Below are 72,089 nucleotides of genomic sequence, written 5' to 3'. Positions count from 1 at the left end.
TTGGAGATTGTAGTTAAATTCCTGTGAATTGCTACAGCAATTTGGAATGAGTTCAGAGAGATTTGAAATTTTTTTTTTAATGTTTATTTATTTTTGAGACAGAGAGAGACAGAGCATGAACGGGGGAGGGTCAGAGAGAGGGAGACACAGAATCTGAAACAGGCTCCAGGCTCTGAGCTGTCAGCACAAAGCCCGACGCGGGGCTTGAACTCACGGACCGCGAGATCATGACCTGAGCTGAAGTCGGCCGCTTAACCGACTGAGCCACCCAGGCACCCCAAGTTCAGAGAGATTTGGATGGGTTGTGTCTACCCATAAACTATTAGATTAAACAAATTCCGAAAAGAATAAAAGGAAAATGTACTAGTTTCCTATTGCCTCCCTAAGAAATTCAGTGGCATGGAATAAACTTAAATATGTTATCTGACAGTTCTGAAAGCCAGAATTAGTGAAAACATATGTCTAAGAAATTTGCAAATGCATGACCTAAGATGGTTTTCCCAAAATAGCCCCAAACTAAAAACACCCAAAATATCTGTCAGTAGGTAAATGGCTGAACGAATTGTGATGTAGCCATTTACCCTACTGATACACATGACCACATGGATGCGTCTCCCAAACGTTCCACTGATCCAAAGAAGCAGGACAGAAAAGCAGGAATTCCTAGGAATTCTGCATGCTTCCATTTATAAGAAGTTTTCCAGAACAGGCAAAATTAACCCGGGGCCGTAGAAATCAGAACAGGGTTTTCCGCAGTTGGAGGTATTGATTGCAAAGGATCCTAAGGAAAGTTTCTGGGGTAAAGGGACTGTTCCATACCTCGATGAGGCTGTTGGGTATATGGGTACCCACATTTGCCAAAACTTATTGAACCGCATTTTATTTCTAAAAGGTGTGAATTGTAGTGTATACTAATTTTAGCTTTATAATAAGCAAATAAAAATAATAGCGAACTAAATACATAGCATTATTCTAATTTCATTTTCATGAAAAGTATGTTTTATGTTTTCCACAAATTACTAGAGGCAAATAGATCCATGAATAAGGGTTATCTCCAGTTGGTAAAATCATTGGTACTTTTGCTTCTTTACATTGTCGATGTTGCCTGCAATCTATATTTTGTAAGGAAGTCACTTAATAAATGCATGCCATCACATACATGTCAGGTCTATGACAAAAGTATTTGTAACTTTTCATATCCTATTTTATATTTATTTATTTAACTTAGATGTTAGTTATTAATATTTATTATATTTATTTACTTATATGTATATATTTATAATATATCACATATAATGCTTATTTCATTATATTTGGTTGTTTTATATTTATCTTTATTTTAAATTATATATTACTTATTTTATTATTTTTATTTTATTTATTATATTATTTTATACAAGTAATATTTATTGGAAGCCAAACATAATTTTTCAGTATAACCACACTGTTTAAAAATTAAAACCAAATTGCGATGCCTGGGTGGCTCAGTCCATTAAGCATACGACTCTTGGTTTTGGCTCAGCTCATGATCTCATAGTTGTGATATGGAGCCCCATGTTGGGCTCTACACTGACAGTGCGGAGCCTGCTTGGGATATTCTCTCTCCTCTCTCTCCTCCCCTCCCCTGCTCACACTCTCAATCCTTCTCAAAATAAATAAATAAAACTTAAAAAAAAATTAAAACCAAACAACAAAGAATGTCTTGAAGAAATCAAGACTTGATCCTGAGAAGCATGGCGGAGCTCTTTAAATGTTGGGTAGTTCCAGGGTTCCTGTCATTGGTTCCCTATCTTTTTATCCACTCTATATGCATTTTTGAGTGAACTTAATTATGTTTAATAACTGCCTCACCGCCAAGCTAACAACTTCCAATGTCTTTTTCTATAGGGCTAATCTCTCTCCTGAGTTTCACTCCTACATATTTATCTACCTTCTGGGTATCTCCAGCAGAATGGCAATTACCTCAAATTCAACACTTTCCTACTGGAAATAATTAACAAACCACTTGCCTAACTCTTTATGCATCTTTAGGACACACACTTGCTCCTCACTTAGCCAGGAACCAAAGGATTCCCCTGGTTTTCCCCTTTACCTTCACTGTGCATCTCATGGGCGCTAAGTTCTGGCCATTGAATCTTCTAGATAGCTCTTGTGTCTGCCTCTTGCTTTTTCTCCTGTTGTCACACAGAACCACAGTTGGGTCTGTTCTTTATTAGCTTGAGCCTGACCCATGTCAGTAACTTACTGCCTTATTTTTCTGCTCCCACCTCAACTTTTATAGCTATTGTGTTTGGGCCACGTGCCAGCGTGCCCTTATCAAATGCAACTTGGCTTCCAAAGAGGACAGAGAGCAGTAAGCAGTGTGGGTGCTAGAATTTGCCACTTACTATGTGCGACGTGGGCTAGGTAATTAACTTTGACTTCCTCATCTACAGTGAGCAAATAATAATGCTTATATCAAAGTGCAGTAAGGAGCCTTAAATGAAATGATCAATAAAAAGCGCTTTACATGGTGACTGGCTCATTCCAAGAGATCAATAAATTCTATGTTTTTACCTGTTATTCATTAAAAAAATGTTTTGTCCATTTTTTATTGGTGGTTTCATTCTGTTTTTATTTTTATTTATTTATTTTGAGAGAGAGAGAGGGAGAGAGAAAGCAATCGGGGGTAGGGGGGCAGATAGACGGGGAGAGAGAATCCCAAGCAGGCTCCATACTGTCAGCATGGAGCCCAATGCGGGGCCTGAACCCACGAACCTGTGAAATCATGACCTAAGCTGAAACCAAGAGTCGCACATTGAACCGACTGAGCCACCCAGGAGCCCCTCACCTGTTCTTCATAAACTTAGCTTGATTCTGTAGTTTAGCATATCTGAAATCTTGGAATAACTTATTGCAATTTGCTATTTTCTGTCTACTCAGTCATTTCTGTCCACTGTCTACAGTACAAAAAGCAAGGCAGAGGTTAAAAAGAATCCGTTGATTAATGGAATGCACTGAAGTGTACATACTACAAAAACACACCCCAATTCTCTTTTCTTTCTGCAACAGAAGGCATAACCTGACTTCTAACTGAGTGGTCTGTACCTATGTGTACTTCACAAGTTCTGACTAGGAATGTCTCCTTCTCTTTCTTTCCTTTTTCTTTCCTTCTTTCCTTCCTTTTCTTTTTCTGTAGTCATATAAGAAGTTTGCCAAACAGTGAAGGTGACATTGTTTTCCATTTATTTTCTACTACCTATAGAATTAGGCTGTTTCTTTCTCTGTAAAATAGGAATAAAACTGCAATGACCTAGTAGTGCAGTTGTGAGAATTAATTCATGTAAAGCGCATATTCCTGGCACATAGTAAGGACTCTATAAATGTTTATATATATTATTTATTGCTGCTACTATTACTATTATTATTATATCCTCAACTCATTCAAACTCTGTGGCAATCTAGAGATGGCATCAAAATGGACACATGCACACACATTTAGACAGCAACATTTGTATATATACATACATAACACATAAAATACATTAAGGACTTCAGTTCATTTTCTTTGATGTAGTTTGAATTTTCTTGGCAGTAGGAATTTCTCATATTTTCAACAATGATTGAAATGACTTCCATACTGCTTCACCTGTTCAGTTTTGTTCCATTTAACTGATATTTATTGGGCTGAATATTATGTGTCAGGCACTTTTGTGTGGTAATGGGTACCGAGTGGCAGGTGGTATTAATATATCCCTGTTCTTGTGGGGTTTAGAGTCCAATCATGAATATAAATATTAAACAAGAGATTACAAGTTTGATTAATGTTATGTTTGGGGAGATAAATGGTACTATGGGAAGGTGTGGCTGTCATCCATTGATTTATTGGTTTCCAGGCAGTGCATTAACCGAGTTATTTAATTCATTTTGATAATAGTTTCTCAGACTATATATCCTAAACAAGGAAACTTCTGCACTTCTTGCCTATATTATTTTAAAAACAAAACCTTTGAGCAGTGGACTTACCTTGGTAATCAGACATTTAAAAGCTTAGAATGAAATAACAAAAGTTTTGAACCAGGTTACTCATAAAATTAGAATATACAAAGTAAATGAAAGAAATTTAGGCACTAAATCATACTCTGGAGAGATCAGTGCATTTAATGAATGAATAAGTGAATTCAATAAGTAGAATAGAAGTTTAATTATTACATAATTAAATAATTAATTTAATTAATTATCTAATTAAATTAATTAAATAATAATTAAAAATACATTATTTTTTTTTCAGTGCATACTATTTTGCTGCTAGCTTTTTTCTCACAGCAGTACATCATGACTTTCTATATCCATGAATAGATTCATAGTGGGTTTTTTGTTTTGCTTTTTTATTTATTTTTGAGAGACAGAGAGAGACAGAGCATGAGCAGGTGGAGGGGCAGAGAGAGAGGGAGACACAGAATCTGAAGCAGGCTCCGGGCTCTGAGCTGTCAACACAGAGCCTGACGTGGGGCTTAAACCCAAGAACCGTGAGATCATGACCTAAGCTGAAGTCGGAAGCTCAACCAACTGAGCCACCCAGGCACCCCAAATAACATTCTTTAATTTTATATTTCCACATACTAACTTTGTAACCCTTGGCAATTCATATTTGATCTCTTTTTCTAAGGTAGCGCTTTCAAAACAAAATAGAGATAAAATTGTGTACCTTAAAGTCTACAAACTACATCAACTATTTTGAATAAAAGTAGGTAATAAATGTGAGAAATCACATTGCAAAATTTTATAAACTTCAGTTTTACTTGACATTTAAAAAAGCTATGCTGCTGAATATTGTAGAAACAAACAAGCCTTAGATGTCGTCGTGTATGTTGTATCATTCAAAGGAACCACAGTCCTCTTTAAGGCAGGAAGTTTCATTGATCCATTTAACTTAAAGACAATACATAAATATCTTTGCAAGGAATGAAGTGGTTTTATTTATAATTAATCAAATAACTAATGAAAGATTTTTTCCCAATACATTTATCTATATATGCATGCATGTGTTCATCGACATAGCCAGCCAGCCAGCCAGCCAGCCATGTGTTTTGAGTTTATGCGGAGTTGACAGTCATTCTTTCAAAAACCCTTTCTAAGCACCTGCTGTATGCAGTGCTAGGCTAGGTGTGGATGGGAAGTGAGATGAACAAGATTGGTCCCTGGCTTCAAGCGGTTTACATTTATTTTCTAAAGATTATTCTCTAAATATAAATTATGTTAGTCATTTGTTTGCTCAAAGGCACTGAATTTTTATGGCTGAAACCATGTAATTCGTGTAGTTTAATGTAATGTAGACTGCCACTGAAAATAGTATGGACCAAACATTTCTTCAAATAATTTTCCATTTTTACGTTGCAATTCTTTTATAGTTGCAATTTCAGAATTTGAATTGTAATCCTGCCATCAGTCTAATATTTCTCTATCAAAGTCTTTGTCTTGGTTTCTTTCTTAATCTCACTCACTTTACTATATCTTCAAGTATATAAATATAATTGTCTATTATGAAATCATAATACCATAATCCTTCCCTTCCTTGTAACATATGCTTCATGCCTTACACTGTGTGTGTGCATATATGCAGTACGCACACAGGATGCACACACGTGAATTTATTTCCACATCATGCATGAGACTGCCTTTATATGAGGGGCACAGTGAGATGCACAGAAATGAGAATGAGCAAACAAATGAGCAAGAGAGAGAGACAGAGAGAGAGTTAGGTTTACTGCGAACCTAAAATGGCTGGCAAATAGCACAACTTAGAAGGCTAAGGAGCTTTACAACAGGGTGCCTTTAAGCTGTCAGTCATTAACTCCAGCTTACATACACTTCCTCTTCCTTAGAAAATAAGGGCACCAGGCACCTGGGTGGCTCAGTCGGTTAAGCATCCAACTCTTGGTTCCAGCTCAGGTCATGATCTCATGTTTCCTGAGATGGAGCCCCGTGTCAGGGTCTTGGCTGGCAGCGTGGAGCCTGCTGGGGATTCTCTCTTCTCTCTCCCTGTCTCTCTCTCCTCTCTCTCTCTCTCTGTCTCTGCCCCTCCCCTCTGCTTGCTCACTCTCTCTCTCTATTTCAAAATAAATAAATAAACATTAAAAAAAAAAAAAAAGAAAGTAAGGGCACCCAAACGTACTGACCAGCCAGTGAGAACCTAAAGTCATTAAACCCATAATAGGAAAGGATAACTGGTAATTTAACATAAAGAAGGCTAATGTTTATGATGATGATGATGATGATGATGATAGCCATAATAATAATAATAATAATGATATCCAGACACAAAAATTCTGCATGCACAGACATCAGGATTAGTGAAAAACTCCAAATACTTTAGAAGTCCTCAAGGTATTTTTATTTTATAATACAATACCATAATTTATATTCATCATAATCACTTCAGCTATCAAAAATGTTTCTACATTTCATGTGGCCCTTTGAAGAAGAAATGAAGTTATAATGATTCGGTGTGTAAAGTTGTCTTCTAAAATAGTTAACATTGTTTAAGAGTTTGATCACCCCACAGGGAAAGTTCCAACAATGTAGACACCCTTCTGTGAAATACTTTAATCCCAAATATCTGTGTAAACAAAACACTCACTTACTTTTCCTGGGCTCTCATGCTATGCACTTCTTTCTTTCTTTATGGATCTTCTCCAATTAATTTTCCTCCCCTCAGTAATGAGATTTCCTTTAAAGTAATGCAGTATTCTAAGCATCAATAAACACCAGGTTTGCCTCTGCTGTGCAATGGGGTATCACTTTAAGTTTGCCATGCCTTGTCAGTGACAAAGTTCTTAGAAGTTTTTACCAGAAATATTGTATTTTCAAAGTTACTCCAAAGTCAAGAATATGACTCAATCATATGATCTTCCATTTGTGGTGTGCAATTCCATTTACTTGGCTTTTTTGTTAATGTATCCAATTTCTCTGAATGACTCTAACATTTCTTGGCTGTTGACACCACCAGCCCTTCCAGAATCCTGAAATTTAAAAGCACAAGACCTTATAAATCTTTCAAAAAATATTATCTAATGTCTGTCTTCGATTATTTTAATTCCTTATACAACCACCAAATCTGATTACAATTTGGTTTTCAATCCAGATTCGGTGACTTATTGCTTATGTTGTTTCCATTTTCTTTTTTCCCTTTCTTCTACTTTTTCCCCCTGGTCGTCTACATCCATTTCTTCTTCTTCTGTTAACCCCAATTTCCTTCCCCTACTAAGGGCAATGGTTGGTGGTATGCCCATCAGAGTTCCTTGCCCTTTCTTAGCTAAGAGGCATCTGAAGTCTCAAAGACTGAAGTGTGAATTTGCGTAAATAAGTCATATAGGAATGCAGAAGATTATAGATTTTACGCTATCCACCAGGGAAAAAATGGGTAATATTTTTTCTTCATGTGCCAACTAGGTGATTATCTTTATGAGTTATTCCCATTATTTCCTAGTGCAGATGGCTCTCTTCATGCAAAGGAAGATTTTTGTGATAGCTCTTGTTTCCATAACCTTTATTGTTTATACTCCCAGAGGAAGACAGACGCACAAACTCTACCATCATACAAATATATTAAACCTTGAAAAAAAGTGACTGGACTTGTGCTGGAGTCACATGCCTACTTCTTTTTTTTTTTTTTTTTTCTTTTCATGTTTATCTATTTTTGAGAGAAAGAGAGACAGAGCTTGAGCAGGGAAGGGCAGACAGAGGGAGACACAGAATCAGAAGCAAGCTCCAGGCTCAGAGCTATAAGCACAGAGCCAGACACAGGGCTCAAACCCTCGAACAATGAGATCATGACCTGAGCCAAAGTTGGACACTTAACCAACTGGGCTACGCAAGGGCCCCATCACATGCCTATTTCTGAACCAACCATAATAGTTGGAGAAAGAAATGTATCTAATTGGTCATTTTAGCCCTTGTCCTCATCCATGGCAAGAAAGAGGCCAATTAACATTTGGTAGCTGGATCACAACCACGTAGAAGTATTAAGCAAATTTCACCACTGTCTAATACAGAGAACATTCCAGCACTCTACTTTAGTAGACACCTGGTTTTATTTGTAATATTAAACACACAAATTCTACATTTAAAAAATGCTGTCTTGGGGTCAAATGTCCATTGATTAGACCTGCAGCTTTGTAGTAAATGTTTTTCTTTTCTAAATGGAACATAATAAATTGTCACCTGGAATGCAGGTTGACTTTTTAAAAAATGTAAGTCTGTGGATAGTGCCTAACAATGACAAGTAACAACATGTAAACCAGGAACATGAGAAGATCATATAAGAGCAGAATCATGTTAACAGTGGTGAAATCTATTTTAAATCCATTAGAAAGGCTTCAGTAGGTACAAGTAATGAGTTTTAAAGCACCTCGGCCAGACACACCAAACAAGCTGCTAGTTCACCACACAGGATTCATTCATCATTTATGTTGCCTGCCAAACTGGTCGCTTAAAACGGACCAGGCATGCAGTGGAGATGCTGATCCAGGAGATTTTCAGACATGAGGCCCGCACAGATGTTAACTACCAACAACAGCTTCAATAAGAAACGCAAGAGTTTTGATACTGCAAGGAAGAAAAGATGAGGAAAAATGACTTCTAGAATATTCTAGGCAGACACATATTTCTCCATTTAAGGTTCCAAGCAAAACAGTCAGATGCTCAGCATAGAACTTCACTAGAGGCTCTCTTTTCTTTAAATCTGATGTGCTGGTTTTACTGATGTACTTCCTCACTTGGTAAACCATAATGACCCGTTCCTCTGGCCATTGAATTCCTACAGAGACCAGGCACCTGTGTTACGTCTGCTGCTTCAGCTATTGCCCGCTGATATGCATGCCTGTTGAGAGTGAAATGGGTGATGTGTTTGTTCCCAAACCTGGTTTGGCCAGGTCGTTTATTACTATAATAAAATAATTAAGTATTAATAAGCTGAGGTAATATTTACAGTAAACGAGAGTTGTTTATATGAAAATTAGGTTAAATCCATTGTAAAATCTTGGCTAATATAATTTTTTAAATGCTGTGCAATTAGGTGTGTGAACCAATTTTAGAGTGGCTGTGGTGGCCACCTTGTTTTCTACCTCAGATTCATTTTCCTCCATTTTTCACCTGTGATATCATCTGATGCCCCCCACAAATTCACTCTTCTTTCTTTTCCCTCTCTTCTTCGGTTCTTTGGAAGGCTGACTCGCATGGACTCGTTCAGCAACGGGCTCCCCTGATCTCTGACTTCTGCTTGTTTTGGTCAGTGAGGGTCCCTGGCAGGAAATCAAAGAGAAGGAAGTATTGAGTATTTCTTGCCTCGGTTCCTTCCCTGTGGGATCACATTAGGTTGCTTACACTCTTGGACCGAAATTCTCATTTTCTGACAGGGAGCCTTCTCTCTCTGGCTTCTGGCAACCATCCCTTCTCTCTTCCTTTCAAACCTACAGGTAGGAACTTTAGTTAGATTTTACCAGCCCTACTGTATGACATTACCCCTGGTGTCTCCCCATACTTTGCCCACATTTTTATTTGTAGTCCCTTTTGAGAACTCACCTTGACTTACCCGTTTTGAGTGCACCAGCCATTTCCTGCCAGCATTCTGGCTGACATGCTGGAGGGGTGAAACGAAGGGAGCTACTGACATGAGACAACCTGGATGCAAATTTTAACTCTTCTCCTATAGTAAGTGGAGAAAGCAGGCATCAGTGGTATCTTTTCAAACTCTGCATTCTTCTTTTTAAATTTAGAGAGAGAGTGTGTGTGAGGAGGGGACGGGAGAGAGAGAGAGAGAGAGAGAGAGAGAGACTTAAGCAGGCTCCACACTCAGCATGAAGCCCAAAGGGGGGCTCAGTCCCACGACCCTGGGATCACAACCTGAGCCAAAATCAAGAGTCTGACACTCAACCAACTGAGCCACCCAGGTACCTCTCCACATCCTCCTCCTCCCCCTTCTTCTTCTTTTCTTCTTCTTCTTCTTCTTCTTCTTCTTCTTCCTTCTTCTTCTTCTTCTTCTTCTTCTCCTCCTCCTCCTCCTCCTCCTCCTCCCCCCCTCCCCCCCTTCTCCTCCTCCTCCTTCTTTTTTAAGTTTATTTGTTTACTTTTGAGAGTGACAGAAAGCACAAGCGGGGGGAGGGGTGGTGGTGGTGAGGATCTGAAGAAGGCTCTGTGCTGACAGCAGAGAGCCTGACGCGAAGCTCCAACTCACGGACTGTGACCTCATGACCTGAGCCGGAAGTTAGATGCTAACTGACTGAGCCACCCAGGCGCCTCCTTCTTTGTAAAAATGTAGATAATAAGAAATGCTACTCCACAGACATACCATCTCCTTCTACTGTCACAGGGAGAATCCATTATGTGTAGCTTTTTTTGGTTAGCTCAGTGTCTGGCACATGCTAAGTGCTTATTAAGTTTTGATACATGAATCAGTTATTTTATGAATGAACGACAATTATCTTCTCGTGCAGACTCACTTCTTGGTAAATTTGGCAGTCGTCAATCAGACGACTCCTTATGTGTCTTGAGGAAGAACTCCTCGACTGAGAACACATCTGAAGAACTTTCACTAATGTCTCATCCCACTGGTTTAACACATAATCTGAAATAAATCCTGCAAAACTGAAATGAGCTAAAGTAAAAGGACAAAACGAGTTATGAAGGTTTGCACTATTTTGGCCTTAAAGCCATATGGGTTAGGACGTTTAAATGTCTGACTTCCTAACCAACTAAACTTTCTAGAAAATGGCACACTTGCTAATTATCCTGGTGTGCTCTGTACTGACATATTAACGGTTTGTTATTCAACACTTATATAACCTTACATAACACTTCCTGTGGACCAGACTTATTCGGATTACCCTATATATACAAAAACACCTTGGTTTGTGAGCATAATTCATTCCAGAAACATGCTTATAATCCAAAGCACTTGTATATCAAAGCAAATTTACCCATAAGAAAGAATGGGAACTCAGATATTTGTTCCACAACCCCAAAATATTGATATAAAAATGATTACAATACTGTAATCTAATACAAAATAATAAATAAAATACAAAATAAAAATAAACACATCAACCTGCACTTACCTTTGAAAACCTCCATGGCTGGTGTGAGGGAAACAAGAGAGAGGAGGGTTATTGTATAGGACAACTTTCACTATCCCTATGAGAATCACTGCTATCTGTTGGCTCAATGGAATCTATTTCTGAGCGAGGGCCATTGTATACACTTGGCCGGAAGTTGACTACAGTACAGTATTAATAAACTTGTGTCAAATGCTATATTTAATGTAACTGGGGATAAGGCAGCAGAGGAAAGGATCTACAATCTGCAGGCAGCCTGAACTAGAATGAAGCAAAGTATTCCTAAGCTTCCTCTTGTATGGAAAAGCAAGCAAAGAAAGGACTGTCCACGGGTGCTTTGAAGTGACAAAAAATACACTAGTGCCAGATGTGGGCATCTTCCAATGTTCTGAAAAACCACTGATTCCTGCCAAACACCGTGGCCTGACACTTAGCATCCAAGCATGGGAGAAGATTACCCACAATCCTGCAGTGAGAGGGAGAGAGAGAGAGAGAGAGAGAACCATTGGCTCAGTTGTGATCATGTGATGTTCGGTGTCACATACTACTCATATTGCAAGACATTGCTCGTTTATCAGGTTAAAATTTATTTCAAATGTTTGCTCATCTTGCAGAACACTCACAGAACAAGTTACTTGCAATCCAAGGCTTTACTGTATAAACTTATGACCCCCCCCCCCACTGCCCACCATGTACTAATCCTTTTATTAGCCCATTTTACAGAGAAAGAAACTGAAGCACACAGAGGTTAAGTAACTTGGTTAATGGCCCATGGCCTATGCATGGTGAAATCAGAACCTGGACACTTAACTACTAGCTTGTAGTTGCCTATAGCAGAGAAACGGTTATGTGTTTACTACAACGTTTCCTTTTTCAGATAACACAGAGAGGCTACATTTCCTAGATTGTCCTGCAACTAGATGGGGCCTGTTAACTGGGTTCTGGACAGAGGAATGTAGGTAATGGTGTAACCTCCCCTTTCAGGCTTGGCCTTTGAAATCACCGTATGTAGTCCTCCCACTCTTCTGTGGCAGCTTAGGAAGTCAGGGGACCACCAGGGCCCACAGAGGACCACAGGGGGCCACTATCAGATGGAAAAGGGCTGCCTGACCTATTTTCAACTATGTATGAATAAGAAATAAACTTTCATTACCTCAAACTATTATTATTTAAGAGTGCACTTATTCAGACATAGCTTAGTGTGTGCTAACAAAGAAATTGGTATTTTGAATCATATTGCTTTAATGTAAAACAGTAATCTATGGCATTGGCTTCATTGCTAGGCAACAGTAAGGCCAATATGAGAGATGAGGATATATAAGAAACGAACTCTCCATTTCATACTGTGGAAGCAGCTGGAAAAAACTGTTGCCTGTAGTAACTTGGGAGACAGAGTAAGTGTCTTTAACTTGTATGTTAAAAGAAATCGAATAATGGGATTAGAGAATTAGTGTCTATTGGCTATTATTGGCTGCCTTTGGAAAGGTTAGTGCCAAAAAAAAAAAAAAAAAAAAAAAATCAGAAGATACCTGGCCAGCATGAAAGCAGAATTGAAAGAGAATAGATTCTGGAAAATGGGGTCCTGCTAAGTGAGAAGGTGCAATTAGATAGTAAGATGAGACTTTGAGAGACACTCAAGAAAAGAATCAGACTTCAAAGGTTGTAAGGCCCCCAAAGAAGACATTGTCTCTTACACCCACATCAGACTGTATCCAAGAAGAATAAGGTACAAGGAGGAACTTCCCTGCAGATAGAACCAGGGGCAGCCGAGAACAGTGGTCAAATACATCCCCTGGGAGTAGAGCAGGAGCAGTGGGTCAGCAGAACAAGAGAGTACTCGTGCCCTTATTCCCGCACCCTGAACAACTTCACGTTCTCAAACTGGCTGATGGCCCTGTCATATTGCCAGGTACAGTGTGCGAATTTAACAGCGATATCTTGCCTTAAATCATAAAACAGCAGCTTTCTCACCTCAAAAATGCCACCTTGATAAAAAAATATATATATAACAGATAATAAGATCACCATGGACATGGCAATAATTTTAAATATCTCATGGCAGCTGCTTTCTGAAAAACTTTAATTGCTCTTTCCTCTTTTGGGAAATATCTAGTAATTGTCAAAACACTTAGGGGAACTGAAATTTTATTTTTTTAATTTTTTTTAACGTTTATTTATTTTTTTTGAGACAGAGAGAGACAGAGCATGAATAGGGGAGGAACAGAGAGAGAGGGAGACACAGAATCTGAAACAGGCTCCAGGCTCTGAGCTGTCAGCACAGAGCCCGACACGGGGCTCGAACTCATGGATCATGAGATCATGACCTGAGCCGAAGTTGGACGCTTAACCGACCAGCCACCCAGGCGCCCAGGAACTGAAATTTTAGTATGAATGTGATACTGGAACACAGGATTGATCTCTGACTGGCAGGCATATCCCCATGGGCTTACCCACGTTTGGTTTCTGTGTGAGGTAGGAAGCTGAGCCTTGTCTGTTGGATGAAGGTATTCAGAGAAGGGTGCAGAAGAGGCGCAGGGCGAAGGAGAAATATGGTGGGCGGAATTCTTCTACTACTAGTTTACTTAAATGACTGGTAGATACATTCTTTTACCTTAAAACCAAAACATTATATTGTAGATGAGATTGTAGCATCTAGATGAGTTTTTGAGATAAGATATAGAACTACAAATAAATTTATTTCTGCATTATCCATAGACTTCAGCTTCCCTGGGCTGAATCATTTGGCAGGAACGAGTTTGTGTGTCTAAGTTAACCAAGAAGCTGGGAGGTGAGAGAGAACAGAAGGAAAGAAGGGGTGTAGGAGGCATCTTACAATTTAGCAGAGTGGGGGTTGGTGCTTCTTGATATTTATATCTAAATCCCAGTGGTCTTAGGTCACTGGAAAGAAGAACAAAATTCAGGCCTGGGATTTCTAAGGGTGAATGTTCCAAGTAATTATGATGCATGATGCCCTCCTGGCAGAATGAAGATGGAGTAACGGCACACCTGTGCCCTTTGTCCCTTTTCATTTCTTTCCCTTTCTCTCCTTAAGTCCTTCAGTTCAGTTCAAATGAACATGATTCCAAATGCTATCACTCCAGACAAAGGTATATTGATTTCTAGATAAGTAAGTGAATGGATGTATGGATAGAAAGATAGAAAGAAAAAGAGAGACACAGAGAAAGAGAGAGATCCCATGAGTTAATTAAAACATGACTCCTCTCCCCCAATCACCATTTCACCCATTCACCTGCTACCGTGGTGGCACAAGACCCAGCTACTTGGGGACAACAACAGGACATTGTGCCGCAGAAAGCAGGGCACACCGTATTTTTTTTCTGCAGTTGGTAAAGTGGAAGAATGGGGACCCGGGCTTGCAAGGGATCATCTTTCTTATCATGGGATGAGTCTGTAGAAAGGAGTCGAGCAAAGACCAGAGAACCCAGAGAAGACAGAGCCTTTCCAGGGCCTGGATCCAGATGAGTCATAGTCTAGCCCTTGTGTTTCCCACTTTCTTTCCCTGCTTCAATTAGTCTGAGTTGAGTTTCTGTTTCTTCCCATTAAAAGATTCTGGGCTGAAGCAGAACGAGAAGGCATCTACAAGAGTTGGTGGTGCAGAGGGAACGGGTATAGTCTGGAGAAACCATTACTTTTCCAAACGACCTTTTTCTTGATTGAACTGATGTGTTGAGATTTTATTAGAATTTAGATAACATTCAAAAAGGCAACTCACTGGTAATTTTTTTGAAGAACATAAGAATATCATTATAATCTAATTATATAATATAATTATAACATAATTATATTAATAATGTATTTAATTATGTATTTAATATTATATTTATAATGATAAAATCTATAATAATATATTATTATAATTAGCATATAATTAATATATAATGGTGTAATTGATATATAATGTTAATCATTTGTTATATTGTTGTTATATATATGCATATATATATATATATATATGTCCACTTTATAAGCATGATGGCCGTGATGTCAAAGAATTTCAGAGTCTTTTGGAAATGTTCAAAAATAATTCTCAAGTATTGGGGTCACAAGAGAGATGTAATAGAACTGAGAAGCTAAGATATGCCAAGGGGTAGACAGCACTCTTGGAATGCGTCCAGCCCCTTTGATTTTAGCAATTTAGGATGTTCCTAAAGTTAGGAGTCCTATCTTTTTTTTTTTTTTTTTAAATTCAAGTTAGTTAACATACAGTGTAGTCTTGGCTTCAGGAGTAGAACCCAGTGATATATCTCTTACATATGACACCCGGTGGTCATCCCAAAAAGTGCCCCCCTTAATTGCCATCACCCATTTAACTCACCTCCCCACCCACCTCCCCTCCAGTCTCCTATGGTTTGCCTCCCTCTCTACTTTTATCTTATTTTTCCTTCCCTTCCCCTATGTTCATCTATTGTGTTTCTCAAATTCCACATATGAGTGAAATCATATGATATCTGTCTTTGACTTATTTCACCTAGCATAATACACGTAGTTGAAAATGACAAGATTTCATTCTTTTTCATCACCGAGTAGTATTCCATTGCATATATATACCACATCTTCCAGCAATTACACTAGTAGGTATTTATCCAAAGGATACAAAAATGTTGATTTGTAGGTGCACATGCACCCGAATGTTTGTAGCAGCGCTATCCACAATAGCCAAATTATGGAAAAAGCCCAAATGTCCATGGATTGATGAACATATAAAGAAGGAGTCACATCTTAATCCTCTTTGTTATCTGCCAAAACCAGTTCTGTAGACTTACCAGCTCCTTCTTCACCTATGAGTAAATCTGTATATATTTTGAAAACAAGGCACTACAACCAACTGTATTGTTTTAGATAATTTATCCTGGCCACACCTTCTGTATTTCATTAAAACTACTCAGTTCTGGATTCCTGTCCCATTGGCTCACATCTGATTTCTACCAGAAATCTGCCTAGCTCTTTACTAGCTCTGATGCTTTATGAGGATTGACTATACTAATCCTGGCTGTACACTATTAGTTGCCTTTCTAATTTTGAAGCTCTTTCAACTTCTCCATCTCATCTTGGTCCCCAGAATTCACAGTAAACCATCATCAGACTGCTTGCTGAAGAAGAGTTTGGACTCCAGTCTCTGTGCTGGATACCTTTGTTCAACCTTCGGTTCCAATTCTATCTGGTTCCACCATGTTCAAAGCCTCAGAAGGCTGAATTTTATAGCTTACAACTGGGGAATAAGATTAGGAACTCCCTAGGCTTGCACCAATGGGTTAACAAGGCATAAAGAAGTACAAAGTCATAGGATGAGATGGAGAAGTTGGAAGAGCTTCTTTTCTCAAGTTTGGATAAACAAGATTAAGACCCAGGATAGAAAGGGGGGTGCAAGGCACCCAGAATGGAGAGGGGGTGAAAAGGCACCCAGAATAGAGAGAGGGGCAAAGGCCCCCAAAATCAAAGGTATATGAGGTAAGCAAGATTGGGCATTCAGGGCGAAAATGCCCCCCAATTTAGTTTTATAGCAGAAAGCTGCTTTCACAGGAGGGAAGGACGAAATTAGGTAAGCAGATAAATACAGCCATAGACCACTGCACTGTGCTGTGGGTGATGCTGCCCAGAGCACAGATGGTTAACAAAAGAAAAGGTGCCTTGTTAACCCTGAGGTTATTTGCCCTATCTGTCTTATCCCCTAGGCTAGCTAAGATAAACAGACACGGCGCCTCCTGTCTGCTGTTAACCATCTGCCCATCTGCCCAGTGCCAGGATTTTGTTTTATATTGACCCAAACTCCAAACACCATATATCTTCAAAACCCCTTTTCCCTCATGCCCATGAGTTAATGCTCACCGATTCATTGTCTCTTTGTGCACACCCATCATGTTTTTAAGCCTCCTGATCTTAATAAATACAGGGCAAGGACCCTTATTCGGGGTTCTTGTCTTTTCCCAGACATCAGCCATGTCTCGCTTTTCATCCTGCATCCCGCTCTCTTGCGGGACATGAGAGAACTTCAGACCCAGAGTCTATGACAACAACAACTGGATCCTTTACCCTCTGGCTCCCAGGTGGGATTGGCCAACGGGAAGCATTTTTATGAAAACAGAGAACAGTGAGAGATGTGAGTCAGCTAATGACCTCTTGGCTTCCCTGTGGTCCCAGCAGCAGAAGTGGGACCTCGCTGCTAAGGCCATAGGTCCTGTCAGGTATCTCTCACCTGTGGCTCTTTCCACATCTGGTAAGCTGACCCTCACACTGGCTCCTACAGGCCTTGCTGCCCTTCATGTTTCATGACCCCTAATGATTTCCCTTAATTCTATTTACACCTTTGTGGAAGGTTTCCCTTTCAACTCCTCAATTACCTCATTTATGTGTGACATGTCTTCCCCATAAGAACCCGGATTGAAACACCCCTAGTTTCTAGAATTCTGCCGTGCACATAGTGGGGCACCAGGAGACCTTGAATTCTATTCCTGGATTTGCCACTTTTAACATAGTTATTGGGCAAACATGCACTGGTTAGTTCCTATATCCTGGACACTTTGCCTTTGCCTTTAATCCCTGTCCTCAACACAAGATGCCATGACAGGAACATGTAGAGCTGGGCTTACAGAACAGTGGGAGAGCCCCTGAGGGCCTTTGGGAAGCTGAGGTTGTGAGCCGCATCCCACTAGATGCATGAGAGGTTGCTGAACACAAAACAGGGAACAATACACAAGGGCAAAACATACAAATCAGAGAGATGAACTTGTTGTGGAAACTTCTAGCACATGTGTAGATTTGTAGATTTGTAGATTTGCTACCCACCTGGAAGTGGGTAGCATAAGGAGGGACTAAAAAGGCTGGCAGAAGCCATATTACGGTAGGGTCCATCCCCCTACCGACTGCCCCCCTCCAGAAACCCTCAGTTTGTTCTCTGTGTTTAAGAGTCTTTTATGGTTTGCCTCCCTCTCTGTTTTTGTGTTATTTTTCCTTCCCTTCTCCTATATCCATTTTGTTTCTTGAGTTTCACATATGGGTGAAATCATATGATATTTGTCTTTCTCTGACTGACTTATTTTGCTTAGCATAAGACACTCTAGTCCTATCTACGTTGTTTCAAATGGCAAGATTTCATTCTTTTTGATTGTGTGGCTCTATTCTATAAGACTATGGGTACGAGATATAATTGGACATTAGAGTTAAGTGACTTTATACCTGCAACATTTAAAAAATTGCTTCCATCATGGAATAAGTGATTTTGCATTCTTAAAATTAAATAAAGACAACATATCATATTAAGTACATCACAATAATAAGAGAGGGAGACAGTAATCATTTAAAAGAGCTAGGGGGTTGTTTTCCCAGTCTAGAATACTGTCTATACAGCAGAGGGACCCGAATGCTTTCAGAATCCCAAACAGAGGACTTGATGTCCTCACCACATGGAATTCCCTCCAGAGGCACTCATGGTGTCCTGACGGAGGATCTTGTGTTCTCCATCTTCTTGTCACACTCCATCCCAGGATAACATCACTTCAGCCCAGGGGACCCAAATTATGTCATTTTTCCTTCTCTTAGAGCAATTGCTTCTCAAGGTTTTTTTCAGAGACTTCATGTTTGGTTTTAAGTGTTTTCAACCAGATCCCCCTGGAACAATCTATCTCTATTAGAATGTTTTCCTTTATGTGAGGCAGTATTTTTCCTTGCCTTCTGAAGGACAGAATAAAAGAGTTGTCTTCAGAATTCTTGAAATATCTGTTTATTCTTTTTGGGGAATGGATGAAATGTTCCTGAGTTTCCAACCTATCCATAACTGATGGAGGTATTGTGAAACAGTCAGGGCTTTGTACAGTTTTTCCTCTTTTCCATACATCCATCAATACGTGAATTGTATACGCAGATAACAAGCTCAGAAAAGTTATGTGAATTGTGAGCAGTGGCATAGAACATGAGTAGCAAGGCAGAAACTCTGGACCTTCCAGATATGCCCATTATCCTATGGTGAGAGAGAATAGTGCAGTGATAAATAATGCAAACGCTGGACTGGATGGCCTGCATGGAATCTCAGCAGGGTGAACTTAGGGATGTTACTTAATCTTTGTGTCCCAATTTACCCATAGGCAGACACAGATAATAATAGTATGTACCACATAGGGTTGGTTTGTGGATTCAATTAAAAACCACAAACCGCATGTAAAATGCTTAGCATAACACTCGAGTTACATCAGTTATTACCTTTGTTTTGATTGACAATGTCCAACCACCATTCTTGATCTTGTTGCTTTAACTCTCCTTTACAGAAGCTTCTTAAAAATATTTTTCGTCAGCAGATGTGACTTCCCTTTTCTGTCAAATCCTGTGGTTTTAAATTAAAACATGTGTCTCACATGACACTTTTATTTTTTTATTTTTTATTTAAAAATTTTTTTAAAATGTTTATTTATTATTGAGAGACAGAGAGAGACAGAGAGACAGGGAGACAGAAAATCCGAATCAGGCTCCAGGCTCTGAGCTGTCAGCACAGAGCCTGACATGGGGCTCGAACTCACAAACCGCGAGTTCCTGACCTGAGCTGCAGTCAGATGCTTAACCGAATGAGCCACCCAAAGCGCCCCTCACATGGTACTTTTAAAATGATCTACTTCCTGGAATTCTGTATGTTGGGATGTTTTCTATATATATCATCTCTACCTTCTTGCAGCCCATTTCTCCATCAACCCTACTGTACTTTGTCTTCTGCCTCCATCATACTATTGATATGTCCTCTGCTAAGTTCCTTTATGACTTCATGTTGACAAATTCATCATCATTGGGGACGAACAGAAGAAACCATACTAACAGTAAAGGAACTAAGGACCTATAATCCCAGTGGCTACATCGTTATTATATTTCAGGAAAGTGTGAGGGTATTTTCCTACAACTATGGCTAGAAATGCCCAGGAAATAAGGGGCCATAAAGATTATGATAAATGCAAGGATGTTTCAGAATCTTAAACTCCTAAAATTATTTAGGAGTATTTGCAGAAAATTTAACAGTAAATATTTCCAGTGTAAGGAGATTGCACACCAGGACCCAGATATCACGTAATTTCTATCCATACGGATCTGAGGGCGTGTTTGTGGTGCTCAGAGGAACACATTCTTTGGTGTGTATAATTTCACCCTGTAAATATTATCTTGATAATTGGTAGTGGTATGAATCGGTGAGGCCAGAACATTAATGCATACCGAGCTACTGAATTTTTGAAAACGTAGGAAGGAGGGAAACTGATAATATAACATTTTGAAGGAGAGGCAGCAGTGTCATGCCCCGTCCCATTCCCAATGAGACGTTAGCCGAAAAAGGAAGAGCTTAGGCAGTTTTCCTTTTGCACTTTCAAAGGTGGAGATACAAACACACATATTCACCCCCTTCCTTTTTTTTTTTTTTTTTTTTTTTTTTTTTTTTAAATAAAATCTCTCCATGCAGGGGCACCTGGGTGGCTCAGTCAGTTAAGCGAACAACTTTTGATTTTGACTCAGGTCACGATCTCAAGATTTGTGAGTTCAAGCCCCACAAAAAAAAAAGCTCTCTATGAATCTTTCTGGGTTTCTTAACACTAAATATTTTATTTTATTTTATTTTATTTTATTTTATTTTATTTTATTATTTTATTTTATTTTAAAGATTTCTTTTTTAAAATATTTATTTATTTTTGACAGAGAGAGTGTGTGAGCACGAACTGAAGAGGGTCAGACAGAAGGAGACAGAAGATCCAAAGCAACTCTGTGCATCAGCGCAGAGCCCGATGCAGGGCTTGAACTCATGAACTGTGAGATCATGACCCGAGCTGAAATCAAGAGTTGGACGCTTAACCGACTGAGCCACCCAGGCGTACCGGCATAGTAAGATTTTATTAAAAAACAAAACAAAACAAAAAAGTAAGGAAGGGGGTAAATATGTGCGTTTGTATCTCCACCTTTGTAAGTGCAAAAGGAAAACTACCTAAGCTCTTCTTTTTTCAGATAATCTCTTATTGGGAATGGGATGGGACTTTGAGAAATTTAACAGAAGACCATGGGAGAAGGGAAGGAGGAAGACAGTTACAAACAGAGAGGGAGGCAAACCATAAGAGACTCTTAAATACAGAGAACAAACTGAGGGTTGATGGCGGAGGCAAGGGAGAGGGGAAAATGGGTGATGGGCACTGAGGAGGGCACTTGTTGGGAGGAGCGCTGGGTGTTATATGTAAGTGATCAATCATGGGAATCTACTCCCGAAGCAAAGAGCACACTGTATACACTGTATGTTAGCTAACTTGACAATAAATTATATTAAAAAAATAAATGAATAAATAAAAGTTAAAAAAAAAAAGAAAGAAACCCAGAAAAAATATTTTCAAGCTTCTTTAAAAACTGCGCTTTTTGGTACTTTATTTTGGTGTCTCCATATGTATTTTTGGATATATCAACTTATCACTTTTCTCAAGTATAGAGACCAAAATTAGAAATAACGTCTTGTGTTCATTCACTCTATTCTTTGAGTTCTAAGGTCCTTTAGGGCAAAGACAATAACCCGATTCTGTGGAAGAGGGAATTATAGTGCTTGTAAGTTGCTAGTACAAAAATCCTCATCCACCCTGAAGGTTGTGTCTCTGTAAAATACCAAGCTCATCAAATTCAAAGATAAGATTACACAAAACGGGGTTGGGGAAGATATTTTTAAACATAAACGTTTCCAGAAATCATCCACTTATACAACACATGTTTCTCCTGGTAGCCTTCTCCAGAATCACCCTCTCCAAGTTGATTTAGGAAATATCCATGTGAAATTGTTACCTACTATGAGAAGAGTCTCCCATAATTCTTTGCCATGTTAACTGTACTTAATAAAAATATTCATCTAGACTTTATTGGATTTCAATTAAATGTGTTTGCAATTACATCTCTCCTTACCTCAGTTTCTCAAGACTTAGAAGATGTTCCTATGCCTGCCTGGGCTTTTCACACATCATGAAAGAGCTTATGAGTACTCGTCCCTGGAGCTGACATTCTATCAATATACCCAGGGGTTGACTGTAGACAGTCCTCATCTCCATCCCCTCTCCCAAAGGCCCACCAATCAGGTTTACACAAAGAGTAAGTGTTACCTATTGATAAATTAGTCTGCTTAAGGGTTTTAAAGTGAAAAATACATGTGCCAAAGGGTCATATAGCTTTAAAATTGCGTGGACACACATTAATCTCCATTATCTCTCAAATGCAGAGGCTAACATAGTGATTAATTTGGGGTTGCTGTACTCACATTTTAATGAATTGCAAAATGTCTGACTCACTTCTCGTCCCTTCCTCCTAAGTGTACCTATTTTATTATGAAAGTGACAATCTATGGCAAATCTGAGTTTCACTGAAGGTCAGCTATAGGTCGCCAGGAAAAAATAAGGCAAGGGGACATTTACCAGGTATCAATGCTCATTTATGCACAACCTCAAGGATACATTCTATCTTTGTGAGGAAGTGATGTGGGTGAGCATAGACACTGATATGAGAGCTTTTTGTTCACCTCAAAATGAGTCAGTTAAAATGGATGTGTAAATGTATTCAAAGGAATGTGTCTGTGTTACTCTTTGAGAAAGGGTAATGTGGTATTGTGACATGAAAATTCCTTGCCCAACTTATTTCAGGAGATCTTTGAAGAGGTGTTATGTTGAAGAGGAAGTACACATAAAAATAGGATAGATTTATATATTCCATCCCTGACAATGGAATAAATCTTGGGCCTCAGCGTGGTAGACTTGATGTTCAATGAGCATGAAGGGAGTTCTGCCCATCAGTCTAGAAATCCGATTTGTCTTCTTTTCCATTGTGTCTCCAACCTTATCATAGTGCCTGCCACTTAACACATATTCAATGCTCCGTAAATATATTTGATAAATTAATGAACTTTACTATCCACCCAGGCCAATTACTCATCGTGTAGGCTCTATGCACATGGACTCTGATTTGGACTTCATTCTCCCACTAGCATTGGGACACCTGCTCTGAACCCTCTCATCGAGGCCTTCCCCCACCATCTACCTTTTAACAGTATCCTTCCTGGGGTTGAACCCTGTGCACCCATGCACCTTCCTAATAAATAGATTATTTATGACTGAGATGCCCCACATGACTTCGAACACCATTCATACTCTACCTCTGTGCCCCTCATGCCTCACCAAAAAAATTTGAATTCATTGAATGTGGAGAATACCATCTAGGTTTAAAGAAACGTGTAAAACTGGATATCCACCTTAGTAGTCAGTGCCATAGTGAGGACAGTTCTCCCTGCCCTGATTCGTACTTTCATTAAGTACCTGCTCTAGCTTGTCTCTGGGCCAGAACTTTCAGAGGTATAAACAGCAGAGACCATAACAAGGACGATGGGTGGGAATTAGAAGGAAGAAGATTTTAGTTCACCATCAGGAAAATTTCTCTAATGGGGTTAGTGAATTACCAAAACCATTCAAATATGGATTGTATTACCATCTGTTACAAGTGCAGTGCAAGAAATTCCTATATTCAGAAAAAGATTTGTGTATAGAATATCTGTGGCAAATGGTTCCTTTCCTTTAATCTTCACTCTAAAGGACATGACTATTGTCCCTTCAAATTTTAAGGGACGCAGCTAGATGATGAAGGCCTTACAACCTCAAGGTGATGGTTTCCTTTTTAATTTTTAAAAAAATAGTTACTTTTTATGTGATCAACATGAGTTCAGATGAACCGCATCTTAGAAAACGTAGAAATGATTTTAGGAATCAATCATATCCAGTTATGAACCTCAACACTAATTCTAATCAGCAAATTTATTCACTGCCCTGAGGATGAAAATTTTCTCTAGAAATGAGGATAAGAAAAGTTATCTGCCTGTGTATACATACACAGACACACATATACAGCACATTCATATATATATATATATATATATATATATATATATATACACACACACATATATAATGTGTATATATGTGTATAATGTGTACAGAAATACATGCATATAGCATATATGCTGTATACATATATTTTTTCACTTAAGTAATTTTTTGTGTATAAAATGTATATAGATATCCCCCACTTTAAGAAAGTTCACATTGTGCCACTTTGCTTTTACAGAAGACCTACATTAGTATCTGCTTTCACTAACTGAAAGAATCTGCAGAGAATTTTCACTTCCCCGGGAAAAAATCTGAAAAGTGAACACAGCGTTCAGCGTTGGTCTTGCAGGAGCCGGGAGAGGAGCCACACCGAGGAGCGGGAGTCGTCCCGCCAAGCTCCGTCCCTTGTGACCTACACTCAACATCTCAGCATCAACCGCCAGAGCTTTGACGTGTGCCCATGAGCATCTAGGCTTTACCTCGATTTATTTTGCGCATCATTAGCAAGATGTGTCCAAAGGCATCAAAAAAGCCTAAGACAGGTGATCTTTTTTTTTTTTTTAGGTCTGGAACACTCAAAAAATATTCCATATACATTAATGGTAATTGTTTCTTCACACCATTTCAGTTCACAAAAAGGTTTCATGGGAATGCTCTACTTTCGGATACTAGGGGGAAACCTGTATCTTAGAATATGACTAGTTTCTTTTCAACATGTGGCTGATAGTAATGGTCAAGTTTTATCGCACCCCTGTAATGTGCCTGGCTGGTACCCTGGTTCTTACCTCATTACACATCCTGTCTTTAATTGTCACAGTACTCTGTGGAGGAATTATACAGATTAGGAAAATGAGGTTTAGAGCGTGGAAATTTCCCCCTTAATAGGGCTAATAAGTGGCACAGTTGGCATTGGAATTCAAAACATCATGACACCAGATCTGGCTTTTTAATTTTTTTTTAAATTTGTATTTATTTCTGAGAGAGAGAGAGAGACAGAGAGACAGAGAACCAGCAGAGGAGAGGCAGAGAGAGAGGGAGACACAGAATCCAAAGCAGGCTCCAGGCTCTGAGCTGTCAGCACAGAGCCCAAGGCGTCGCTCGGACCCACAAACTGTGAGATCATGACCTGAGCCAAAGTCGGACTCTTAACTGACTGAGCCATCCAGGCATCCCTGGATTTTTACTTTTAAAGTGATACTCAAAGCTGCAGGGTTTTACATGGAATCCCATCATGATTTTCTTTCTTTTTTCTAAGTTTATTTATTTACTTTGAGAAAGAGAGGAAGAGGGAAAGGGAGAGAGAGAGAGACAGACAGACAGACAGACCCGAGCAGGCTCCACATTGCCAGCGTGGAGCCTGAAGTGGGGCTTGAGCTCACGAACCTCAAGATCATGACCTGAGCCAAAATCTCGAGTCAGAAGCTTAACTGACTGAGTCACCCAGACGCCCCATAATTTTTTTATTAGAGATAATACCCGCAGACATTTAGTCTCAAATCTGTTGACAATGTAGTCGGTGCTGCTATTTAATTAACCTTTCCTATTCAATAGATATCTTATTGTCTCAAAGTATGCAATCCAGAGAGCTGAAAATTAGTTGGTTAGTAACAATCAAATCAGCCCATATTTGGTTAATATATATCCAAGCAGGACAAAATACACACATATATTTAATGCCAAGTTTTTATGGGTGAGGTGTCCAAAGTGTAATCAATGTCAGTTATATATGTCTCAACTCTGGGTATACACCTTTCCACAGTGTTTGGGCAATAACTCAATGATATTTCTTCTCACCTAGTTATGGAATGTGTTCCTCTGAGAAGGTAGTGCTGTGAAGTTGTCAATGTATTTTTAAAATTTTCCTCCCATGGAAACTCTATGTAGTCTTTGGGAAGTACACAGATGTACCCCTGAAAAGTTGAGTATAAACTTAACTTTTTGAGAATAAAATTGATTTTAAATGCTAATTATTTAAGGGAGTTCTTATGAATTTTATGGGGCAAATAAATTATTTTTTCATCTTTACTTTGAGCAGATCTTGATTTTCATATATCTGTTCTGCTTTCCTTTAGCAGTAGTTATCTGCAAAACTATAGGGAGGTCGTACTAAATCACCTCCCCAGCACTAAGGCCACGTAAAGACATTTATGAATTAAAAAATAAGCTAGTGAACACCAAATTTGTAAGGCAAGTTTCTCTATCTCCAGCATGTCTGTTAATTGACTCTAATCTTTAGCTTTGGAAAGTAATCAAGAGAGATAATTTGAGTGCCCACTATCATGAGAGAATCATGAATGAGCTTCCATTTAACATGATCAGTAAACAGGCTGGAGAGAGCACTGGAGAGAACACTGGCTTGGCAGTTTTGATCAGCAGGTTGGTCTTGTTTTTCTCCCAAATGAATTGACTTTGGTAAATTGGTTAGCTTTCCTGGGTTTCAGTATTCTCGTTGTGAAAATGGCAGCAAAATGGGATGCCTTCCTACTGCACAAAGCGTATCAGGACCAAATGAGAAGTGGTGTGTAAGGGAATTTATTTTGTTATTTTGTAAAGCACACAGGGCTTCACAAAACTGAAGCAAGTTTTATAGTAAATCTAAATGTGTGGTACCTTAGACATTCTGTCATCTTCTCTTAAAAGCACTGGCAGCAAAGATGAGTCATTGAAAGAAATGTTTTAATAGTAACAATGATAATAATAACTAATAATAGTGCTTACAGTACACACAATAAATATTCATATTTCTGCCACTGAGAACAAATCAGAATATGGATCTCACTGCAAGTGACCTCTAAGCAATGCTTGCTGTCCATTCTTTCTCTCCTTTCTTCTTATTTCTTTCTTTTCCTCCAACTGTTTCTAGGTTCTTGTTCCTTAGGCTCCATCCAAGGTTACCGGCTTTGATATCGTGTCCTGCTTTGTAATTTTTATCAAACTGTCTTGCCTTCCAAATATCATATGCCACATTCTCAAAAGTCTGATTAAGTAATGAGTTTATTAACTCCATCAATGGCAAACCCTGGACAAATTCCTGTCATTGAGCTGAACTGATTGAAGTACAAATGGGAGACCTTGACTTTGATGTCATTGTATCCTAATGACATTCGACATGGTTAGAACCTTCAGAACTTTTCCTCAGAGGTGAGAAATGAAAAGTTCAGCCTTTTGGCTAGGAGACTGTTTTGTATAACTTAGATATTTGGACTAAAAATGGACTGATTGCAGTATTTTCAAAATGGATATACATTATGAAGTTGCAGGTTTCTGACTTCTCTTGAAATATCAGAGCATGTAGTGATATTGGATCTTCCATAGGAAAAACAGCAGTGACTGAGGAGCAGCCGGTTTCTTTAGGAGAATAAGCTGTGTTCAGCACTGGGATCCCCACCCGTTCCGCTTGATTTATTTATGTCATCTTGTATGGCCCCTGTAGGACCTGAGTCTGTGACTCTCAATAAACCCACAGAAATAACCTAATTAAATCTTATCTCATAACCAGTTAGTCATGGGTGAAATCATGGACAGATGGTTGAAGGTGAACATATGTTGTTGATCTGTTTCTCTTATTTCATTAACCATTTTGCCAGCATTTTGAATAGTCTGATCATATGTCACAAACTATAACTGGCACAGCAGTTTAGAAGGGGAAAAATCTAGAGTTTTGTTGACTGTATTATTTTCAAATTTGAAACAAAAGCTGCTTTGAGTTTTGATCTGCAGTTCAAAGTAGAATTTTACCAGCTCAATAAATGTGAGTTCTAGGCAAGTTCCAAGCTCCACACCCGCCACATTCCTATGATGTCAGAGCATGACAAAGAGCATCTCTGGTATGGGGTTTTTATAACATACAGTTATGGAAAGTAAAAGGTCTCCCATGAAATGTCACTGTAAGTGATATATTAGAGGCAAGAAGGAGAGGACTTAGCAATTTGACATTGGTAGCACCTTGAAGCTTCTAGAGTTTTCTGAAGGTTTCACAAACTCCTTCCTTTGTTCCCCATGCCTAAGGGGAAGAAAGTTGATATGGATAAACCCAAGACACAGAAAAATGGAGCGATATTAGTAGCAAGGGGCAATTTAACAGGTTTACAAATAATACTGTTTGGGAAAAAATTCTCCCTTCCTTTTTTCTTTTCAATTTCTAAAGTTCCCCTTTCCTCAAATCAGAGTCAGAACCTGGAGCCCTAGGATTAAGTTGTGGGCCTATAGAAAGAGACCAAAGCAACTTCCTGGTAGATCTCAGTGAACGCTGTTAATCAGAAGCACAGTTCTCTGTGTGATTCCTTACGGTCTGGAACAGGTCATGGGCTAGAAGTTTCTCATACAGAGGCTTGGGGTTGAAAATAATCTTATGTCTGAGCAAACAAGAGGACCTTGCAAGTGTGGCTACAGGCATGGTGGGTGACCACTAAAAGAATAGGGGATCTCGGCTTCAAAGACAGATAACATCTCTGCACCCCTAGCAGAAGGCCTTCCCATGCGTCTGGCTTTGAGCAAGGGTAAGTTAGCCTAATTGTCACCAACCAGCTGTCCAATTATCCACTGGGTTAAATGGACAGTGGTTTAGGAACCTAAGGAGAGACAGCGGAGCAAATGCCAAGAGAACACTTCATCTGACACATGGATAGCCACATTCTGCACAACTAGTAATTCAAACTCTCTCTCAGGATCCATGTAACTCGGTGAGCTACTGACTCAATAATATACTGTGTATGAAAATGTTCAAGATCATCAGAGAAGACGACAGCAATGGAGATTCCAAACCTCAGTTCAGCATTTTCTACTTGTTTTGAGTCAGAATGAATTTGGCATAATTAGAAAGAAAAGGATGGATACAAATAACTGCAATGGTAGTCGCAGAGAAAGAACAAATGTGTAGCACGAGGGAAGTTACTTTTTCTTCTTGACAAACTCACAGACAAAGTACATGGTAAGATGGCACTCGGTGTCATTCCATCTGCCTGAACTCAGCATTTCCACACAGTCCTCATGACCGTAGGGGTCACTGGGCTCCCCCTCTCTCCAGTTGCTGTAGTTCTGCAGTGGAGTGTTGTCTGTGAACACATACTGTCCCTCTTTCTCAAGGTCGTTCACCCCGATGAACACCCGGAAGAAGCCACTCTTGGCGACATAGTCGGCAATGAGGGTGTTGGCAGCTTCGTCCTTTGGCATGGCCAGCATTCCACCCCGGATCCGGCAGTGGGTCAGGGATTCCCTATAGTTCTTCTCCTCCTGCACGATGTAGTAGAATTTCTCCTCAGTTTCCCTAATCCCTGCGATGACTTGGCAGAGAGGAAAAGATGAGCAAGATTATGTATCTCAAAAAGGGAAAAAGCAAGTATATAATATTGCTGTGATTAAATTCGTGTATTCGATGTTCAACAATTATTTTGCAAGCCCCTATTATGAGGTAGGCACTGGTTTAATATTTTTATCACCCTCGTAGTTATCAAATGGAGAACAAAGGCTTCCCATTTGCCCTCCTTGTCCTTCCTCCTTAACTTCCCACGCGACTGTGAAGAAGAGACTGTTTTGACAAAGACTTGTCATATGAACTGCACTGAGCTCCTCTCAGACTGTTCTCCTGTCCTACTTTACACTCTGCCATACAGAGTCCAACAGCCTGTCCTTCTCTCTTCCACTTCAATGACTTTTATGCCTGGGAAGTCTTCTCACTGATTTACCTGGAAAACTCCTTGTCAATTAGATCTAAGTGGAAGTATTTCCTCCTGTACGAGCTTTTCTAACGTCCCCGCACAGACAGGGCTCTTGTGCACCTTCCCCACGTTTCCACTGCTCTTGGCTTTTTCTCTTGTGTATCCCTCAGTGCATTCCAGTCTAATGATTTGTCTGTATGTCTCGTGTACTAAACTATGAGTGTCTTGAGGACAATGTCTGTGTCTTTACCACTCTGTAGGCTCAGAGCCTGCAATAGTACCCAAGATGGTAAAAGCTTATCAAGCGGATATCGGAATAATGCAGAAATGTGTCTGTTTGGGGCTGAATTTCTGGGCTATGAACGTGTACATAGATTGAAATTGTCCATAGTTCACTCCTGATACATGAAGTACTGAGCTACTATATAAGATTCAGGGCAGAATTGGGGACTCAGAATCATCCTGAGCTCATAATACGGTAAATATGTTTTAGGTTTCAGGGACATCTGCATATATTTCTTAGGGTCTATAAATTAAAATTTGCCAAGAAATCTGTGACCATGCCAATATAGATCAAAAACTGTTGCTCTGTGTTGAACCTCAAGGGTCTGGGGTTTTCATGAGAATCCATGTCAGAGACAACATCTCTAAGAGTAGTTTACAAGATGAAGAGGAACACAGATGGCATATGTGTGTTTCTAATAATGTACAACAAACATAGTTGGATTACAGTAAATAAAAGTGTAGCAAAGGAAACCAATTTCAACTGTAACTACCATAGATTCTTCATTCATACTGTCTCCGAAGAGAACACATAGGCCCTACTTTGAGGGTTTCACCGCTAACTACAATGGGGAAATGGACCAGGGATAACAAAAATGGCTAGCGTGGGAAGTTGCACCGTTCTGAGAAACACATAATGATCTGTTGGTTTGTATTGAGGGTAGAGGAATCAGTGAAACCCACAGTCAAATCCCCGCTCCCCTGTTAATTAGCTCTGTATCTATGGGCAAGGTAATTTCTCTGAGCTTCAGTGTAAACATAATACCCACATGGCGATCACTATTTCAAATTCTCAAGAAAGTAGCTATTGTTTTTACTATTACTTCTCTTTTCTGAGATGCTAACTCTGTTGGAGTCTTCCTGTCCTTTTTTATTCTTAAGGCATGGCTTGCTAAACTCTGCCCTTTTCTCCATTCCCTTTTCTCCAAAAAGTATCTTTTTCTATCCATAGGCAAATGAATGTATTATGTATGAATATATGTAGGTAGTGTCCTGGAGTCTGAAGGGATAATTAGCATTTGAGAGACCTGCAAAGTGGTGACACTATCTCAGTAGGCCTTTGCCTGACCCAAGGTATTTGCCGCTAAAATACTGGAAATACTTTGGAATTGTATTCTTGAATACTGGAATTAGTGTTGAAAGAGGTTGAATTGTCAGCATAAAGCAAAAGAGGATATACTCACCATTCTTGACAAACTTCATAGATGTCTTGAGGCGAGCAACACTAATATCCAGTTGTCCAACAACTTTCCGGTATCTTCCACAATCACAGACAGTGCCTTTGAAATGACAAAAACTGTGAATTCATGTTGAAGTACACATAGTTCAGTTGGAAAGGACAATGACTCTCTTCTCAATATTTACTATCATCTTTTCCTAGTCTGGCTGTGTCTTTCTGTGAATGGCTATACTTTTAGTCTTTTATTTAAAACAAAGTTTCCAGGGGCGCCTGGGTGGCTCAGTCGGTTAAGCAGTTGACTTCGGCTTGGGTCATGATCTCGCGGTCCGTGAGTTCGAGCCCCACGTCGGGCTCTGTGCTGATCGCTCAGAGCCCGGAGCCTGTTTCAGATTCTGTGTCTCCCTCTCTCTGACCCTCCCCTGTTCATGCTCTGTCTCTCCCTGTCTCAAAAATAAAAAAATAAAAATAAATAAATAAATAAAACAAAGTTTCCAATTAACATTGTCTTCAGGAATTTACAGAGTATCTTTTGAAGTATTTTAGATGAGCTAAAACACAGCCCTAAGCCAGATTTTTAAAGTGAAGAGAGTAAATTGTGGCAAACCACTGCACACACACTGTGGACCACTTGGCATTTTTGTTGAACACAGAATGTGCCCATCCAATCTCAAAATAGAATCTTTACAGCTTTCTTAAAACAAATTTCTAGCCAGTCTTCTCTTCTGTTACTGCATTGCTCACTGGCTCACACAACTCTCCCAAGACAGGAGAAAACTTTCATGATGAAATCCAATGGTAATTTTGATTATCCATTTCAAGTATAGCTTGAATGATCCTTGAATGTTTCAAAGACTAAATTTAAATCTTGTGAATAGATTCAACTTATAATTTCAAGAGCCAGTCCCCCCATTTGTGGATTAACTCTGATTTTAATTTCCACCATTCATTCCCGCTTTGCTCATTTACCTTTTCAACTACCTGCTGACGCCGAGGCAGAGAAAGAATTGTAAGGGAAGTGATGTGAAATTCAAATGATTCCCTTTTTCTATTTAATGGCTGCTTCATGTAATCAGTTCCTTTTGCCTTCTTTTTTGGCAATTGAGAAGCAAAAAAATTTTATTACCCAAAGAGGGGGGGAAATCTGTGGCTTTACTTATCTGTGTTCACAGTTAAATATAAGGAATTTAAAACAGTTCTTACAATTAGTCTTCACTGCACCTCTGTGAGCTCCCCTCGAAGCAATCTACCTACATTCCCTGCACAGAGCATTGGAAACAAAACTCTTTCAGAACTCAGGAAGACTCTTTCTGGCCACCGAAGGTGTGTCCTGTACCCATGGGGTCTCTCTAGATCAGGCCAGTTTGCTGCGGGCCTCCCCTCCGTTTGGTTGAGATGCCGGTGGAATGCAGGGAACGCCGCTTCGGTCCCACTGCCACGGCCAACGTGGATTTTCCTCTGGCTCTGGGAGAATGAGGGCTGCTTCCTGATGTGCTGGGTTTGCTTCTCCCACTAAGCATGACTGGGATGGAATGTGCTATCACTCCCTTCCCTAGGGCTTGGAAAGTCACCAGCAGATGGAGAGGAAAGTTCCCTTCTTTCCTTTCCCCCAGCCCGAGTAAAACCAGATTAAGCACCGAGAGGACTATTTTTTTCTTTCATGAAAATGTATTTATTTTTAAAGATGAATATATTTGGAATGATGCCAGACATTGAAGAGAAAAATGAGCAAGCCTTACCTGCTTTGCCTTTTCCTCCTGGGATCCCCGGCAAACCCTTTTCCCCTTTGTCACCTGAATAAAAACAATCACCATGAAAAGAACAATGAACTAAAATGGCAGATTGTTTCTGGCAGACAATATCTTATACACCTAAAATCATAGGAAACAGTTTTTGAATTCCACTTGTAGTGTCGCCAACTAATATTCTTTGGTTTTATGTAAATAATTTGATTTTGCGTTGGCTGCACAGGTACGACTAATCAAACAAGTCATCCTTTATTTAGATTGTAGAATTCCGATAGAATGGGTAGGGAACATTTAAATTTGTGTCACCTGCCCTACTAACGTGGCCTTCTGAGAAAGGCTAATACAATGCTCTGCATATTTTTAACTTTAAAAGCACCATTGTTTTGTATACCTGGATCAGTTGATTAGCACATTGTGGTGCCCCAATTCTCCCATATGGCTTCACCCTTGGCTTCTCAAAAACATATATTGTGCTTTTCCAATTTAATTCAAATATTTACTATTTATTACTTACACTGTGCAAGACAAAAGGCTTGGTACTTTGAGAAGGTATAAAGAGAGACAAGATTAAACTTCTGACTTGAAGGGGTTTATACATTTTGGAAAAGATGTGATGTATGCAAATATCTGTAATATAAAGCTGTGTCAAATATATTACGCCAAAATATCAACCTTGATAATTTTCTCTTCTGCTCTTCTTTGTATGTGTCCATTTTCTTATTCAGTCAGAGGCATCCACAAAATAACTCTCAGAGAATCAGGAGTATTAAAGCAGAGAGGAAAAAAATGTTGATTTTTTTTTCAACTTCAAAACAAGCCCTTGAAGCCTACATCAGACACAATAATTGAAAGCAAAAGCTTTTGATTTCCAAGAGGAAATGTTTGGCTGAAGTTCTTGAGAATCAAAAGAGAAGACCCTGATAGAAGTAAAATAGAGTTTATGCTTCAATGGTGAACTAGAAAAAGAAAGAAAAAAAAAAGGAATTTGGGAGGGATGAATATAGGGTGAAGGTCATCCAGGCCAGAAGGGTATGGGGCTTATCTCTGTAGGAGTTTGGTGAGTCCAGGGAATTAGTTATGTCCCCCAAAGGGGCAATATGAATGGAAATGGAGTCAGCATGAAGGTTCTACCTAACCCCATCCTTTACCAGCAAAAGGGAAAAAAATGGGAGCCACTCTAAAACCCGTAGGGTGGCCCATGTTGCCTGCTCATTAGCTATTCTTTTCATCACTGTCTGCTGAGTGCCTTTCATTAAGAGTCCTGTACATATTGGGGACGCCTCAGTGGCTCAGTCCTTTAAACGTCCCACTTTGGCTTGGGTCCTGATCTCACGGTTGGTGAGTTCGAGCCCCGTGTCAGGCTCTGTGCTGACAGCTCAGAGCCTGGAGCCTGCTTCAGATTCTGTGTCTCCCTTGCTCTCTGCCCTTTCCCCACTCTCACTCTGTCTCTTTATCTCTCTCAAAAACAAAGATTAAAAGGAGTCCTGTACATATTGACTGTTGATCTTTCAGGAAAGCCCGCTTGCCCAGGCCCCAGGAATTTGCTGAACATTTCCAAATTGACCCATGTGGACACTTCTTTTTACAGGGATGCCAGATGGTCATGGGCTCCCCAAAGAGAAAAAGCAGTCCTTGAAACCCAAAATGCAATTTAAGTGTGTAGGAGGAAGCCTCAGAACTTGCACTTGAATGAAATAAGGCAATGATGAAATCCATGACAACAGAATGTGATAAATGCTGTAAGAGAGACATTGAACATTGGACAGAGATAACATCCTCTGGTTGGGGGAGGTAGACGAGGCAGTACTTCAGCTGGAGGGATGAAGAAGACAGCATTGGAGCTTGGTTCTGAAGAACTTCAGCAGGTGAAGATGGGAGCAAGTTAGGGGACAATGTCCAACAGAGGTACACTGGAAAAAGCATGGGAAACATGCCATGCACCCTGATGAGGAAGACTGATCTGCTCACACCTAAGTTGTGTCCTGCAAATGCCTCCATTTCTCTTTTATGTAAATTGTTAAAGGTAAAAATAGAATTTGAGGACATATTAATGGAAGAAAGGAATATGCCTTTGCTAAGTGCCAATCATTTTGTAAGTACTGTTCCAGATACTTTATAGATATTCATATTATTAGAGATATTATCAAGTTAAATCCATTAAGCTAGCTATTATCATTATCTTTATTCTACAGCTGAAAGAATGGAGGATCCTAGAGGCAAAATAACTTGTTCATGGACATCTAGCAATTCAGTGGCAGTGCTGGCATTGAAACCCAATCATTTCTGACTCCCTAGTTCATGGCGCTTCCCAAATGAGTGAACCAATGATTTAATGAAAGAAAGTGAAGTATTTAAAAAATGCTCTCAGTAGTTGAAAGGCATGCCAAGTCCTTGTCACCACGAGACACAATATGGACTTAAAAGTTCATATGAATATAGTTTAATATGCTATCTTTTTAAAACAGTGTGTTTTCTTTATATGTGGATCCCTTTCAATTCAACATGGGCTGAAAGTTGACTCTAGTCCTGCTATCATCCTAGTTCTGGGCTAAACCCAGTGGTGGACATTAAAGAAGCCTAAATGGAGTATTTGCTTTATAAAAGTAATGGGGTTTTAAGGAAAACAAAGCACACATCGCAGACCAAGGAAATGGGACACGATCACTATTACCTACTCACAGAATGAAATAAAGGAAATGCCTGCTGGGTTTTCGGCCAAAATGGCCATGGATCCAGGCAGAGAAGATGTTCACTGAAGCAAGAGCCTTCAGCTGGATCCTAATAATGTGGAAAACGGATTTTTGAATTGAAAAATGGCATTTTTTGGAAGCATATACGTTTACAGATGTAAGCACTGTGACTACTTTCCAGTATTTTCCCATGAATGTCTTTCCTTTTTTGACAGATGGGAAAGTCAAACCAGTGTGGTAGAGTGAACAACCAAGGCAGTCTGAAAAACCAGGGCTTCAATCCTGGCTCTGCCGCTCACTAGCTAAACGTGCCCAGGTTACTTAATTTCTTTAAGCCTTTGTTTCTTCATTTTTTAAGTGAAAATAATGGCACCTAAAATCAGAAGATTATTAAGGAGGATTCCTTGGATAATGTCATCTTATCATGGGATTAGCTCTGTGCTTAAGCCATAGAGGCTGCTCAACCAATGTGAGCTTCTGCCACATACTTAGCTGGTTCATGGAGGATGTGAGCTTACAATGCCTGTTTCCTGAAAATGAATTCAGGTTTAAGGCCATACACAAAAACTTATTTTGGCCCATGAGTGGGAACGTGTCAGTAATAACTGTCTTAAGCTTGAAGAATTAGAGGTTGTATTTAAAAAACAAACAAAAAAAATCATAATGCTTCCACTGTAAAAGGATTATTGACCTTAGGTAAAAACATTTATTTTGCTATGAGGTTGAATTTGCCTGTACTAAATCATTCTCTCTTATTCCTAAAATGAAATATCGACATCCAGAAAGCTACCTTGTCCATGCAAGTGACAACATTAAGGTCATCCCAGAAAGTTGAGATTAATCTGAGTCAGTGAAAAATTTAGAAGAGCCCCTGACAAAATGAGGACAATAAATTTCAAAGTACAGATTAAAAATGAAATTAATCCAGGTGAGCCAGAACACTAAACCTCAATTTTTTTTAAACTCCGAGACATGCTCATAAATTTTGGTGGCATATCTCTGGAAGAGAAAGAAATTAGTGAATGGTGGAAATTGATGTTAAGGGACAGTAGTACTTATAGAAACAAAGAGTCAAAAAGAGGGCCACATCACAGGAAATAAAATATTTTATCATTCACATTTTCATTCTTAATGCAAAAAACATTTAGAAAGTTTCCACTGTATAATAGGCACTAGGATAAAAATGATTAAAAGGTAGGGTCCCCACATAGAGCTGATCTTTAAGCGAATAGAGCCAGTAAATCTTTCATTCATTTGTTCTTCCAGAAGTTCACAGTCTAGAGGGGGCAAAAAAGACAAGCTAATAAGCCATGACAATGAATAAAGTAATAACGGTATGCAGGTATGGAATTGGCTTGAAGAAGATAAGGTTAGTTAACCCTATAATTTCCAGACTGTTACTTATTCAACATTTGTGGAAATTCAGCCACTGAGGCTCAGAAAATCATACTGAACTCGACTCTTCATCATCTCTGTTATCTACCACCCTCCTGAGACACATTGTCTTATTCTACGAAAGGTTTAAGACTTGATTCAAGATCACGAACTCCAATTCCCCTAGCTGGAGCCTCATCTGTGTTTGACACACTTAAATCTGGAAAATGAAGTCTTGAATTCTGGACGTGTTCATGAGCGTGACTCTCCCTCCGCCTCCACTTCTGCTCATCTCCAGGGAAATACTTAGGATCTCAACCTTACTGAACATGGCTATATCTCAGAAATCTTGAAGTCCAGCATCCCACTTTCTGGCTACATCTTTCCTCCTCTTAACTAGTTGCTACATGAAACTGATATAGCCAGGGGCAGATCCACGATTCATTTTATCTGAAACTTATACAATTTGGGGAGCCCTGTTTAAGAAAAATAATACACAATTACAAATAGAAAAGTGGTATAAAAATGAATACTTATAAGAAATAAAAACAAATCATTAAACTTTAAAAGTAGGCAAACACCACAAAATTCGCTAATAATCATAACACTTTAATTAATAAATTTGTGCCTCTATAATTCTTTTTTCATACCTATGGCCTGCATATGTTTGGCTGCTTTCATGAGTATCCAATTGACCTCGCACTATTTATTGATAACTGCGTCATTTCCCATTGCCAAGTAATGTCAACTTTGCATAAACCAAATTTAGGAGTCTGTTTCTGCATATTCCGTTCCCTTTCATTGGTGTATTTAACAATCTCTGCATAAATTAACACTATCTTGATGGATGTAGCTTTAAAATAAATGTTTAAATTCAGGCTCCCAGCTTTGTTTTTCTTTTTTAAGATTGTCTCTGGGTATTCTTGGCGCCTTTCATTTCCAAATAAATTTTGAATTGGCTTATTAAATTCCAAGAGAGCTGCTTCTGGGATGTTGATGGAGATAACATTGATCGATACATAAATTTGGGGATCAACTTAACAATATTGATCATCTTAACGATATTGAGTGTTTCAATCTCTGAATGTAGTTTTAGTTCCATTTTTTCAAACATTCATTAATTGCTCTCATTATCATTATGTATTGTTTGTTGAAGAAGACTAAGCACCTTCTGTTTTAGCTTTGTTCCTAGATATTTAAGAATTTTAATGCTGTAATAAGTGGCATCGTTTTAATTTCATTTTTAACTGTTTCTGGTATATAGAAACAAAATTGGTTTTTGTGTGGCTAAACTGTGTAAAAAACTTAATACAAATAGTTAATCTGTAGATTCTTTTTTTTTTTAATTTTTAAAATTTTATTTTTGAGACAGAGAGAGAGCAGGGCAGAGGCAGAGAGAAAGGGAGACAGAATTCCGAAGCAGGCTCCAGGCTCTGAACTGTCAGCACAGAGCCTGACTCAGGGTTTGAACCCACGAACCATGAGGTTGAGACCTGAACCAAAGTCAGACGCTTAACCAACTGAGCCACCCCAGGCACCCCAATCTGTAGATTCTTTTGTATTTTCTGATCATGCGGTCACATTATCTGCAAATAATGACCCTTTTGTTTCTTTGTTTCCAATGATTGTGATTCTTCTCTCTCATGCTTGCAGTTTTACTCTAGCTAGAACCACTGCTATTATGCTGGTTAAAATTGGTGATGAGGGCTCCAGATCTCAGGAGAGAAGTGTTCGAGGTTTCATTATTGAGTATGATTTTTAATGGGTTTTTGTTGCTGTTTTTGATGTTCTCTTTCATATTGAATATGTTACCCTCTATTTCTAGCTTGCTAATAGTTTTTGAAACGTGAATGGGTTTATGTTTAATTCAGTGTTTTTCAGAATTTCTGGAGTTCTAACTGAAAATGTTGATTTTTGAAATGAAAAAGAGTACCATTTTCCTGGGCCACCCTTCTTTGGCAGGCCTTGAATACCAACTCAGTTTGAGCAACTTTCTGCTTGAGCTTCTTAGTCTCATAGTGCTGCCTCGCTCATGAATTGATGAACAACTTGAAAGGAAAATTAGAATAGAATGCATAGCTCATCTTAGTGTGGTTCCCTTCTCCTCCAGATCAAGACCCTAAAGTCCTATTCAATTTGGTACCTCTCCCGTTTGTTTTGTCTTGTGGTTTTTTTCTTTTTCTTTTCTTTTTTTCTTTTTTTAATTTTTTGGTGGTGGTTGTTTGCTTTTTTTTTTTTTTTCTTTTTTTTGACTCAGGTAGTCATTCTTTTTTTTCTTTTTGTTTTTTTTTTTAACATTTATTTATTTTGAGACAGAGAGAGACAGAGCATGAACGGGGGAGGGGCAGAGAGAGAGGGAGACACAGAATCGGAAGCAGGCTCCAGGCTCCGAGCCATCAGCCCAGAGCCCGACGCGGGGCTCGAACTCACGGACCGCAATTCGTGATCTGAGTCGAAGTCGGACGCTTAACCGACTGAGCCACCCCGGCGCCCCTCCTTTTGATTTTTTTAATGTTTACTTACTTTTGAGAGAGAAAGAGAGAGACAGAGTGCAAGCAGGGGAGGGACAGAGAGAGAGGGTGACACAGAATCCAAAGCAGGCTCCATGCTCTGAGCTGTTAGCACAGGGCCCTACATGGGGCTCAAACTCACAAACTGGGAGATCATGACCTAAGCCAAAGTCGGATGCTTAGCTGACTGAGCCACGTGGGCGCCCCGTAGGTAGTCATTCTTAAAGAATTAATGCAAGTGAATTTCTCATGACTTATAGCAGAAATCTGGCTTTTGTTTTATTATTAATAATGTAAGAAATTTCTTTCACCTTTACAACTTATTATTGATGATGTATGTAAATTAAGAATATTGTCAAATTTGAGAACACCTCTGTAAAGTCTTGTCCATATAGGAGCTGTTGGATTTAGAAAAATTTTCCACAGCCTGTCTCTTGCCCTGTACATTTCAAATGTTGTTTCTTTTCTGCAACTCACACATTTCTTGTGCTGGGGTCCCAAGACACATTCTTGTGATGATTGGATCTCTGCACTTTTTCATCATGACTTCAGATAGATCTGTGCAGTAAGTGGTAGGAATATTCTTGGAAGCAATTCCTACACTGATATTGTTAGCAATAACTTAATTGTACCTGGAAGTAACTGCACACTATGTAAGTATATCCCATGAAGTCCAAACTAAATGTTTCTTTCCCCCACTCAGATTCCTCTTGGCGAGCTCCCTGAATACTTGTGTCCACTCCCATAAGCAGCTGATACAAAGAGAAGTCTGATGGAAGGAAGCTGGAGCAGAGGGAGACAGTAGGGGCACCTGTGTGGCTCAGTACGTTAAGTCTGACCTAGATTTCAGCTCAGGTCATGATCTCATGGTTTGTGAGTTCAAGCCCTGCATCAGGCTCTGTGCTGACAGTGTGGATCCTGGTTGGGACTCTCTCCCTCTTTCTCTCTCTCAAAGTAAATAAACAAACTTTATTATTTTTTTAAAAAAGGAAGGAGACAGTAGTGTTAACCTGCGCATTCTTGATAAGGACAATACCAGTTCAAGGATATAAAAGTCGGTTCTAGAAGGGTGAAAAATCTTGCTCTCTTTTATATATAAAGCACAAATATACACATAATACATAATAGATACATAGTCCATGGATGGTATTAAAAATTCATAGGGGAGGGCAATTAGAAAAAAAATACGCATAAAAAGGCTTGTAAGGGGGGAAATAGTTTTGTTTTGTTTGTTTGTTTGTTTTTATGTTGAGGGGTACTATTTTAACCAATTGAGGATAAATGCCTTACTTCGCAAACTTTCCCAAGCCATACGGACATGTGTACCCATTGCTAAGGCTCCTTGTCAGGGTCTTGGGAAGGACCCAAATAAGTGTGGGGCTCCAAAGCCAAAGCTTCATTCGTTTCATGGTAAAACCACCCCAAATACATAAAATGGGAAGAGTCATAATCTCTGAGGAGTCCACGTAGCTCTTCCCCAACTACGAGAATTTCAGTCACAGGCAAACATACACTATAAGCCATGGGATCAAAAAAAAGCACAGCACTTTCTTTTCAGTGGCACTACCCTCTGTCCCTGCCCTCAAATGCAGGCTGAGGGAAAATTTTCAAAGGAATGAGTTGGAAAAGGATGGGAGAGAGGAGATAACCAAGCTCCAGGATGAATGGAGAGGGACCGCAGCCTCTCTCCCACTGTGCCAATTCACCGCTCAAGAACGCACCTCTGGTGACGGGGGGCACAATATTGACTATGCCGCTGCTGGGGACGCGGATGGCAGGAAGGCTGCCGGGTGCACATCCAGGCTGTGGAGTCCCGTCGCCTGTGGCACTGAGTTTCCCCGGATCTGTACCTTTGCACTAGAATCTCTTGCCTCCCCTTCAAATGTCTTTCCCTCCATTTCCATACACATGTCACCGTTCCTCAAGACCTAGGTAGGTTCTTTATATCAGTCAGGCCTTCCTCTCCCACCTGGCTCCTATAGTAGTCTTTCAGTTATTCAGAATTATGATTCTTTCTGAGCAAGTCCTGTCCTCCCAAATAGTCTATGAACTTCTTGCAAGAAAATTGGGATTCTCATTCAGCTTGGTATCTTCAAACCAAGTGGAACAAAGCATGAACTGCTGACCATCAGGAACAGTTAGAACCTGCTGTCATTGTGGGGCTTTATAAGAAGACAGGAGGGAGGAGTGCTCAGATGATAAAGAGGAAGCCACCCCTATTGTATAAGAGGAAGGCAGTAATTTTGTGCAGGATGGGGACAGGACTCAAAACAAAAGAAAATACATACATACACTCAAAGCTTCTAACCTGTTAATAAATTCCAGATGAAGAATCTTTATTATTTCATTCAGTTTAAGAAAGAAAATTCCAGGGGCGCCTGGGTGGCTCAGTCCGTTAGGCATCCAACTTCACCTCAGGTCGTGATCTCACCGTTCATGGGTTAAAGCCTTACGTCGGGCTCTGTGCTGACAGGTCAGAGCCTGGAGCCTGCTTCGGATTCTGTGTCTCCCTCTCCCTCTGCTCCTCCCCTGCTCATGCTCTGTCTCTCTGTCTCTGTCTCTGTCTCTCTCAAAAATAAATAGACATTAAAAAAATTTTTTAAAGAAAATTCTACTGCCCTTTGCTGCATTGAGTTTTAGGAATAATTGTTTTCTGTTACTGAACATGCATCATGGTGGTGATACCCATTTTAACTGTATCAAGGATTACAACCAGCAGATCCCAGGAAATAGTTCAATGTAAAGACCACAAATACTATTTTTTTAATTAATTAATTAATTAATTAATTAATTAATTTTGAGAGAGAGAGAGAGCATGCATACAAGCAGGGGAGGGACAGAGAGAGAATCCCAAGCAGGCTCCATGCTGTCAGCGCAGAATCTGACGCGGGGCTGGAACTCACGAACCATGAGCTCATGACCTGAGTCGAAATCAAGGAGTCAGCTGCTTAACAGACTGAGCCACCCGGGCGTCCCAAGGCTACCAGAACTTTATGTTTGATTCTGTCCCTGAATTTCTATTTAGTTTTGTTCAAGCCCCTTATTTATTTTTTAGACACATTGTTTATGTAAAGAAGGAACAGCCAGGGGCGCCTGGGTGGCTCAGTCGGTTAGGCGGCCGACTTCGGCTCAGGTCATGATCTCGCGGTCCGTGAGTTCAAGCCCCGCGTCGGGCTCTGTGCTGACAGCTCAGAGCCTGGAGCCTGTTTCGGATTCTGTGTCTCCCTCTCTCTGACCCTCCCCCATTCATGCTCTGTCTCTCTCTGTCTCAAAAATAAATAAACGTTAAAAAAAAATTTAAAAAAAAAAGCCAAGATATGAAAAAAGAAAAAACTCATATTTTAAAAGAAAGACAAGGGGTCATTTTCATGATACAGAACGTTTTGGAATATATCAAGGGTATGCTTGATTTGCCTCAAATTACCACTGGAGGAAAGAAAAGTGCAGCTTACCCTTCTTGCCAATGGGCCCGGTCTTGCCAATGTTGCCCTGGTCTCCTGCATCACCCAGCTCCCCCTTAATTCCTGAAAAGCAAAGCATGTGTCATCTTTACATCTTAAGGTTTTAAATTCCCTTTGAAGATGTGGCTAGTACATGATATCCGCTTGAAGGAAATCCAAAAAGCATACTCTTCTGTCTGTGGTATGGAACATATATCCTATGTTTTATTATCTATCTTAATAGCATTGTAGTGTATATACGAAAACTAAATGTGGGTAAGAATGAAAATCCTGGACCCAATGGTATTAAAATGTTTCCTGATACGATATTCCTAAAAGGTCTATAGCAGAGGATGTCTAATCTAGAGGTCAAATAAGGGGCTGAGTGGAAGAATTCTTGAGTTTTATTCTAATTCTGTTCCTTTCTAGATCTTTTTGGGCTTCACTTGGGAATTCTGTTTCCTCCCTATTTCAAAACAAGATTTGACTATCTTAGCCATTTTTAAGAAGGGGAGAGAATGTATAATCGTAAAACTTCATGATCAAGGGGACATCAGAGATTGCCCTACTGAGTTTTTACCCCCCAAAAATATGATCGGGATCATGATTTCCTCCAAAATTATCAGTTTTGTTTTTTTTCTATGATGACCTAAAAAACATTTACCAGTAATAAAGCTGTATAATTTTGCAACTGATTGTACATAATTATAGAATATTATACATATTTATAGAATAGGAAGAGTATAAATCAGCATTTCTCAAATTGAGGTTTCAAAAGCTTGTGAGTCTTTTCTTCTCTTTAACTTGCTAAAGATTTTGAAGTCAGTGGTCTAGGGCCACCACCTTGTAACAGTTGACGGAGAATATGTCCAGTGCTTGGAAGACACACGCTTAGACACCACAGTCCAGAAGCTATGTATTGGTGAAGCTACTCTTGGCGTTATGAGTAAAAACACTCCCTAATGGCCTTTGTGTCATTCTCATCTTCCTTGGCCCTGTTCCTCCCACTCCATCATCTACTGACAGATCTTAGAAAGGTGAGTAAGCCAACGGATCAGTCAACTCTTTCTGTTCTTCTCATCCCCCTCCTTACACTCTAGGTCAGCCAAAAGGAGTTGCTTAGCAGTGGATTCTGAGAAAAGACACAGCTATGAACCCAGCTGTGTTTCTAAAACTCGTGGTTTCTTAGATATTTCTGGAGACTGCTCCTCCCTAGGTCTCCTGGAATATCCCACCCCTGCTCATCCTAAGGAGGCAGCCTGAGAAATGTGTGGTGATTTGTTGACAGCCACTGTCATAGGAGCTCTCTGGTAGCAAGTACATTCATATCTGAAGTACCTTTCATTCATCTTTGGAGCCGAGAGTGTTCCAAAAGCTGCCAATCTCCAGGACAAGGCCAGTAGAGAGAGGAAAGCAATTCTAATATTACAGTGTCACATTCACATCATTGCACTTACCTTTCGGGCCCATGCGTCCCACTTTGCCATGTTTCCCCTCCTCTCCTGGATCTCCCTTTTCGCCATCATCTCCTTTGGAAATGGAAAATGAATGAGTGGAGCAGCTCGAATAATAACATAGCACATCCGCCCCAGGATATGGTGGTGAACATGGTTGGAATCCATTCCTCAGCCAAGGGCTTGCCTTATAACTCTGATGTGACTATGTTCATGGGCCCACATAGACTGGACAGTCAGGGAAGGAGAGGACACTTCTGGTATCTTTACTCTTTCACTTTTCCCACGCTGTTGGGGGAGGTCATTAAAGGGATGTGACCACCCATTGACCTCTGAACCAGACCCAGGAAATCAGTTAAAAGCTACTCACCCCTTTCCCTATCTTGCAATGTATGACCACCATTCCCACAGTGGGAGCCATTTCAAGGATGCAGCTTTGACAGAGTGAGGTGTTGTTGCGACCATCTGGCAGGTATATGTGACTGAACCCTGAAAAGGCATCTATATAAACTTTTGAGATTCTGGCAGGCAGGTGTGGAAACTTTCTTGTCTTACCACCACCGAAGCCAAGCTTCATATGTAACTTCCCTTGCTTATTCACATCACCACCTACCGATCTGGAGTGGTCTGCCTCTTTCCTTCGTCTCCCCTTGCTCTCAGTATAGGTAGGATAGGAGGGCAGTTTCAAATTTTTCCCAAGAAATTCTCAAGTTTGCAAACCTAGCTAACTTTATATTTGAAGAAATGTCTTTGCTGGTGAATTCCTGAGAAGTTTGCAAATCTTTTTTTTAATGTTAATTTATTTTTGAGAGAGAGAATGTGCATGAGTGGGGTAGGGGCAGAGAGAGAGAGAGAGGCAGAGAGGGAATCCCAAGCAGGCTCCACACTGTCTGTGTAGAGTCAGATGTGGAACTCGATCTTACAAACCATGATATCATAACTTGAGTCCAAATCAAGAGTTGGATGCTTAACCAACTAAGCCACCCACGCTCCCCTCTTTTTTTTTTTTTAACTGAATATAGTTGACAATTTTATGTAAGTTTCAGGTATACAAGTCTGATCTGACAAGTCTGTAGGTCATGTTACGCTTGCCACAAGTGTAGCTACCATCTATCACCATACAAACTATTACAATACCATTGACTATATTCCTTATGCTGTACCTTTCATCTCTGTGATTTATTCATTTCATGACTGGAAGCCTGTACCTCCTATTCCCCTTCATCCATTTTTCCCATCTCCCCACCTCCCTTCCTTCTGGGAACTACCAGTTAGTTCTCCATATTTACATCTGTTTCTGCTTTTTGTTTGCTCATTTATTTTGCTTTTTAGGTTCTACATATAAGTAAAATCATATGGTATTTGTCTTTTTCTGTCTGACTTATTTTACTTAACATAATTCTCTCTAGGTCTATCCATGTTGTTGCAAATGGCAGGATCTCACTCTTACTTATGGCTGAGTAATATTCCAGTGTGTGTGTGTGTGTGTGTGTGTGTGTATCATATCTGGCATGACAAGTCTTTATTTTTATAGTGAATTTGGCCAGTTCTGGAAGCATGTACATGTTCAAACGTGTATATTGATGTGTAATACATATATAAATAATATTCTATACTTATATATAATTATATAAATATATACTAATTATAAAATATATAAATTATAACTTATACTTTGTAAACTCTTGCTCTCGGACTGCATGTGTGAGAGACCCCAAGTAGTAGGCATAGACCAGGAAGCTAAGAATAGAAGACAGGTAGGAAACAGGAACAGCTGCAAAGCAGTTCTGTGTGGGCAGCAACTATTTTTTTTAACGTTTATTATTTACTGAGAGACAGAGCATGAGCATGGGAGGGGCAGAGAGAAGAGGAGACACAGAATACAAAGCAGGCTCCAGGCTCTTAGCTGTTCACACAGAGCCCGATGTGGGGCTCGAACTCACAAACCACAAGATCATGACCTGAGCTGAAGTCGGACCCTTAACCAACCGAGCCACCCAGGTGGGCAGCAACTATCTTAGTCATAGGTGGATCTAACTCTCACACCCCATCTAGTCAAGGACAGAATGAGTGTTTTAATGAAAAGTGTCCTGGACCATAAATCAGGAGCCCTGGGGTCTAAGGTCATGTTAGTCTCTGATGGGTTGAGCAACCCTTCAAAAGTCAGTGATAGAGTTTATTGGCTTTAGAATAAGGCAGATCTGGACTGTATCACTTGACCACTCATTATCTGGAGAAAGTTAGGTATGTGATCTCCCTTTCTGAGTCTCGATTTCCCCTCATACAAATTGAGCTAATAATGCCTACAAAACAAGGGCCCTTATAAGAACTTTAATAAGATCAAATACATAAAAGACCTGGAACATAATCTGTTCTTAGCAATGGTGGATATTGTTATTCTTTATATCTCAGTGTCCTCGTCCTTAATGTGGACTTAATACCTGCCTTCCCTACCTCTCTGAGTTGTTTTAGCATCAACAAGGTAAGTATGCAATTGTGCTTTGAAAATAAAGAGCACAACACACACGATATTATGACCAGCTACCTGAATTATCACCACAGCAATCTCAGGATATGAAGGAGTCCTGTCCATCACTAATGGAAAGAAGTAGATAAAAAAAAACTTCTAAAGACAAAAGTGAAGCTCCTCAGATTAGACAATTTGGGAGAGAGAAAGTTGAGATGTCATTTACTTGTCCAGAAAAAGCATGCTCAGCCATTCTCTATGTTTTCCTGACAGCAGAATGTAAATATTTTAAATGAAAGCTTAAGTCAAGTATGGAACCGTTGGATTTCCAGGTCAAAAAGCCAAGTATGGAACGGTTGGGTTTCCAGGTCATGAGATGGGTCAAGCATTAAAACACTTCCCACGTGAAGCTCTAAAATCTCCTTCCGGGGAAGCTTTCAAAAAAGAACACACAGATGATTTGTATGATCAGACCAGAGGGGTGAAGTGGATGGACAAAGTGGCATTTCTTTAGATAAAGTTAGTAGCCAATGTTTATTGAGTTATTATAATGTATGCCAGAACTGTTGATCATCATACCAATTCTAGGAGGTGAAAACTATTATTGTGCCATTTTTTGAATGGAGAAGTAGACTCAGTGAGGTTAAGTTCCTTGCCTAGTGTCATAGAGCTTGTGGATGGCAGAGCTAGGATTCAACATGTGTATTTCTGTGCCTCCAGATCCCTACCAGATCCCTCCATTTATCCCTTCCAATCCAGGATTCTGTGACCCTTAGCAAATTGTGGATTTTAAATAATTTGATATTGTGTCAAATTTTTCAGGGAGGAAAAGGAGAGATGCAGAAAGAATGGCTGTTTTTGTTCCTTTTTAAAAAAAGAAACAGTGGGGAAGAAAAGAAAAAAAAAAAACAGCCAAGCATCTCAATGACTTAATCCACAGGGAATGTATCCTTGAGGTAGTTCAGTATAATTGAGACCTGGCTTTGCCACTCACTAGCTGACGGAGCTTGGGACGTCCTTGACCTTTGTTGAGCCTTGATTCACTGATTTGGAGAATGGACAAAATACTATCTTCTGCAGAGCTTCAGAGGGTTTTAGTCAAGGTAAAATTAGAAAAGTATTTTCCTTCAGGAAGCCCTTTCTAACACTTTCAGGCTGGGCTAAATCCTCCCTTTAATTACCTTCATTGTTGAAAATATCACTTTATCCTGAGTCCATTTTTCTGTGTTATTCCTTACACTCATCTGTGACCTGTGGGATGGCTGGGGTTATGGGTGATTTATTGTAGCATCTTCATAAATTAACACATTGTTTGTGTCTGGTGCCTAATAAATACAGTTGAGCTGGATATATTTTGTGAGCCATAAAACATTTTACAAGTGTAATGATAGTGTTTATTGAATACTATGGGCCAAAGGGTACCTAGCACTTGATATACATCTTATCATTTGGCCTCTACAACAACTTTGAGATGGATATTATTCTTAGCTCCATTCTACAGATGAAGAAATGGGTCAAAGAAAGGTTAAGTAACTTCCTAGGGTCACAGAGCTTGTAAGTAATAAAGCCAGGATTCAAACCAGGGCAGTTGCCTTCAAAGCCCATGTTCTGAACAAACTGTCTGATTGGGAACAAATTCTTGTTAACATTTCTGGGTTTTGGATTGCTATTCTGTACAATGGGACCAAAGATACGTGTCCTGCTCACCAAAAAGTGAGATCAAAGGCAGGGATGTATGTGAAACACTTTGTGAATCATGAAACCACAAAAATTATTGGTGCCATTATTACTTCTCCTTCTTTTCCACCTTCCTCTGAGCTTTCCCATTCGTTTTCAAGCAAGTATCTAACTGAAAGCAGCCAGATGAGGGACTTAGTCATCTACTGCTCCCTGGTGGCTCCTGATGGAGACCTGGGAGGGTGAAAATAGGATTATTATTCTTCTGACCTGTGTGCCTGCATCCCAGCCCGGTGCTGAGCAGGCTGCTGGCAGAGATGAAGTAAACAACTCGTGCCCTTGCCTTCAGCTTGAACCCTGGGTTCATTTGATCTTTAAGACTTGCTTTAATGAGAACAGAAGAGAGGTATAAAAGCAAGCTTTGGAAAGGATCCCTCACATGGCTCACAGTTGTCTGCTTTCATCCTCTTGGCAATATTTCATTGGATTAGTAGTGCAATTTAGACTTTCTTTTTTCCTTTTAAAAATAGCTACTTACATTTTAAAATTAAATGAAAAGCTATCAATTGAAATGAACTAATTTCAATTTTACAAAAATGATTTGTTTCGGCCCCCCCAGGCCGCCAGCTTGCTGTGATAATCTCTCCACCAGAATTCCAGCAGAGCGCACAGCTGACTAATTTTTCTTAGGGAAAGGGAAAGTTTTTTTTCCCCCAACAAGCAAAAAGTCTTTAAAAATTAAAGTCTAGTTTGAGTTGAAATTGCTGAACCTAGGTCAGTACCCCCTGCTCAAAGGAAGCAATTATTAAAAATTAGCGAATTGGTTTTGGAAATGCTAAAGAAAGATCACTAGAAGCTGAACTTTTCCCACTGCCAAAATAGTCTTATGGACTAGGAGGAGGTTGTTAGCAATCCTCCTCCTGATCAGCCTTTGAATTGAGTGCAGGAGGTGGTATGGGGTGCTTTATTAACGGGGCCAGCACTCATCTCTAAAATACATCCTTCTCGTCTCTACCTACACCTTCTTGCCAATTACATTCTCATTCTTGGAAAGCTCTGTTGTCGTATCGATTATTCCCTGGACCTCTCATATACACCACATATCTTAGTACAGTCATAAAATGGACTATCTCCCAGTACTTTTACCTCCTGGATCACCACCTCATCCTTTTACCGAACTATTCAGCCATCCTTGGGACCTACTACTTTTGCTTTCTCCCCAGTCCCTCTGTTTATCAGTCCCTCTGTGCCTTTACTTATCTCCCCATTAATCCTGAATTCTTTCAACTCAGTCACTCCTACACAGCTCTCCCTAAGGCAAAGGGACTGCCCTCCTTTGGTGAAGAGAGCTCTGGGACAAATTATATCATTTTTCTGAATCCCAGTGCCATCCATTAAATGGAGAAAATAATCGTTACTTCATAGGATTGTTGTAGACTAATGGAGACAATGCATAAAAAGTGTGCAGCACAGTGCCTAGTGCTTGGCAAACTCATCTGTTCTTCTTTTAACAAGAATAGAAGGGAGGTGTAAGAATGATTATCATCATCATCATCACCACCAGAAATGACATTTCTTTTAAACTTTCCTTTGTATTCACTACCTCAATCCTTATCCTACAATCGTCACTTACTTTTTTACTTAACTATGTGTGCTAAGTAAATTTTCACACAATTAAAGATAAATGGAAATATATATATACCCATTACTGAGGTTTAACAATTAACATGTTGTCATTGCTTCATCTATGTATTTTTATTGATTTTTTTTTAAAAAGTATATTACGGACATCACGACATATCTTCCTTAAATACTTCAGCAGGTCTCTAAAAGGTAGGAACATTCTCCTGTGTACACATAATATCATTATGTCAATCTTAAATTTTAATTGACTACCGGGATTTGCTAAAGCCATCTTTATAGAGTTCTGTGACCTCGTTTATCTTGAGCCTGTACTACTGTGCTGCATATAAACTAATAAAAAGAGGTGAGCCCTTAGAAAGAAAGACAGACATTCAGAGGAATAAACCTAGGTTCACTGAAAACAAATCATGACAAAAATTCCATTTTTAATTCTGAAAGGACTCCTAATAAATCAAGAAACTGTCATGACCAGAGTGGCTGGGAGAAGACACATTTCCATTGGTCATTCACAGAAGACTGCAGTCCCTGTGAGGCTGGGAGGATATATTGATAAAATCCATGGGCTTCATTCTTACAGATCTTGAATTCAATTTCTAATTATATCCCTTTGTGTGTGTGGTATTTAACCTCTCAAAGTTTCTGTTTTGTCTGTAAATGGAAATAAATAGAGTAACTACCTGTTTAGTCTCCTGAATTGAGGGCTGTTTCCTTATGCTGAAACACATGATATTTTTCTTTCATTTCAATAGCTTTGTGATGGAAATTGCAGGTAGAGGAAGAAATCAGTACAAAGGTTTCTTATTTTCTTTTTCCCCTATCCAGTGTATTGCCAGGTTATGTCTAGTGTTACCTGCCCATTCCTTGAAGGTGGGATTTTTCAGCTCTCCAAATGGTCTCATATCCTAGGACTGGCAACAAACACTCGGATAACAGGAACCAACAGGAGAAGGTGATCTGTAATTTAAAATCAGGCTTCTGCAAGCATGGCTCACTGACCCTCAAAGATAGTGGTCATAAACTGTGGAGAGATTACAGACCCTTGGTGACATTTCATCACAGCTCTCTTTCCCCATTTCAGACATGGAGGGGGTTTTCTTCATATTTCTTTTAATGAAAGCAGAAAAAATGAGCAAGCATAGTTTTTAAAGGAAGAATGATGTGTAGACATTACTTTGCATCTTCACTGCCATGAGGCAACTTATCTGTGGGTCAAGGGAGACACAGACCTTGGCCATCTTGGCTTAAGAAGAACAGCAAAATAATAATAATAATAATAATAATAATAATAAAATACTATGTTCCTCATGAATGGAAAAACATCTTTCCATGACAGTAGGGCAGGGGTCCTCTAAGAGATTTTTCTGAGCTCCTCCCTAACATTATCTCACCCAGTTATAAAGAATGTGCATGAAATAAGACCATCCTTGTAAAACAATTAACATCTTTCCCAATACATTTAAAGCATTTGCAAAATGTTTATTTTGGTCCTACAGTCGGGATATGATTACAAAAGAACTAAGTTCATTTTAGTCCATAGGAAGCTGCCTGCCTCTAAGGAGAAAATCTGTCCAAGGGACAATCTTCTGTGGAAGAAAGCAGCTCTTAACCAAGATACAATTTGGCAAGGGTCTCAGCCTTCAGAACCACAGGTCTTTGGAAGCTTGGTGCAATGGGAAGAATAGGAGTTTTATAGCCTGTTTTGGGCTGAATTGTTTCCTCATCTCCAAAATTCATACTGGAGCCCTTCATGTTGAAGCCCTACTCCCAGTACTTCAGAAGGCAAATGTATTTAGACATAAGGCCTTTAACGAGATGAGTAAGTTAAATTCTGGCTGTTTGGGCAGTCCTAATCCAATCTGGCAGTGTCCTTATGAGAAGAGGAAATTTGGACATACAAAAGGATACAAGGACAAATGTGAAAAAAAAAAAAATCCCTGCAAAGGCCATGTGAGGACACAGTGAGAAGGCGGCCATCTGCAAGCCAAGGAGAGAGGTCTTAGCTAAGAGAGACCAAATTTGTCAACAATTTGACCTTGGCCTTTCAGCCTCCAGAACTGCAAGACAATGACTTCCTGATGTTTAAGCCACTCAGTTTGTGGTATTTTGTTATGGTAGCCCTAGCAGACTAATTCATAGTCACAGAGACCTGGGCTCAACTCCTACATCTCCACTTAACAGCGCTTTCATATTATACTAATATAAGTATAGTGCGTACTCTCTCTGCTTCAGTTTCCTAAACTAGAAAGTTGAGATAGTTACATTTTTCTTACGGAGTTGCTTGAAGATTAAACGATATTATGGATGGCAAATTTCACAGAGGATACCTGTGCATTGAGTGTGCCCTTAATGATCCACTAAATGTTGAGTGTATAGTGGGGATCTCTTGCTTTTACCTTCCTGGTATCTTCTTCTGTGCTTCTAGTACCAGTCCCACAAATTTCCATAGGAAACCACGCTTGCTTATTCTACGTCCATGTGTTTTAAACCTAACCCACAGTGATTGGTTCAGCAATGGACATGTGACTCACCAAGAGCCAGTGAGTCTCAATTCGTAGATAAGTCTCCTCAACAACTCAAGTAGTTATCACTTTCAAAAATGGAGACTTGCTCTTACTGCAAGGGTTGCAGAGAGGATAAACTACTATTGAAATATCTGAATCTATTTGACCACCACGAAGGGAGAAGCTTCTTTAAAGTGAAGTCATTATTGAGGAAAGCAGAAGCAACGTATGAAGACTGAGTCCTGAGCACCTCACTCCGGACTGGATCTAGTGCAGCTTGAATCCCTCCCTGTTACATGAGTCTATGAATTCCCCTTCTCTCCTCTGTTTGCTTGTTTGACTAACCAGTTTAAGTTTACTTCCTTACTAATGTAAGGAAACTTATATTATGTGTCTACTAGACACAGATCAGGAAAAAAGGGCCTTCCTATGAGGAAATCAAAACCTCAGGAGAAGATAGGCATGTAAGCATATAATTAGTGTGATAAATGCTAGAAGAGGAGCTGTTATGGGAGCACAATGGAGGAAACACCTGCCTTTACCTGCTTACACCTGAAACTCTCCCCTATTCTTTCTCCGGAAGAAATGGGATCCCTTGCACTGGGCTCCACCAGAATAAATTTATAACTTAAGTGAAAAAGAAAATAAGATAAAATGCAAATTTGTCATTATATGAGGGCAGGCTGTTACTACACTGTTCTCATCAATAAAAGTTCATGTGGATTTTTATTTTCCATCCAAACCATGCATCCTATGGGTTCCGCTCACGTGTCACATCCTTTCCCCAGGAGTCTTCCTGGTACAGACTTTCTTGCTGCCATCTCCCTCTTTAACTGTCAGGATCATCTCATTTTCTGAAGGGAACACCCCTCCTACTTCAAAGCATCCACCACACTGTGTCACGTGATGGGACAGGTCAGGGATATGCACTATTTTCTCTGTATCCCTAGCACTTGGCACAGCGTCTCAGATGTAATGGGTGCTTTCTCAACAAAGGTTTTCAAAAGAAAGGGAATAACACCCTTAAAGTTAAGATAGATAAATGTGAGCTTAATGAGAATACAGTTAAATAAATTAGTAATTGATTGAAATGTCATTCTCTCAAATGGCTGATTAATGAATTGATTGGAGTCAGCTGAGAAAGGTCTGTGTGATGGCTTGTAATCTAGGAAGGCAGCCAGACTGGCTCTACTACTCTCTCCACCCCATATTTTTTTCCCCTCTTCTTTTTTTTTAAGTTTATTCATTTCTTTTGAGAGAGGGAAAGAGAGTAAGTGCATGCACATAAGCGGGGTAGAGGCAGAGAGAGAGGGGAAGAGAGAGAATCCCAAGAGGTTGAACTCATGAACCATGAGATCATGACCTGAGCTGAAGTCAAGAGTCAGATGCCCAACCGACTGAGACACCCAGGCATCCCTGTTCCCTCTTCTAATTTGCCCGTGTCTCCCAGTGTTGCCACCATGCTCTAATCTCCCAGGCTCAGTACCCAGATTGGCTTTGGCTATTCCTCCTTCCTAACTTCCACCTTGATTCTTACTTTTTCTCACATGTGTCCTTTCTTTTTCTTCCTAACACTACTGCCATCATTCTACCTCTTCCTGTCCTCATATAATCCCTATTGCTAGTGGGTGGTCCCTAAATGGTCTGCATGGTGTTTTATTCACCAGTGACTCCAAGGGCCTAGAACAGTGTCTATTCAATGAATAATTGTTTAAATACTGGTTTCCTTAGATCTGAACTTCACTTTTTCAAACCATCTTGCAGATTAATCTTTATAAAATAGCATTTTCATTATAAAACTGCCCCATTCAAAACATTTCAGCAGTTCCTCTGTGTTTATAGGCCAAGCCCAAACTAGTTAGTCTAGCATTTGGACTTTCACAGACTGGCATCGGTGGAAATTTCTGGTGTTATTTTCTGTCATTGAGTTGCATAACCTTCTATTCCTGTTCAACTTGGTTATTCATTTTTTTTATTAAAATGTCTTTCAATTCATGCCTCCATTGAGTGCCACACACTTTTCTCTCTGTTTGAAGTTCGTCTCTTCAGAGGAAAAAAAACACAGACGTCATAAAAGAAAAGAAAAACATATATGACCACATGAGAAATTAAAAGTTTTTATATGATAAAAGATGCCTCGTAAATATATACAGTTTATAAACAAATATATGACAGACAAGGGAAAAAAATCAAGCACTAAGATACAGAAAATGATTAATATTCTTAACATGCAAAAAGGTTTTGCAAAAAGATAATAAGTGAAATAAAAAGATGATCTAAAAATATAAGTAATAAATGGTAGATGAAAAGTGCCCGTACTCACTATTAGTCAGAACAATAGTACCTATGGAAATGTCTTTATTGTACTTTGCCTTTAGATTTAGTAATTATCTAAAAAGACTAGCAGCATCAAACGATGCCACAGATGCAGAGAGCACTCAGTCATTGCTTCTGGCAACATCAATTGCTACACCATTTCTGGAAGCTAGTCTGTCAATAAGGATTAAAATAAAGAATCCAAACCATCTATTTTACCTTAGGGAACCTATTTTACGGGAATAACTGTAAGAACTAAAAACTACTTGTAAGAACGTGTGTGTGTTGTGTGTGTATTTACGTATATGAAAACACTTGTTTGCTGTGGCAAAAACAAAAACCATAAACAATCTGAAAGTTTGTCATCATGGAACTGATGAAAATACAAGGAGAAATACTGTGCAGTTACTAAAAATAATGAGTCAGAGCGAGACCTCTGGAGAAAGCAAGAGCTCCATGTTATAGTATATAAAGAATGTCTCTTGGAGAGTCACATGCATATGATCTTACTTAGAAGAAAGAATAATAAACAGAAAAAATATAGAGAAAAGTGCCAATACCAAGCTCTTAACGATGATTACATGGGAGAAGTGGGTCTGGAAAAGGAAGAGTGACAGTGAAATGTGAAATCATTAGTTTTTTCTTTACACATCTTTATTCTGCATATATTTATACATGCTATATGTTTAACAAGCATAAAATACTCTTTCAATTTAAAAAATAAATCATTAATAATATAAAGAAACTATGGCCCTTCTCTCCTTTGTAAATTTTACCCATCAGTCTGTCTCAAATTCTAAATTCTCTGAATTTATTGATAGAATTATTTCCTTGGTAATTCACCATCTGCTTCCCTGTTACTACTCTATAATTGCTGCCTTGGAGTATTATTTTAAAATGCACTGTTATTTAACTTTTTGTATTAATGTCAACTCCTTAACTGGAGGGTAAGTTCCTTGTGATGAGGGCAGATATTTTACACTTTGTTCTCAAGAGCTGCTCAAAACTTCACAATTTGCTCACTCATTCTTGAACAAATATTTATTGAGTCTCTACTAACTACTAAGTCCTGTGTTGAGTCCTAGGCATACGGCACGGTCTCAGACTAGACATGATCTAAGCCTAAAAGTTTGGTTGGAAGGAGACACCAAACAAGGTCTTCTAAATGTCATGAGTATTACGAAAGGGAAATTGTCATGTGTGTTGTTGGCACCTAACAGGGTGCGATTTTGAAAAGATCGGTGATATGGGAGTAAGGAGATTTGGCTTTTATTCAACTCTACTGCTCTCTCCTCAGATGACAAGATAATGTGTCAAATAAGGAAACAGAAAAGAAGTGCTTTTTCTATATTAATATGCTAAGTAATGCAAGGAAATAACATATATAAGGACATATAATTACGTCATCTAATAACAATATCAATGTCAGTAATGATAACAACTGTGTTTACTGGGGGCTTCCTGTGATCCAACCCAGGTTGTTGACGTGCATGACCATGATATCAACCAGTTCTCTTATTGTGCCCCATCAGTTTCAGAGACCGAAAAACCTGTATTCCTCCTTCAGCTCATTCCTGTGTGACCTGGCAAAGAAAAGTGAAGATTTCAAATATCCTGCAATATTTCCTACTTGGATTATAAAGCACCTCCTCTTGTTTTCAGGTTTACTTGGTTTAAAAAGAATTACTACTTGGAACCTCCAAGTCTTTTGTAGTCACTGCATGTCTGAGTAACAGGAAGAAAAAAACCCAACAACAACTAACATCGTACTTAATGAAAAATACAATATCAAGGTTTGTTGGGCAGGTTTCTCCTGCCTGCACATATCATTCACTATTAAAATTCATTCACAGCCATGTCAGTAGAAACAAATGCAAGGAGAAATCCCATCCATCCAGGACTAAGTGGCGAGTGCTTTTGCAATGCAGTGCGGTAGTTAGGAGTGGAAGATCTGGGATCTAAGGGCTCAGTTCAAGTCCTGGATCCATCACTGGCTCACTGGCAACCCACTTAAATTGTACAAGTCTAAGTTGTTTATAAATCAGAGTAGTGAAATATCTCCCTCACAGTGTTGTTGAGGGGAGTAATGTGATAATTCACATGAAGGGTCAAATGGCGCCTGGGATGAGGTGAGCACTGGAGAAATTTATAACAGTATCATCCAATAGCCACCTAGAATTTCTAGCCAGTAGAAATTAGAGGGATGCAAAGAAGAGGACAAGGGCAAGCAGTGCCTCTTTTAGCCCGTTCCTTGGCTGCGCAGATTTGCAACTCCCTGGCTGAAGTGTATTTTTGCTTCCAGAGATTTATGCCACTGGCATTGAAACGTTCACAACACTCTGTAGATGTAACATACAACATTCTGTCTAAAATTCTTTTCAGTACAAAGTGGGGCAGAAACTAATTTGAAGAAAAAGAGTAGCATTGTAAGTAATAACTGTGCGATTATATCCCAGCATCCCAATCCATGGGCATCCCACCTATCTGTGAGAATGGCGGTATCCTCCTCCCTGATGATTCCCCTAAATGAGACAAGTCACAAAAACCATGAGTCAAGACAAATAGTGTGATTTGTTTTTGTAGAGAAGAAATGCCTAAAAAATGTTTGTGATATCTATTTTCAACTGTCTGCTGGACTTTTCCATCTGAATGTCCAGAGGCAGCCCAAACTGTTTAGAACTCATTATAACCTGCCAGTTTTGTTTCTGAAATCTCTCTTTAATCTCCCCCTCTCTTCTTATCCCAACAGCCCTCATTAATCTCTTGCTTTTAGTTCATATCCCACTGGGAGCTTCTCACATCCTTCAGTGTTTCAGTCTACCTTCAACCTTGCCAAGAGATTCATCTACCTGAAAAAAAAATCTAAGTTGCTTCATTCTCCTACTCAGACTTCCAATGGCTCTTCTGGTTTAAACTATCATTTGGCTAGTCAGACCTGATACAATCTTACAACTTCTACAAAATAGCATGAAAACTGAAAAAAGAAAAAAAAAGAAGAAAGAAAACCCAAGGTATAATGAAAATTAGGTTAACAAAATGTAATGAGCTTCCATTTACAATGAAGCCATTGGAGCTGGAATAGGGAAAACATTCTGTGCTCTACTTTATTAAAAGATTGATTTTAATAAAAGGAGATGGAATAACACTTAGTTTCTCCTCGAGTGGACACCCCTGTTCCAAGAGTAAGTTGCCACTGACCAGAAAATTAAGTCAATAACTTTGTTGCATTAGTGATGCATTTTGACATGGCAGAGTACTATACCCTAACCTCCCACACCCACCCATGTTTCTAAATCCAAAAAGTAAGATAGGAAGGAATACAGGAGAACAGGGAGTAAGAGTGATGCATTTGGGAGATTCAGTTCTCAACAGAAAAGCCTTATAGGCAGGTGCAGAAACACCCTGGCATCAATGAATGCTGAGCGTTTTAATTTTGCATACACTCATCTGTGCAGAGTTAAAATGTTAGAGAATCGGGAAGAGGGAGCAGGAGAAAGTTCCACATTGGCATGATTGGGTCACCTTCAAAACATACTAACATGATATTTCCTCCTTTGATCATGAGGAGACAAAATATAGAGACAGTTGAGATAGGGAGAGAGAGAGAGAAAGAGAGAAAGAGAGAGAGAGAGATTAATCAAAATGTCGAGTCCATTTTAATTTGAAAAATAAAATGTTATCTTAATGGTCCTCTAACCCAGGAAAGTAGGTCATCTCCCTTGCTTTTGCACGCTCTATGTGAGTATTATTTCAGTGTATTTGGTCTGTGTCTATGGACTAGTACTGACTTTGCCTTAAGATCACTGGCCCAGCCTTACTCTTCAAGTGCTACGGTAACACTGATAAATGCATTCCAGAGAACTTCCTGTGTAATATGTCAAAGTCCCTCCATCTCTTTGGGGACTTTCGCATTGGTCTAGAGCATATTGTCTTACTTGCTTACTTACTAGAGCATATTGTCCATCTGCCATTGGACATAAGGGTCTGTTTGGTCACAGAGCATGTGGTCTGAGGAGTGGGTGGGGTGGGGAACTTTGGTGCTGCCTGTCAAAATCCTTTTCTAGATTTTTGTTCATCTCAAGCCAGGCAGAGCAACATCATTTAAACTATTTTTGACTGTACTCAAGACTGCAGTGTCTGCACATACAGTCACCCCTGGGTGATAGCAAATAAATGACCCTCAGAAGGGTCACAGGCAAGAGTAGTGTGCTTCAGTTTCTTCTCTTTAAATAGGAATAATGATTCCTGTAGTATGTCACTACAGCCAATGAAAAATAATTGATAAACCTTTGTAAATTCTAAAGACTCGTATTCGTATACTTTATTTAACAGATACCAGTATTTTCAAGTGGCCACAAGAGACGTGAAACGATGGTTCTAGAGTTTTCAAATCAAGAATGATTACAGTAAATAATTTGCAAACAATTACATTATTTAGCCGCTACTTCACTTGAGCCTTTGAGTGTCATATTTTCACTGCACATATTTGTAGCAGAGAACGTTGCAAACGAATTTTGTGAAAGTATAGAATATTGCAGATCAAGTATGTGGTGCAAAAACCAGCCAGACTGGTTATAGGTTGGAATATCCTGAAAATATGCGAAAAGGCCAAAACACACCATTTCTAACAGAAGTATATCCCATAAACATAAAAAAAGAGTGAGAGACTTAAGTTTGTATCTGGCCTACGTATATGGTCAAGATCCAAGGAGAACAAACCTGCCGGCCTGGGTCACGGGAAAACATTCCTTAAAGGAAGAAAAAAAGACCCCCAACACAAGAAACACATTCCTGTTTTCTCTCGAGTTCTGCTAATCCACGGTTTTCTAATATTTCAAGAGTCCTTGGCAATATGTGAGAGACAGTGCTAAGTGCTTTGTGTGGCTTAACTCATTTCTCCTCACCACTAATAGTGTGAGTACACTATTATCATCCCATCTTTTCTTACTGGAAAGAAAACTGACTTTTGGTTTTGTGGGTTTTAACTCATTTAATCCCATCCCATCCATAGGGGTATTTACACTATTGTGATTCCTATTTAATGGGTAAAGATTACCAGGCTCAGTTGGAGAGCTGCCAACTGCGGAAAGAAGGCAACATTAGTGAAGGGTAAGGGTGGTCTCAAGTTTGTGAGCTCCTGATGAACATGAGTGGACTTTGCCTTGGGGCTACACTAGGCAGGAAATTGCAGCCACCTGCGGAAGACGGTGGCATTTCCTGGGTAGGTTTCTATTCATAGAGCCAACTTTACAGTCTGTGAGCCTTTTGTCAGGATGGGGGAAAGAAGCAGCTTATGGTGGCTGGTAATCGAAAATGGAAGCTAACGGCAAAAAGGAGGATGGCTAAGCTGTATGCCGAACATGTTTTAATTTTCAAATGAAGTATTTGACATGGACAATGTCATTATCTCCATTTTAAAAATGAAGGCCCTGAGGCTTGAAGGTCTTGTGAGCAGGTAAGTGGTGGAGCTCAAATTCAAAGTCCATGATCTTTACCAACATGCAGGTGCCTACTACTGTGGCCCTAGCAGTGACAAATAGGTGGTCAAGTTACTGTGCAAGAGAGTTGGGGAAAGAGGGGGCATGAGTAAAGGACACATCCTTATTAAAACGAAACAAGCTAATTTTTTTAAATCATTGTCATTCAGGGCCTCCTGACTCGTCTTCGCCCACACTTTGATTGACTGGAGTTTTACTCTTCTTTTTCTGGTTTAACCTTGAAGTACTTTCTTGGTATCTATCCAAAAGGAAAAGGAGAGGAAAAATCGTTCAGAACAACCTGGCCAAACCATTTAAAATTTTGGTTTGTCTTTAGGCGTAGAATGCATATTAAAACTCTCAATGAAAGAATCTAGTGAATTAAAGCCGTTAATATAAAGGTCTTGGGAAAATACCTACTTGCTTAACCTCTCTGATAAAGTCACCAGAAAGAAATTAGCAACTTAATTTATATCAAGGTGACCGAGCTAAAACAATTCTGTACCATGTTTATACATTGACCTCACAGAACTCCTTTTCTAATGTTAATTTATAAAACTAAGGGAAGGATCATTTCATGCTTAATGAGAATGACAGAATGTGAGGATGATGATATAACATGGTAGAATGGAACAATGACTGGCCTGACAAATGGAATATGAGTTCCAGTTCTAGCCCTGCCACCAATTAACCACTGTGTGACCTAGACCAAGTTATTCTACCTCTCTGGGCTTCAGCTTTAACGAATGTAAAATTTGTAATTTGGGATGAAACCAAATTACCTCTGATAGTTACATTACAGGTAGTGAGACTTCCAATTTGGCTGTGAAAGTGATCCTGACATTTCTGGGCATATTTGGCCATCCGTCTGGGGAAGCCACAAGAAGGCTTGTTTGCACTAGAGACTGAGAAGATTCCTGGAAACAACTCAAGTTTGTGCCAATTACCAGAACCAGAATATGAAGGGTATCAGGTAGGGCCTCCTGTGAAAATGGCATTTGAGCTAAAACCTGAATGAGGAGAAGGAACTATCTTTGGGAAAATCTGGACTGGGGTAAAGTTGGGCCAGACAGAGGGGAGCATTGAGTACAAAGGTTCTGGATTAAGAATGAGAGACAAAGCAACGGCGACTGAAGCAGACTACAGGTGAAGAAGCAGTTTCATGTGGTACAAGTAGGGAGAAGCCAGATGGATCGCAAAGGAACTTTTAGGCCACACACACAAAAGTCATTGAAAAGCAAAAATCTCCGAAAGAAAAGAAAACTAATGGAAGCCAACATAAGCTGTTAGGCAAAATACCTTTAATTTCCAAGCAAACTAATAAGGTAATGGAGTTGATTATCAAACGGGAGGCAATCATTATTTTCAGCGTATACTGGTACAATGTTGAGCTGTGATGTTGCATGAACACTGTGTTCTTAGGCATTCTTGCATCCATTTCTTACCAGCAAGGGTCAGTGGAATATACTTCCAAATCTGATTCTAATAGAAACCAGTGGGGGCGCCTGGGTGGCTCAGTCGGTTGGGCGTCCAACTTCGGCTCAGGTCATGATCTCGCGGTCCATGAGTTTGAGCCCCGCGTGGGGCTCTGTGCTGACAGCTCAGAGCCTGGAGCCTGTTTCAGATTCTGTGTCTCCCTCTCTCTCTGACCCTCCCGCGTTCATGCTCTGTCTCTCTCTGTCTCAAAAATACATCAATGTTAAAGAAATTAACAGAAACCAGCAGATGTCATGGAATGGCACTGGACCCAGAGCCAGACGCCCGGGGCTAAAGTTAAAATTGCATATCTGTTCTGTAAGTATGTGAAAGAATTTGAGAGTTCCTCTTGGCCTCATTGAGATTGTTTCCTTATCTTTAAGTTTAAAGTAATTGCTACCACTTAGGGAAATTGTGAGAATTAAACAAGATAATCTACTTGAAAATACTTTGGAAATTGTGAATCATCACTCAAATATTTATTGTTTTACATTTCTTTTTAACATTTCTTGTTAAAATTTATCACCCCTGCTGTTTTCAATTAAAACCACTAGAGGTCAGACTTTTACACGAATTGTTTAAAGAAACAACATAGGTAGGAAAGAAAGAACATTTTCTGGCCGAACAGCATACAATAGTAAACTTAAGGCACAGAAAGAAAAGATGACTTTCAACAAAGAAGTTTTGATAATTGGAACAATGCTTATTCCCAAAATTGTTACTCAACAGACTTAGATAAACAGGGAGAGGAAGGAAAGATAAGTAGAATTTAATTATCTATTTATGATGTCTACATGGCTTAAAGTTTACGTTGTTTACCTTATATTATTCTTCAAACAGTTCTCTGATGAAGCTCACTTTGCAAATAAAGAAACTAAAAACTCAATAGGTGTAATAACATACTGAAGATCAGATTGAATTCAATGTCTTTCTTACCACCAAGTCATGCTCAGGAAATAATGCAGTAAAAATGATCAGTGTATGTTGGAAAACATATTATATGACACATTAGCATTACTGGTTTTCCACGTACAACTCTAAATGATGTATTTAGCTCCCAGTCTCCCAAATGAATTTAGGGAAAACTCCTTTTAATGTTTCTCAGGGTATCTAGAGAAGTTTCTGCGTGCTATACTAGTGACTATGGTATTGACGTGATTAGCCTTGAAGAAAAAATATAGACCAGCTTGCTCGTAGGAAGATATATTGAACAGAAGCAATAGTTCAGTCCTTTAAGATGTTTCTTTATCCATCAGGCTTGTTTCTTTATTTTTCTTTTTTCCTTCCTTCCTTCCTTCCTTCCTTCCTTCCTTCCTTCCTTCCTTCTTTTGTGGAAACAAATATGCAAATCTGCCTTGTTGGGAGGGGAGGAGCTATGCTCACTTTCACTAAGGAATGAGGTAGGGTAGATGGCAGTTTACATCTTGAGAGAAGACAAAAACTAAGTCCTGTTTTTCCCTGTAAGCACAGCATCCAGCACAGGGCCTCGAGTGGCAGAAAGGCAGGGATGAACATGGATAAGTTGCTCCATATGCGTGCATACAGGCAATTTGCAAAGAGAAAAGGAATTAATTGAGCCTTGAGTCCAAGAGTTTGCAATCTGATAGCTTGAAATGAAGACACGTTCTAGGACAAGTGCTTTCATTTGAAACCTTTAGTATCTAACATGAGGCCTGAGATGTGATAGGTATTCAGTACGTTCCAGAATTGGGGAATCTCTTTTATTTTATTTATTTATTTATTTATTTATTTATTTAAATTTTCTTTAACATTTATTTATTTTTGAGACAGAGAGAGAGCATGAACAGGGGAGGATCAGAGAAAGAGGGAGACACAGAATCTGAAACAGGCTCCAGGCTCTGAGCTGTCAGCACAGAGCCGGACGCGGGGCTCGAACCCACGGACCGCGAGATCATGACCTGAGCCGAAGTCGGACGCTCAACCGACTGAGCCACCCAGGCGCCCCTGGGGAATCTCTTTTATAAGAAGGGACTTAAAATTCATTTTAATGCGAAGTCCCCAGGCTCTGGGAAAAGAAGAAGACATCATACCAGGTCCCTAATAGACTTAGTTCTGGAACCCAGGGTTCTAGAGGGCTCCTTTCCAAGTATCTCCACCCAGGAAGACTTACTTCTTCATTCTGTCATATTTTTGCTTGTAATCATCTCATAATTTCTACAAGGCTCAGGAAAAGAGTGAAGGAGATTTACATTGTTTGAAATCTTAGCAAGGTTTCTAGGAGCAAGGGGGAAATTTTGCATTAAGAAATGAGGGTAAGGGGCGCCTGGGTGGCGCAGTCGGTTAAGCATCCGACTTCAGCCAGGTCACGATCTCGCGGTCCGTGAGTTCGAGCCCCGCGTCAGGCTCTGGGCTGATGGCTCAGAGCCTGGAGCCTGTTTCCGATTCTGTGTCTCCCTCTCTCTCTGCCCCTCCCCCGTTCATGCTCTGTCTCTCTCTGTCCCAAAAATAAATAAAAAACGTTGAAAAAAAAATTAAAAAAAAAAAAAAAAAAAGAAATGAGGGTAAGAAGACCATGGCAAATAGGCTGCTGCTATGCAATAAATATTAATTGCCCTCCGTCCCTCCTAAATTTTTTCTCTACTGTTCATGACACTGATGTATGTTATTGAATGCATCTATTATGCCTAAAACAATGCTTGGAACTTAATAGGTACTCAATATATGTTGGCTGATTGGAATAAATAGAATTGTTGAATAGGAATCCATTATATTTTGGATATTATTTTGGCAGAGCTTTGCCCATTCTTCTTATAGCTTGAACATTGTAGTTTCTCTGCAAGGAAAATTGTTCAACAGTGCTATTCTCAAATGGACTCTCCCATTTGCAGGAACAAAGAAAACTTAATTTTCAGCATTTTCCATGAGAGCCCAGGAATGGCACAAAGTTTCTTATACTCTTGATGGAAAGGCCACTAATAGTTCTAAGTAAATACTTTTATTTCTAATCAAAACTTTCTTTTCTGAACATTTGCCCTCACATTATTCATTTATTCACCCAAGAAATTATTTGGAAGCCCCAAGGTCTCATTGTTCTTCCCTGCATTTATTTTATGGTATCAAAGGTTAAAGCTTGGATTGCAATCTTAGGAGGAAATTAATTCACTGATTAAGAAAAATGCACTTTAAGCAATACACATTTAAATAACAGACAAGCATAGGGCGATGTATTTCTGCTTTTTCTGAAAGACCCTTTTTTTCTGCTTAAAATTTTAAGCAGCTGCGATTCTTCCACCCTATAGCCTGGAGAAACATAGCAGGAATTACTAATAAGGGCACCGATCTACACTGCAGTGACCACTTTCAGAACAAAAGGGTCAGAACTGAAACTAGGAAAACAGCAGCATTTTTTATCAACCAGTTGCTTGAAGCACATTTAGACCTTGGCTCTACTTGAAAAAATTTTGCAATAGTCTATCCTCCTTCCACTGAAGGCACTTGGCCCCGAAGACTCCACTTTCAATGAAGAAATGTTCATTTATATACTACCTGCAATCCTCAACAAAAATTTTCCTCCTCTTTGGAAGCCAGAACCCCACGAATTTATGAGATATATGAAATATTTAATTTTCTCTTTACTGAGCTTTTGCCTGGTAGCTTTACCAAAATCAGTACTGAGAAAGGCATTGGAATAGAGCAGCCCAAGAATAGAGATGATCTTCAGGAAAGTATCCCTGAAAGACCAAAGTTGTGGCTTGTGTATCTTCCCCTGGAAGATAGCACAATTTTTCCCCTGGAAAATTAGCACAGAGGAGGGAATTTTCCCCTGCCCTGGGCGCGTCCTGCCCCCTCCCCACATTCTCCTGCCTAACATGAAGGGAGGTTTTAAAATAAATAACAGGTTTTGCAAAATAGAGGGAAAGAAGGAGGAAGAGGGAGAAGAGAAAGTCATTGAGAGCTCCAGTAGGGTTGAGGGAGGAGAAAAGAGAGTTCGCTTATTATATATGAACATTTTGTTTTTCTTTCCTCACCTTTGGGTCCTGGTGCTATAGTGTGTGTGGCACAGACTTCAGTGGTAGGACGACTCTCCATGTCCAGACCCAGACTCTGAATTTGCAAAAGAAAAAGCACCAGAAGGATGAACTGCTTTCTTCCAAGTAGGGCTCCAAAGCCACTCATGGCTGTGGTTCTTCAAAAATGATTGCCCAGAAGTGCCAAACAAGCAGCTTTATTTTAAATAAAACTTGTGCTTTGGGGAAGAAGGTAGTGTATCTGGAGCACACATTCCAAAAAGGGCTACAAAGACAAGAAGAAAGCATATCCTAGGTTGTTTATTTTCTCAGTGCTCCAAATGGACCATACATTATCCAGACTGTTTACTTTCAAGTGACAACAGTTTACTGAAAATTATCTCTGAGCTAAACACTCTAGTGTGCAGGTCAGTAGAAACAACCTAGAGAGCAGAGAGGATAGAGATGCCTTCTGCTCAGTACATGAGCTGACAACTTAATATCCTATGTTGCATTTATATGTTGGGTTCCAGAAAGGTGGTGTCAGAGACTGCTTGAATCACCTGCATGACATGGAAGCACTATGCAGGGCTTTGAGCTTTTTCTTAAGGAAATATTCATTACCTGTTGGCGGCAGCTGAAAGCTAGGGCTCCCAGTGTTCTTCATGACCTTATTTCCTTCTCTCATTACAAAGAGTTGTCTTGGGATTAAACCCCCAAGGAATGAACAGCAGCTTTTCTACAAAGCAATTTGGCAATAAGTACCAAGAATATTAAAAATGTCTATAGCCTTTGGTCCAGTTATTGCCTTTCTGTTACACTATTTTAAGAAAATGTTCTGAAATGTGGACAGTATTTTATTTGAGAAAATGTGGCAAAAAGAGGAAGGGACATCAATTGCCTAATAATACATTATGGCTGGCAAATCATAGTAAATAACAAACATATGAGAGAGTGTGACATGACAATTTGACAACATTATTAAAATGATGTTTGTAGTAAGTTTTTGCTAAAATGGGGGGGATTCTATATTATTATATTTCTTTTTTTTTTAAGTTTATTCATTTATTTGAGAGAGAGCGGGGGAAAAGAGAGAAAATCCCAAGCTCCATGCTGTCAGCGCCGAGCTCAATGTAGGGCTCGAACTAATGAACCGTGAGATCATAACCTGAGCTGAAATTGAGTCAGACACTTAACCGACTGAGTCAACCAAGTGCCCCTATTATTGTTGCTTAAAAATCAGGACCTTATCCTGATAAGGTCTAATGAAGAATTATTTCTAAGAGATGTCATTACAAGTAATGCTCAATGTAAGAAATACAGGTGTATTCGTTTTTTAGGGCTGCTGTTAACAAAGTGCTGCAAGCTGAGTGGCTTAAGCAAACAAAAATTTACTTTTTCATAGTTCTGGAGGCTGGAAGTCTAAGACCAAGGTGTTGACAAAGCCATGCTTGCTCTGAAGACACCAGAAAAGGATCTAATCCAAGCCCCTCTCCTAGTTTCTGGTATTTGCTTGGCTTGTGACAGTACAACTCCAGTCTTCTCACAGCTTTCTCCCTGTGTGTTTCTCAATGTCAAAATGTTTCCCTTTCTATAAGCCTACCCATTCTTAGTGGGTTAGGGCTGCCCCCCAATGATCTCATTTTAACTTGAATACCTCTTATAATCCTATCTCTGAATATGGTTATGTTATAAGGTACTAGGATTTAGGACTTCAACATATGAATTTTTTTTTTTTTTTTTTTTTTTGGTCTGGGAAGACACAATTCAACCCCTAACAAAAGGTTTATCATATGACATAACTGGACCTTTTTATTAGCAATACGAGGAGAGAGAGGAAAGGGAACTGGCATTAATCAAATAGTCATTACGTGCAAAATAGGATTGATCTCTTACGTGTATCTTTTTTAAGCCTTAAGATAGCCCTGTGGAATGCCCATTTTGCAGACAAAGTACTTGAGGTTCAAAAAGATAAGCGTTCTGTTTAACATCACTGTGAAGGTTAATTTTATGTATCAACTTGACTGCATCATAGAGTGCCCAAGTATTGGGCTAAACATTGTTTCTGGGCTGCATGTGTCACTGTTTCCAGAGGAGGTTAGCAGTGGAATCTGTAGACTGTGTCAAGCAGATTTCCCTCCCCAATCCAGGTAGGCCTCATCCACATCACTGAGGGTTTTACTAGAACAAAAAGGTAGAGGAAGGAAGAATTCCCTCTCTGCCTCATTGGTGAAACTGAGATTTCGGTCTTTTCCTGCACTTGGATTGGAGCTCACAGCATCATCTCCCTGGGTCTCGGGCCTTTGCACCTAGACTGAACTTAACACCATTACTTCCCTGATTCTCAGGCTTTTGGGCTTGGACTGAAACTATGCCACCAGCTTTCTCAGGCCTCCAGCTAGCAGATGGCAGATCATGGGACTTCTCAGCCTCCATAATCATGTGAGCCAATGTCTTATAACAAATCCTTCCATCTCTCAATTTAGAGATAATACTGATGTATACAGAATATGGATATCGATACAGACATATCTTGATGGTTCTGTTTCCTTGGAGAACTCTGATTAATAGTCACCAATTGAAAAAGGGACCAAAAAAGGAGTGCCGGGGTGGCTCAGTCGGCTAAGCGTTGGACTTCAGCTCAGGTCATGATCTCACAGTTCGTGAGTTGGAGCCCCATGTCAGGTTCTGTGCTGACAGCTCAGATCCTGGAGCCTGCTTCGGATTCTGCGTCTCCCTCTCTCTCTACCCCTACCCTGCTAGTGCTCTGTTTCTCTCTGTATCTCTCAAAAATAAATAAACATTTAAAAAAACGAAAAAAAAACAATGAAAAAGGGACCAAAATAAGTCTAATACAAATCACTTCCCCAAATTCCTGCTTTTTAAAATGCTACTTGTCTTCCATAAAGGTGAATAAGCTTAAGCTTTGAAGATGCATTAATTTTCACATATTCTTAAAATGTCAAAATGGTTTCATTTGCCATATTAACAGTGATGGGATAATAGTGGGAATCCATAGAATGGTGTGAGCAACCTCAAATTCCACATCTATCATAAGCAGACAAATGACATAGAGCAAAACACTCAATTTCAATTGCTATAAGGCATATAAAGTGAGTTTAGACTTGATATATAATGTATTTTCTTAATTCTAAGATACTCTGAGAAGAGGTGTTATTTAAGTTGTTTAGACTATTCTAAATCTATTTCATTTTTTTTCAAGCATTTCCTGGCAAACAGTGAAATACATTCATTACATTTATATGTAGAAATCCACTGGTAGCAGTTTGAAGCAAATAATAGTTCTTAGTACTTTTCCTTGGGATAGCCTATGCCTATTTTTTCCAACCTCTCCCTCCCCCCCCCTCTCCTTTTTTTTAGTTCAACAATTCATAGAGACTTCCAGAGAAGATGGCAGAGTAGGAGGACCCTAAACTCACTCATCCCACAGATACATCTAGATACACTCAGTTTAAATAACCCAGAAAATGACCCAAAGACTGGTAGAACAGACTCTCCCCAGCTAGATGTAGAGAAGAGGCAACATTGAAGAGGGTGGGAAGGGCAGAGACATGGTCAGAAGGCATACAGACCCTTGGTACTATCTGTGAGAGGGAGGAACACCACAGGTGTGAAAAGAGGGGAGGACCAGATCCCACCCCAGGCACCCCAGGCATGGGGAACTTGCAGGAAAAACAGAGGGACACAATTTCATGAGTTCTTACTCAGCTACATGCAAAAGAATGAAACTGGACCACTTTCTTACACCATATACAAAAATAGACGCAAAATGGATTAAAGACATACATGTGAGACTTGAAACCATAAAAATCCTACGAGAGAGCACAGGCAGTAATTTCTCTGACATCAGCCATCGCAGCTCTTTCTAGATATTACTCCTGAGGCAAGGGGCATGAGCAGCATGGAGTCTGCTTAAGATTCTCTCTCTCTCCCTCTGCCCCTCCCCTGCTCTCTCTTTCTCAAAATAAATAAATAAATAAATAAATAACCTTTAAAAAATAAATAAAATAGAATAGGTCAGGTGATTGGATAAATGAAAAGAAGTAGTCAAATTATGTTAAGTGTATTCATTTTAGTGTGTGAATAATATACCTAATGCCCAGACAGATACCTAATGCCCCAAAGAATTTCTACTGAGATGTAAAACAATTCAATTGTTTTCTTTTTAGAAAAACATGGTTTGGAAATAGACAATAAACCTATCAAGTTTTCAGCAGGTATACAATTGGAAGAAGTTAATGGTAACTAAAAAGACAGGACTTAGTGACTGGCTTATGAAACTGTCTCTGTAATTCCACATTTTCCTGAATGTTTTTCTCTTCCTCTTCCCAAGGCATTGAAATTTCAGGCTTGGTTTTGTGCTTGTCTGAATACAACATTCCACTAAAGTGAATGATATGTGATATTTCCCCACTCTTATTCTTTGACCCATTTTTCATGGGGTTGAATGGTGAGCCCACGAAAAATACGCCCACAACTTAATCCCTAGAACTTGTAAATGTGATCTTAGTTGGCAAAAGGGTCTTTGCAGATGTAATTAAGCCAAGGCTCTCAAGAGGGAATAATCTTGTATCATCTGGGTGATGGTGACAAGTGTCCTTAGGAGACACCCACAGGAGGGACATAGGGACAAAAGGAGAAGGTCATGTGAAGACAGAGTCTGGAGAGGCTGAAGTTATGCAGCTGAGGAACACTGGGAGCTACCAGAAACTAGAAGAGACAAGGAAGGGTCCTCTTGAACCTTCAGAAGGAATGCAGCTCTGCTGATGCCTTGATTCACCTCGGGCCTTCAGAACTGTGCGTTCATAAATTTTTCTTCTTTTTAATAATTTTTTTAATGTTTAATTATTTGGGGGGGGGGAGAGAGAGAGAGAGAGAGCAAGTATGAGTGGGGGAGGGGCAGAGAGAGAGAGAGAGGGAGACAGAGAATCCCACGCAGGCTCCACACACACTGTCAGCACACAGCCTGGTGTTGGGCTTGAACCCACGAACTGTGAGGTCATGACCTGAGCTGAAATAAAGAGCTGGATGCTCAACTGACTGAGCCACCCAGGTGCCCCCTCAAATTTTCTTGTTTTAAGCCATCACATTTGTGGTAATTTGTTACAGGAGCCCTAGGGAATTAATACACCATTCTTATGATATTCATGCACAGTTACTGGAAGGAATGACACATCAAAACATTTACTCAGTGCCTGACAGAGACCGAGCAACATCTATTCTTGTGCATTTAGTTGTCATGACTCAGCTTATGTGATATCTGGAGGGAGATGAAATACATATGAAACCAGCACATCCTAGGCAGAACTCAGGCTATCTTCAGGATGGCAACAAAATGACACCCTTCTCTCCTGAAGGAATCTCCTGACAAATTGCTATACTTCCATTTTGGACTTGGTTTTGTATGTGTCCATTCACATAAGCATCTTATTGGACTCAGGTTCTCTCTTGTGAGTTAATTCAATTGAATGCAGTTTGTAAAAAAATGGGAATTAGTAGAATAGCTTTTAAAATGACATATAGTTAGGAAACAAGATGCTAACAAACACACTCATAAAATTATTTTATTATCGTTCACTTTTTAAATTTCATATTTATAAAAACATATTTTTAAAAAATGGTTTTAACTGGCTTCTGAGATTAAATAGAAACCTCCTACTGTTCCCATCCCATTCTTGATTCTTACTTCTGTAAGAAAATTATTTTAATAATTGTAATGCTTCTTCTTTTATCTCTTCCATATTTTAAAATAAATTTATGCTAATGTTCTTGATTTTTATTTGTTTCAATTTGGATACTCATTGTCTTCTTAATATGGAAGATGGAGATTTTTTTCTCTTTCATTCTTAGCCCTACACCCCCCTCCATACACATTTCCTTTCTTTCTCTTGGTAATTTAATAATGTTATCATTTAATATAATATTCAATGTTTATATCATAAGGATGCTATAACAATTATTCATGCCGAATCACATGGTGCATTATGATTACATTCTGTTTCTTGTACTAATTTTGTTTTCACAAGGTTTAATAATTGGGTTGTTTTCTTTTGCATAGCTTTCAATGTACCAATCCCACAATAACTACTAATTCTTTGAGATTTGTCAGTTCTGTGGAAAATGCAAAATGTCCAATTAGTTTTCATTGCTTTTCTAAGAAATACTTATTCTGGAACACTCATGTTTTTTGCTGCATCTGGACTGGATATTCTTTAGGCTTCTGGTAGAGCTATTCAATTGGGATG

At 39.4% G+C, this 72,089-nt stretch overlaps 1 protein-coding gene and 1 long non-coding RNA gene across 3 annotated transcripts in view; one reads left to right on the top strand and one right to left on the bottom strand.

Annotated features, from left to right (window-relative positions):
• LOC122234968 overlaps positions 1–10,980 on the top strand; it is a 17,603-nt gene extending 6,623 nt beyond the window's left edge. For both annotated transcript variants that reach the window (XR_006212981.1, XR_006212980.1), the window contains exon 3: positions 10,473–10,980. This is a non-coding gene — a long non-coding RNA (uncharacterized LOC122234968). The remainder of the gene's footprint in view (positions 1–10,472) is intronic.
• Positions 10,981–26,497: 15,517 nt separating this feature from the next.
• On the bottom strand, positions 26,498–66,085 carry COLEC10 (collectin subfamily member 10). Its single transcript, XM_015534606.2, has 6 exons — positions 65,845–66,085; positions 44,301–44,372; positions 42,856–42,927; positions 32,821–32,874; positions 31,089–31,184; positions 26,498–29,247 (listed from the first exon to the last, which is right to left on the bottom strand). The coding sequence occupies exons 1-6, from the start codon at positions 65,990–65,992 to the stop codon at positions 28,856–28,858; spliced, it is 834 nt and encodes a 277-aa protein (XP_015390092.1). The 5' UTR covers positions 65,993–66,085; the 3' UTR covers positions 26,498–28,855.
• Between the last annotated feature and the right edge of the window lie 6,004 nt (positions 66,086–72,089).

This window comes from Panthera tigris, chromosome F2 (genome assembly GCF_018350195.1).
Source record: "Panthera tigris isolate Pti1 chromosome F2, P.tigris_Pti1_mat1.1, whole genome shotgun sequence".
NCBI classification, from domain to species: Eukaryota; Metazoa; Chordata; class Mammalia; order Carnivora; family Felidae; genus Panthera; species Panthera tigris.
Note: the sequence above shows the minus strand (reverse complement) of the source record. Positions and strands in the feature narration are given on the sequence as shown.

Coding starts and splice junctions, on each gene's coding strand:
- COLEC10 (XM_015534606.2), bottom strand. CDS start 65,992: ATGAGTGGCTTTGGAGCCCTACTTGGAAGAAAGCAGTTCATCCTTCTG. Junction 44,373..65,844: donor TATAGCACCAGGACCCAAAG/GTGAGGAAAGAA, acceptor CCATTTCCAAAG/GAGATGATGGCGAAAAGGGA. Junction 32,875..42,855: donor CGGGCCCATTGGCAAGAAGG/GTAAGCTGCACT, acceptor GTTTTTATTCAG/GTGACAAAGGGGAAAAGGGT.